The sequence below is a fragment of the Lepus europaeus genome, chromosome 7 (assembly GCF_033115175.1).
Source record: "Lepus europaeus isolate LE1 chromosome 7, mLepTim1.pri, whole genome shotgun sequence".
Taxonomy (NCBI): Eukaryota; Metazoa; Chordata; class Mammalia; order Lagomorpha; family Leporidae; genus Lepus; species Lepus europaeus.
Window position 1 is genome coordinate 58,622,740 of NC_084833.1, and position 72,089 is coordinate 58,694,828.

At 38.7% G+C, this 72,089-nt stretch overlaps 4 protein-coding genes and 1 pseudogene across 4 annotated transcripts; 4 read left to right on the forward strand and 1 right to left on the reverse strand.

Annotated features, from left to right (window-relative positions):
- The first annotated feature begins 25,900 nt into the window (after positions 1–25,900).
- Positions 25,901–26,824, forward strand: LOC133764468 (olfactory receptor 2D3-like). Its single transcript, XM_062198147.1, has one exon. The coding sequence runs from the start codon at positions 25,901–25,903 to the stop codon at positions 26,822–26,824; it is 924 nt and encodes a 307-aa protein (XP_062054131.1).
- A 3,394-nt stretch (positions 26,825–30,218) lies between these two features.
- LOC133763773 (small ribosomal subunit protein RACK1-like) lies at positions 30,219–35,733 on the forward strand (annotated as a pseudogene).
- Positions 35,734–36,665: 932 nt separating this feature from the next.
- Positions 36,666–39,477, reverse strand: LOC133764469 (olfactory receptor 2AG1-like). The gene is given in 2 exon segments (XM_062198148.1): positions 36,666–38,224; positions 39,411–39,477. A coding segment is annotated over 1 exon segment (951 nt). The 5' UTR covers positions 38,203–38,224; positions 39,411–39,477; the 3' UTR covers positions 36,666–37,251.
- A 9,719-nt stretch (positions 39,478–49,196) lies between these two features.
- Positions 49,197–50,147, forward strand: LOC133763774 (olfactory receptor 2AG2-like). Its single transcript, XM_062197520.1, has one exon. It carries the CDS (start codon positions 49,197–49,199, stop codon positions 50,145–50,147), a length of 951 nt encoding a protein of 316 aa, XP_062053504.1.
- Positions 50,148–63,658: 13,511 nt separating this feature from the next.
- Positions 63,659–64,609, forward strand: LOC133763776 (olfactory receptor 2AG2-like). Its single transcript, XM_062197521.1, has one exon. It carries the CDS (start codon positions 63,659–63,661, stop codon positions 64,607–64,609), a length of 951 nt encoding a protein of 316 aa, XP_062053505.1.
- The last annotated feature ends 7,480 nt before the right edge of the window (positions 64,610–72,089 follow it).

The window sequence follows — 72,089 nt, forward strand, 5'->3', positions numbered from 1 at the left end:
TTCAGATTAAAGTTCAAAATGTCCTGCAAATGTTTACTAAGAGATCAATGTTTTAAGCTTATTGTTTTAACACTGGGGGCTAAATTCTAGTTTTATGTAAGTGTACCTTTGACGTTAATGCTCAATTTTAAGGCAGACATAAGTCCCTTCTAACCTCAACCAGCCTGATCACAAAAGACTCATCTTCCACAAACCTCCTACAACCTTTTTATATTCCTTTGGATATTAGTCATATACTTTTCCTCTTTCCAGTCATTTTACTTTAGAAAAAAATACTTGTTTCTTTCTTAACCAAATCTTACCTATTTTATCCCATAATTTCACTAACAAAATGTGTCTTAATTTCTCATATATGGAGTAGTTCTCCTTTCCACCTTTCTATTTTTTATAGCTTTTTATTTTAAAGATTTATTTATTTATTTGAAAGTCAGAGTGACACAGAGAGAGGAGAGGCAGAGAGAGATAGAGAGAGAGAGAGAGAGAGAGAGAAAGAGAGAGAGAGAGAGGGGTCCCATATGCTGGTTCACTCCCCAATTGGCTGCTGGAGCTGTGCCGATTCGAAACCAAGAGCCAGGAGCTTCCTCCAGGTCTCCCACATGGGTGTAGGGGCCCAAGGGCCTGGGCCATCTTCTACTAATTTCCCAGTATGGGAGACTACTACTTTCTCCTGCATGGGAGAGCAGGAGGAAGCACTGGCTCCTGGCTTCAGATCGGCGCTCGCGCTGGCCGTAGTAGCCATTTGGGGAGTGAACCAACAGAAGGAAGACTTTTCTGTCTCTCTCTCTCTCACTGTCTAACTCCACTTGTCAAAAAAACAAAAACAAAAAAACAGAATTCAAGAAATTAAGAGTAATGAAATTCTTATTTAGAAATATTTATCTCTCTTATACTTACTCCACTTATAAGTATAATCAGAATACTTAAAGAGACTGAGAGTAGACGTGGTTATTATTTTGTTATTTTCTTGTCAAAGAAAACTCTAAAAGTTAAGTTGTTATGCTTCTTTCATAGGAATCAATGAACACTGTGTTATGTCTTCATCCCCACATAATTTGTTCCAAGGCCAAATTTTACTTTTATGATTTTAAATATCTAACAAAGGTAACTATGACCTTTTCTATACAGAAAATTCAGGCACAAACATATGCTAAAAACTCTAAAGAAATATTACCCTTCTTTTTCTTTTAATACATCCAAAGCTGTTTATTTATCAAAGATTCATTTAAATCTTGTGACCCAAAATGCTTTTGGATTATTTCAGTTCCTGACTCATTATTCTAGGTTTTTTAAATTTTCTCTGTATTGATTCACTTTGATATAATAGCATACAAGCTCGCACATACGGAGTTTTCTCCCATTTTCCTTTCTTTCATTAAACATGTCTAGCTGGAAAGTAGTGACATAACCTAGAGATCCATTAAGTGGTTTCTCCTTATCCAATCCCAAGGAGTATTGTGTCAAACTATTACCACAAAACATCATATTTTTATTCCTAAGGATTCATAATGAAATTTTTCCAAAGTTGCCATATATACTCTAGGGAGTTTCAACAGCAAATCTCTGATTATTCATTGTTATTTACTGCTAGACCTGTCAACAAAGAGCCAACTTAAACAAGTTTGTCAAGTTAACAAATTTCTCAAGGCATTGATAGTTATTGTTCTGAAAGGGAAAGTACTTTTTAAATCCAATGTGCCTTCATTGCTGAACCAAATTAATGCAAAAGATAATACCTCATTATCATCTTGCACAGAATTGTTATCAAAGACCAACGATGATTCCAAATATCAAGCCGAATTTGAGCCAATTTCTTCCACCCAGAAAATACCTTAGGCCAATTACATCTGATCCATAGTCATCACTAGGGAATTGTCCCCAAAACTAGTAAGAGAAGCTGTAATACAACTCCAAATGTTTACTGTTGGCCAGGGGCTGGACAAAATGTCCATACTGGATGAAGTCCCTTTGTAGTTGCTAACTTGTTGTAGAATTCCCAAACCACTCGAGTCCACTTGCCTGATGCACAGTAAGCCAATCACTGACAGGGATGGTGGGAGAAATTAGGAGTTTATTTTGCAGTGCATAGAGCAAAGAGTTGGGTAGCTATCATTCAACTTCTGGACCGCCTAAGGGATTAAGTGCAGTGATTCTTACTAATGAAAGTTAAGAGTTGAGCGAAGTGTGATCAGCTAATGTTCAGGTCTCTGGCTGGTTCAGAATGCTCTTGGTTTTTCTTTGATTGGTCAGGGGACCAGCATGTTCTTTTGTGATGGAAAAGTGGGATCCAGTCTGTCTGAGGTCTATAGGTAAATTTGGTATTACTTTGTTTGGTCAGGAGCTGGAGTTCCTTTGACGCTCTCAGAACAGTGTCTAGCATTAGTTGATAATTAAATTGTGAATTTTTGTGATTTGGGGGTCTGCAAGACTTCTCTGACCCTTGTGCCACCCCTTAAATTTCCTGAGTCAATCTTTAGCAGGTAGCTTACTTTTAATCATCAAAGTGAAGACAGGGAAACTGTCTTCTCCTGAGGGAGAGTGATTGGGGTCTGATAAATTCTACTCAAAGGTTTTAGGAGTAGGAACTCAGTTTCACTTCCGTGTCTCCTACTACTTAATGCCCAAAGATAGAAATAAGTTGCTCTTAGAGTATTTCCTTTTAAAAGCCTTCCATTGTCACCAACAGAAACCAGACACCTTATGAATATTATACCCTTTGGGGCCGGTACTCTGTCGGAGCAGGCAAAGCTCCTGCCTGCAGTGCCTGCATCCCATATGGGCACCCGTTCAAGCCCCAGCTGCTCCACTTCCAATCCAGCTGTGGCCTGGGAAGGCAGTAGAAGATAGCCCAAGTCCTTGGGCCCCTGCACCCACGTGGGAGACCCGGAAGAAGCTCCTGGCTCCTGGGTTCAGATGGGCGCAGCTCCTACGGCCAATTGGGGAGTGAACCAGAGGATGGAAGACCTCTCTCTCTCTCTCTCTCTCTCTCTCTCTCTGCCTCTCCTTCTCTCTCAGTGTAACCCTGATTTTCAAATAAATAAATCTTTTAAAAAAGTTAAAAATTTGAAAAAATAAATATTATATCCCTATATTATTTTAGGTCCATTGCCATTAAATACCATGACAATTTGCATTTCAAAATAGTTAAAAGTGTGTCTTTAGTAATTATGATAAAACTGTGTGGCAGGGTTTTTCACTCTTCCACTCCATACATTTTTGTCCTGAATTCCCTAGAAAGCAGACTGATCCACTCCTGGCTGTTGCAGCCATTTGATGAATGAACCAGCTCTCTTTCTCTCTCTGTGTGCTTCTGTCCCTCTCTGTCTCTGTAACTCTGCCTTTCGAATAAATAAATAAATTTTCTTGAAAAAAAAGTCAAAAAAGTTTTAACAAATAAATTATAGTAGTAAGTCCTTAAATATGAATAATTATTTTAATTATAAATGTGTTAAATTATTTAATCAAGAGACATAGATTGGGTGAATGATTAACAAACACACAAGACACTTGTTTTCTTCTATAGGTTTGAGAAGCTTTCTGCTAAAAGCTCTTTGAATAAAATTTCTACCTTTTTGGCATTCCCAAGTCCCTCTTAAACCCCATTATCCCAAATTATTGCTCTCCAATTGTTGCCCTATAGTTTCAATAAGCTTTTTTCAACTTCTTCTCTCCACTGTACATTTTCTTTTCTTTTCTTTCTTTTTTTTTTTTTTTTTTTTGACAGGCAGAGTGGACAATGAGAGAGAGAGACAGAGAGAAAGGTCTTCTTTTTTCCATTGGTTCACCCCGCAATGGCCGCTGTGGCCAGCACACTGTGGCCGGTGCACCACACTGATCTGAAGCCAGGAGCCAGGTGCTTCCCCTGGTCTCCCATGCAGGTGCAGGGCCCAAGGACATGGGCCATCCTCCACTGCCTTCCCGGGCCACAGCAGAGAGCTGGACTGGAAGAGGAACAACTGGGACTAGAACCAGGTGTGCCGATGCTGCAGGCGGAGGATTAGCCTATTGAGCTGCGGCACCGGCCTCCACTGTGTATTTTCAAATAGTCTGTCTGCAAGCTAATTTTGTCTTTATTCTGTTTAAAATATTGAATTTTATGCCTCTACTATATTTTTAATTTAATTTTAATTGTTTCAGCCCCAAATATCTTTTTAAATATTTTGTTTACTTTAATAGCCAAGTTATTTTTCTCTGATACAGTATTGAATTATTTCTTTGTGTTTTCTTGCCATTTGTTGACTTTCCTTAAAGAAGATATTTTAAATGAGTTGTCATAGAGTTCATACATACTGGATGCTATATAGTTTGCTTCTGGTGCCTTATTTTCTATTAGGTTAAGTCATTATTCCTTGAATGCTGTTAATGTTTGTTGGTGAACTCTGTTGTCTGTGCTTTGATGGTTTAGGTATTTATTCCAGTCTTTAAAAAATCTGGCTTTGTGTCTGTCCTTTTAGAACTTCTAATCAGGCTGCTTATTTTCTCTTAGTCTCTGGTCATTTCTACTATCTGAGAATTAAATGGTCCCTATATCTACACTGGTCACTGTTTTATCAGTAGAGGTTGCTACCGCACAGATTTTTCCCAAATCCACAGTTGTGTTTAGGGTGATCAGTGTCTGAAAAGGGTGCTCTGTCATTTCAAACCTCAGTGTTGGGCCAGGGTGGGCCCACAATATGATTCTCCTTGTCCTGTGCTTCAACATGGAGGGACCAGCACCAGGATCTCATGCAATGACTTGGCAAATACGTATTTCACCCCCCGAGATATGCATTAACTCTCTCAACCTGGGTTTGGAGGGTAGATGAGCTGGGCAGGTCCATGGCCACAAATGTTTCAACATTTGATTGTACGCAGAGCCCACAGACTACTGAGATCTTCACAGCACAAGGACTAGACTAATGTTCACATTGTTATAGCCTGCCTGTTCCTGCAATGTACTCATATCCCAAGATTGATGCAGCCAGCCACAGGTGATACAGGCTAGAATACAAGTCCATCTAATTGGTCAAGGTCTCCACTTGCCACCAGGTTCTGCTCAGAGGCTAAACACTCAGATGCTGACTTAGAAGCAGGAGCTGTTAAGACCTGCTTTGTATTGGGTTTCACTGGCTCAGCACTGAGTTGAATGAAAAGACCTGCATTTACTTCCTTGTCCTATCCTCCAACAGATGGAGTCTTTCTCTACACTGAGCTGCCTACCGTTAGTGGAAGGGTGATGGAAGTAATCCTTTGTCTAACAAGCCTGATAATAAACTGGGCTGCACCCGAGTTTCACAGTTTCAGACACTTACAGTCTCAGAGATGCTCCTCAAGCCTGTAGTATAGCTGGTGATGATGCAGACAGAAACGTGAGTCCATTCCTCTGGGGCACAGGACTCTCCCTGGCTATAGGAAAGATCCAGAGGCTATGTCTGTGAGCACTGGCCTAAGCTAGGGGCTGCTAGGTTCTGCCTGATGTTGAGTTCACCACAGTAGCCCTGGTATCAGATTCCAAGGCAACGTCTTGTTTTTAAGCCCCTTTCCTTTTGCCCTAGCAGATAGTTATACTTCTCATTGTGCTTCTCAAGTATAGAGAAGGGGTAGTAGTCCCATGGCTGACAAGCTGATGTGGATCATAGGTATAGTCTATGGGCATTGGCCAAGGGACAAAAGCTATGAGCTCCTCTTGGTACAGGGCTCACCATGGAAGGCCTATTTGTCAGTTCCACATTTAGTACCTGGATTTCATTACCTTTCTTTCCCATAAGCAGGAGGCATATATCTCCATGTTACATTGCTTGGAGTTGAGACAGAGGTGACGCAGGCAACTCTTCCTTTCCCGTCTTGTTCAGTGTGCTTTTCTTATGATTATGTTAAAACAAGATGTTGTATTCTCATATCTTGTTTCCTTAGCTCTAGCAAAAGTGATTCTGTTCAAATTCTATGGAAATATGATTATAGGGGGGTCTTACTCCATAACCATTTTGCTCTAAATCTAAACAAAAAGATCTTGCAATCTTGAGCAAATATTGGCTCAGTGAAGAAATTAAATTATTATAACATATCTGGGAAGAAATTAAAATGTAGAATTCTAAAATCTACGGGGTGCAGCAAAAGAAATGTTAAGAGAGAAGTTTACAGAAATAAATGCCTACAAAAGATAAAAGACAACTCTTTTAAAGTTTCAAAAATACGGGAGAGGGAAGAGCAACTTCCAGGTTCATTTTATGAGACCAGCACTACTCTGATCTCAAAGTCAAGAAATGACTACCAAAACAAAAACAAAATGAAAACAAAACAAAACAAAACAAAACTACAGGCCAGCACCTCTGGTGAGCAAAACAAAAAAATCCTCAGGAAAATAATATCAAATGAAATTCAACAGTTATTAAACATAATGAGAAACTATGTTAACTCTGAGATTTAAAGATAAATTAGTATATATAAATCAACTAATGTGATACACCACATTAGTATAATAAAGAATAAAACCACAAGATCATTTCAATGGATGAGTAAATGCATTTCCTGATATTTTGAAATATATTTTGAAGCAAAAGTGTGTGCTGCCTCAACTGTTTTTTTTTTTTCTTTCTTTCTCAAAATAACTTTGGCTAGTCTGAGTATTTTTGGTCCTGTAGGACTTTTAGAATATTTTTTCAATTTCTGTAAAGAAATGCCATGGTATTTTGATGGGGATAACATTGAATCTCTAAATCACTTTGTGTGATATGAACACGTGAACACTTTAACAATATTAAGTCTTAGAATTTGTGAACATGAGGCATCTCTATTTGTCTCTTTCATTGATTTTACTAGTGCTTTATAGTTTTCAACCTACAGATCTTTATCTCAAAAACATTTTGGTTAACTTTATCTCTAAACACTTTGCTATTTTGGTGTTATTTTAAATAGGATTATTTACTTAATTTCAGTTTTAGATATTTTGTTGTTTGAGTATAGAAACATACCTATTTTCTGTATGTTAATTTTGTATCTCGTAACATTTTTGAATTTGTTGTCTATTTTTTGTTGTGGAGGCTAGAATTTTCCACATATAAATTATTTCTACTTCAAACAAAAACTATTTTAATTTTGTCATGATATTGATGTCTTTTAGCTATTTTTCTTGCCTAATTGCTCTGTCTAGGATTTCCAGGACTATTTTGAATAGAAGTGGCAAGAGTGGGCCTTCTCGTCTTACTCCTGATCTTAATAGTAGAGGTGTTTTGCTTTTCCCCATTGCGTATGATGATAATATTTAGATCTGATAGTGATGTGAGATCACGGAACAAACCACCAACCCAAAATTGGAAAAATAGAACAGAAAAAGAGAATCAATTTATCAGAATAGCAATCCACAATCAGAAATATCTATGAAAACCAGTGTCGAAGTAATATAATTTGAATTACAATTTGATCAGTTAATATTCTAGAAAGATCCAGTTTAAGGTCACCTCATATTTTTGTGTTTTGACTTCCATGAGCCCTACATATCTACACAGTAAACACCGGAAAAAAATCCATCAAGCTTCTGGTAAGGAGAGAGCAAAATTAGTCACTTTGAAATATACCAAAGTTCTCTGTTATCAATTATAGAATAGTTGAAAGCAGAGTCTTACTTTTTGGTGTGGTGTTAGTATATAACTAGCCTGGGGCAAAGTAAATATTCAACTCCAGTCATCTCTAACCTTCTACATCCAACTCCTGCTTATTCCATACATGTTGTCCCACCTGCACATGGGGAAAAAAGAGTGGGAAATATTTGTCAAGTTTATGGTATAGAGGCATAGTGATATTTAAGTGCTAAGATATAATCATGGAAATAGAAAATTCCTCCTCTCTGCCAAAAATCTTACCATTGTTAAAGGCCTGTTCACAGCAGTAGCAATTACCCGGTACCTCATGTTCAATTATTAAGAAAATATCATAGGGACTAGCGTGGTGTAGCAGATAAAGTCACTGCCTGCAATGCTGGCATCCCATATGGGCTCTGGTTCGAGTCCCAGTTGCTTCACTTCCAACCCAGCTCTCTGTTATGGTCTAAGTCCTTGGGTCCCTGCACTCACATGGGAGTCTTGAAGAAGCTCCTGGTTCCTGGCTTCGGATCAGTGCAGCTCCAGTCGTTGCAGCCATCTGAAGAGTAAACCAGTGGATAGAAGACCTCTCTCTCTCTCTCTCTCTCTCTCTCTCTCTCCTCTCTCCCTCTCTGCCTTTGCCTCTCTGTAATTTTGCCTTTCAAATAAATAAATAAATCTTAAAAAAATATTTTAATGAATAGCAAGAAGCTCAATTTGGAACACAATTTGAAGAAACATAACAAGTATCAGACACAAACTGGGAAGGAATTTGGAATCATTAGATTGTGAATTTTTAAACAACTTTGATAAAGATGCTAAAGAATGTAATGGATAAAGGAGACATCAATCAAAATCAGATGTGTAATGTAATGACAACATAAGAAAAATCCAAAGAGAAATGCCAGAGGAAAAAAAAACACCATAATAAAAGTGAAGAATAGTGTTGCTAGGACTTCTTAATACAGTGGAGACTGATGAAGAAAGAATATCTGGGCTTGAGTTTTTATCAGTGGAAACTTTGAAAATTGGAATTCAAAGAGAACAAAGAGTTCAAACACAGAATAGAATATTGCGAGATCACTATAAAAGGTGTAACATGCACTTTTGAGCATTCCAGACAGAGAAAAGAGAAAGTAACAGAAGAATACGAAGCAAGAGTGACTGAGAATCCCCCTAAATTAATGGAAACTCAGAGAATACTAAATAGGATGGATGCCAAAAAATTACACTAGACACATCAGTTTCAAATGACAGAAAATCAGGATAAAGAAAAAATCCTGAAAGAAGCCAGAGGTGGTAAGGTGTGGTGGGGCGTGGGTAAGTGAGAGGGAGAATGCCTTATCTGCAGAGGAACAAAGATAAGAATTACAGATGACTTCTCAGAAACCATGCAAGCAAGAAGATAGTGAAGTAAAATATTTAGAGTGTTGAAATTTTAAAAATCACCAAGCTAGAATTCTGTACCCTATGAATCTTTCATTAAAAAATGAAAAAGAAATATAAGCCTTCTCATACAAACAAAAATAAATGTTAAAAGTTGTATAGAGATCGCTGACTTTGATCTTATTCCGATAGGGTCATAGTCAAAGTGGAAGTTCTCTCCTCCCTTCAGAGAAAGGTACCTCCTTCTATGATGGCCCCGTTCTTTCCACTGGGATCTCACTCACAGAGATCTTTCATTTAGGTCTTCTTCTTTTTTTTCTTTTCCATGGTGTTTTCGCTTTCCATGCCTACAATACTCTCACAGGCTCTTCAGCCAGATCCGAATGCCTTAAGGGCTGATTCTGAGGCCAGAGTGTTGTTTAGGACATCTGCCATTCTATGAGTCTGCTGTGTATCCTGCTTCCCATGTTGGATCCTTCTCTCCCTTTTTGATTCTATCAGTTAGTATTAGCAGACACTTGTCTTGTTTGTGTGATCCGTTTGAACTCTAAAGGCTTCCATAGCCCTGGCAACTCATGACTAGAGCCTAGGGAGATTACTGACGCCATGAACAGGAGTGTCAAATTGTTAAGTCAGCAACAGGAGTCACTGTGTACTTATATCCCATGTGGGATCTGTCCTTAATGTGTTGTCTAATGTGCAGTGATGCTATAACTAGTACTGAAACAGTATTTTTACACTTTGTGTTTCTGTGTGGGTACAAACTGATGAGATCTTTACTAATTATATACTGAATCGATCTTCTGTGTATAAAGAGAATTGGAAATGAAAAAAAAACCTGGTGTTAAATTGGAAATGGCATAGAAAATTAATTAATTTTTTAAAAAGATATCATGTAGAATCTCTGTCTTTAATGTGCTGTACACTGTTATTTAGTGCTATGACTAGTACTCCAACAGTATTTTTTTCACTTTGTGTTGCTATATGGGGGCAAACTGTTGAAATCTTTGCCTAATATATACTAAACTGATCTTCTGTATATAAAGAGAATTGAAAATGAATCTTGAAGTGAATGGAAGGGGAGAGGAAGCGGGAAAGGGGAGGGTTGCGGGTGGGAGGGAAGTTATGGGAGGGGGGAAGCCATTGTAACCCATAAGCTGTACTTTGGAAATTTATATTCATTAAATAAAAGTTTAATAAATGAAAAAAAAAGTTGTATAGAGAGATGGAAAAATCCATTTGTGATATAAATCAGTCTCTTAAGAATTTTAGCAAATCAAATCTAAAAATACATCACAAAGAGTAATATAACACAACATTGTCTAGTACATTAATCTTCTAAAGAAGAAAAATATGTAATATTTTCATTGGTAGAGAAAAGACATTTGACATTCTACCCTGTAAGAAGTGTTAGTTCTCTCAAGAGAAGGAAAATGATATAGATCAGCACGTCAGATCTATAAAGAAAGGGAATTCATTGCAGACAAAATAAATGAAGGTAGCATGAAAATATATATTTTTCTTATCCTTTTAAGAAAGTGTTTTATCTATTTTTATTTATCCAAAAGAGAGATAGAAAGAAAGACCTTCCATATGCTGGTTCATTCCACAAATGCCCACAACAACCAGGTGTAGGCCAGGCTGCAGCAAGGAACACAAAATCTGTCTGGGTCTCCTATACGTCTGGCAGGGATTAAAATACGTGAACCATCATCAGTTACATCCCAAAATGCAGTAGCAGAAAGCTGGATTTGCCGTGGAGGAGCCAGGACTCAAACCAGCACTCCTATATGGGATGCAGGCCTCCCTAATGGCAGCTTAACCTGCTGCACTATAATACTCATCCCAATTTTTCTTATTCTTAATTGATATCATAAGACACACCACTGTTTCACTCAATTCTGTATTCTTACATGTTATGTGTGTGTGTATGCTTATATGTAAGCGGAATGAATAACAACAATAAAACAGGGACATGAGGGATGAATTAGGATGATTTTGTTATTATAAGGTATAATAACTTGTAAAATAAACTACTCATGAAGGAGTTTTGAGTTATTTGAAAATAGAAATGGATTAGGTTTAAGTGTATATCTCAAACACTAAGGCAACCACTAAAAATATTATCCAAAAATGAAGCAAAACCTGATATGCTAAGAAAGAAAAAAAAGTAAAATCCTATAAAAAGGTATAAAAAGAATGGAAATAAAAAACATGAACAAATATGAGCAAAATACATAAAAACAATAATAACTATGATACTTATTCATATAACTGAATCAAGACTCTCTGGATGTCAATGGTATATCATGGTAGATCAAAAATATTACTCAATTAAATTTTACCTATAGAACATTCATGAAATAGTCAAGTATACATTCTTTACAAGCACCAATATAACATTCATCAGTATAGGTCATATCCTAGGTCATACAGCAGATCTCAACACATAAAAAAAATTGAAGTTATACAGAGAATATTAGCTGGCCATAATGGGAGTAAACAAATAATAATAATAATAACAGAAAGAAATCAGAAATATACCTAGCCAGTTAGAAATTAAACAACACACTTTAAAGTCATCCATAATTCATATAGGATAGCTCAGAGTAAATAAAAAAAAATACACGTAGGAGAATAAGAATGAAAATAGAACATACCAGGATTTATGGGATACAGGTAACAACAATCCTGGGAAGGAAATTTGTGGCACTAAATACATCTATAAGAAAAAATAATTTATATTAAGTAAATATGCTACTTTCATACCTCAAAGAAACTAGAAAAAAAAGTCTAGAAAAATAAAGCTAAGTCAATTACATGGAAGAAAACTATGAATATAAGAGCAGAAAACAATAACATGGAAAATAAAACAAGAAAAATAAATAAACAAGATTAAAATTTTATTTGGAAAAACATATTGTTGATAAACTTTTAACAACGTTGACAGAGAAAAAAAAGACTTAAGTCACTGTTATTAAAATGATGTAGGACATCATAATAGATCCTGTAGCATTATAAAAGAAAAAAATTTACTATCACAAATTCAACAACTTGAAAGAAATGGATCAATTGTTCAAAAATCACAAACTATCAATATTTTAAAATGATGTAGTAGAAAATTTGAATACTACTATAACCATTAAATAACTGAATTTATTATATATATATATATAAATAACAAGTCTCCAAGACCAGATAGTTTCACTGGGTAATTTTACCAAACATTCAAAGAAAAATAAACAGCAATTTTACACATTGCTCTTCAGAAAATAGAAGATTAGGGAACATCTCTGCTCTCATTTCATGAGGCTGATATGAGAGTACATCAAGAATTTTATAGAAAATGGAATAAAAAGTATAAGTTTGTTTTGGCGCAAATTTATTAAAATTCATGAATTTTTTCACCACACATTTTCTGTGTGTGGTGAAAAAATTCTACACATTAAATTTATTCTGCACCAAAAGCTTTCAATTAAGCTTTTAATTCCATTTGTCCGCGAACTTATTGAAGTACCTTTGCAATAGCTTGAAAACAAAACCAGGTAAAGAAATATGTAAAGATTTTAAGCAATATAATTTCCATTAAATCTATGTTTACTAGCTCTAATTTTGGTGTATGTTCTTATCATACCCTCCTGCTTTTGTGATAGTAATAATAATTACTATTATCAGATTTATAATCTTTATGAAATTTCTTGTTTAATACCATTTTTTTATTAGGTTAAACTACAAAAAATACACAAAAAAGTCTTCTCTGAGATCCACTCTCATATGTTTATCTAAAAAACACCTGAAATGTTTCTCTATGCTCCAAACATTTGTATATTGGCAAGTTCTTTAGAAACCTTTATCTTTCCATCAGTGGTGTCAGTTGGTGAATTTCTCCACTATCTCTATAGGCTCTAGGCAGAAGTGACTTCACTTCATTTTCATATTTTATGTCATATTTTGTTGTTCTTATTTCTTTGGAATATAGTACAACCATTTTTCAGTGTCAGCACTTAGCATATCAGATAAAGTTAGAATATTTTTGTTCCCAAAAGGCTATAAAAACAGTCCGTGTTCCAGTCTTCATAGGAAATTTGGAGAGCTACTCAAAATTGGAATCTGGGCAAGAAATCTGAAATAGTTTCCTACATATAGAAAATTCCAGGACTTACTCTTTGGTGAGTAACCTACTAATTCTTGTATTATAATCTTCTGTGTCTACAATCTTCTTTTGCCTATAAAACATATTCACTGTAGATACCTTATAAAAGAAAGGTCGTGCAGTCTTTATTTCTCTATCATTTGCTTATTTCACTTAACATACTATCCACATTGCCACACCAGACAGTGTTTCTTTCTTTTTAAGGCTGAATAACATTCCAGTTTGTATATACACATTTTTCTTTATTCATTCATCCACTGATGAGCATTTACATTGTATCTACAGCATGACTATAGAGAATGATTCCACTCAAATGTAGAATCTAAAATGGTCAAACTCTTATAAGCAGAGAATAAATTGGTGTTCGCTGAGGAGAGAGGGAAATAGGGAAGTGCTGTTTAATCATGAAAAATGAGTAAGTTCTAGAGATCTGTACATTGTTGGGAATATAATTTTTTGAAGATTCTATTTATATTTGAGAGGTAGAGTTATAGAGAGAGACAGAGAGAAAAGTCTTCCATCCACTGGTTCACTCTCCAAATGGCTGCAACAGCTGGAGCTGGGCCAATCTGAAACCAGGAGCCAGAAGCTTCTTGTAGATCTCCCACGTGGGTGCAAGGGCCCAAGCACTTGGGCCATCTTTCACACAGCTTTCTCAGGCTATTAGCAGAGAGCTGGATCAGAAGAGGGGCAGTGACGCTGGCAAGGCAGGCAGAGGCTCAGCCTACTACACCACAACACTGGCACCATGGAATATAATTACACTTAAAAGTTTATCATTAAAGTAGGTTTCATGTTAAGTGTTACGATAATAAAACACACAGACAAAAACACACACCATAGAATAAATGACTTCTTAAAGATTTTCCACTGGACATTGAATCCATTCATGGAATATAGATTGACTTTTCCCTTAGACCATGGCTCTTCTTAACATTCATCTGTTAGTTATCTGGCTGCCTCTTCTTACCTGATGATTATAAGCATGAAGCAGTAATTAGGAATGAAATTTTGACCTTTCAGCAATAAGTCATTGCTATCCTAATTGGCTTTTAATTCATTAATAGGTACTGAAAAATGGCTGCAAAGTATAAAATGGCACGTGAGCAACTGGCAAATTCTCTTCAAGAACTTGTAGATGAAGAATTGAAGAAATTTAAAAGTAAACTCACCTATGTCAAACTCAAAAAAAGGATTAATAATATTCCCAAGGGGAAAATTATAGATGCTGATAGTGAAGATCTTGCTGAAATCCTGGTCCAACACTATGGGTCAGATTATGCAGTGAAGATTGTCTTGAGAGTCCTGAAGAAAATTGATAAGAGAAGCTTGGCTGAGATACTCCATCACGAAATCAAGGGTGAGTCAATGCCCCAGACTTTCAGATGCTCTTGCTACTGTCCCATCATATGGCCCCAAAACTCAATGATAATTTAATTTACTCACCAAGGTACTGTAGCTATTTTTAATATCCCATCAAAGAGTCTTGATTAAATGCTTATGCTAACTTTTTCTGACATTATCATGCATTTTAGATCATGATAAGTCATCCCCAGGGCTATGTCTCTTTTTGATAATAATTTGATTATTTCTAGTTAATTATATTGTTTAATATGCTGTTAAAACTAATCAATAATCGAAAATTAAGGAGCATTTTCATTAGATCATATAGCATTTTCACAGAGATTTGTATACATAAAAGTGGCATAGAACATAAAATCTGGCCGGTGCCGTGGCTTAACAGGCTAATCCTCCGCCTTGTGGCGCCGGCACACTGGGTTCTAATCCCTGTTGGGGCGCCGGATTCTATCCCGGTTGCCCCTCTTCCAGGCCAGCTCTCTGCTATGGCCCGGGAAGGCAGTGGAGGATGGCCCAAGTCCTTGGGCCCTGCACCCACATGGGAGACTGGGAGAAGCGCCTGGCTCCTGGCTTCAGATCAACACGATGTGCCGGCTGCAGCAGCCATTGGAGGGTGAACCAACGGCAAAAAAGGAAGACCTTTCTCTCTGTCTCTCTCTCACTATCCACTCTGCCTGTCAAAAAAAAAAAAAAAAAAAAAAAACATAAAATCTGTGTGTGGCTTATTTGACCTCTACTATGCCAACAGAAATGGAAAATGTTCAAACCTCAAATTTGAATACCTGAAAACGTCCAAACACTAGATAAATAAGCCAAAGGGCCATGGACAGTTAAGGATAGTAGGAGGTAGAGTAACAAGCTAAGGCCATATTGGTTTTATTCTAACAAAATGAGGGGTAAACTATTTTAGTTCCTAATTAGAGTAGTATTATTTAACAGGGACTGTAAAATAATATTTTTTATAAATCTGAATTTTTAGAAAGAAGAAAATATAGCAAACAAGAAGATGATGAAACAGATGAAGATGATGAGGAGGATGAAACTGATGAAGAATCAACTGATGATGATGATGGCGAGGACAACGACAATGATGATGATGATGATGGAAGATCTCTTTCTCTCTGCCTCTCCTGCTCTCTCTATGTACCTCTGACTTTCAAATAAATAAATAAATCTTTTTAAAAAAGGTATTAGTGTAAAGTTTTAGAAAGTTTTAACTAATAGAGGTCTAGCAGCCTCTAACATTTCATATCTCACATTTCTATTTAAGTTACAAAAAGTAAAGACACAAATCAGTTAGAGTGTGACTGTGGGGCTGGCATCTTTCAATGAACCACTTTGTAGTTGTCTGTGACCAGAAGTTTTTAGAAATTTCTGTAGCAATTTGATAGTCATTATGTTTAATCTAAGAATTTTGAAAATGGGGTTTTACCTTGTATTTTTTTGTTTTCATTTTCAATTCATTTTTAGGAGCTCAACTGTATATTTTATAAAGGCATTAGGCTAAAATATTTGGGGATTATGTTAAAAGAATTAAAAATAGCTCTTTACTACAAATTTTTTGAGAAGAGGTATCATGATGTGTTACAAATCCCAGTGGCTTCTCTTAGACATATTGCTGGCATATGATCCTTTAAAGCATACATTTTGTTGCTTATACATGATGGCTATATCCAATTAATAATTCCCAAGACTAAATCACAGGCAATAAAAATAATAATAGGGGTGAATGTTTTGGTACAGTGGAGAAAGCCAGTGTTTGGACAGTTGCATCCAATAATGGAGTGTCAGTTGGAGTCCTGGCAATCCGATCCAGCTTCCTACTAATGTGCCAGGGAGGCGGCAGATGATGGCCCATGTGCTTGGGTTCCTGCCATCTGCACTGAAGACTTGGGTGGAATTCCTGGTCCCTGATTTCTGTCTGGCCTCGCCCTGTCCCTTGTGGACATTTGAGAGTTAGCCAGTGGATGGAAGATCTCTCCCTCTGTTCTGGTGCTCTGCTTTTTAGTTAAACAAATCTTTAAAACTGTAATAGATAAGTGAGTTATATCAAATGGAAAAAAATTTACACAACAAAGAACAGAGTGAAGAGACAACCCACAGATTGAGAGGAAATATTTGCAAATCATAATCTAATAAGGAGCAAATATCCAAAATACATAATGAAATGAAACAACCAAATACAATTTTTTTCCTAAAACACTTATTTTATTGAAAATAAAATACAGAAACACCAAATTCTCAAAGGACCTTAAAGACATTTCTCAAAAGAAGAATGAGAAACAGATATATGAAAAAGTCAGAAAATTACTAATTATGAGAGAAATTCAAGCCCAAAACCACAGTGATATATCATTTTACATCCATTGGAATGGCTGTTACATATATATATGTATATATATATATACATATATATATATATACAGATAAAAATAACAATTCTTTGCAAAGATGTGGAAAAATTAAGAACCCCAGCATACTATCAGCAGCAAATAGAACCATCATATGATCTAACAATACCATTTCTGGACATATATCCAAAGGATATGAAATTAGTGCTGTAAAAAGATATCAAAATTCCCATATTCATTGCAGCATTAGTCACAGTAACCAAGACATGAAGTGAACCTGTTTCCAAAACTCAAATGAATACTATTCAGCCTTCAGAAAAAAAGAAAATCCTGTTATTTGCAACAAAATGAATGAAATGAGAGAATCTTATGCTAAGTGAAATAAAACAGCAAGACAAAGAAAATATAGCACAATGATATCACTTATATGTGTATCTAACATAATATATCTCATAGAAGCAGGCAATAGAGTGATGATTATCAGATGCTAGTGGCTGGGGGAGTGGGGAAATGTTCGTGAAGGGATACAGAGCTGCAATTAGGCGGAGGAATGAGTGACACCTGTTTAAAGTTATGGATTGTTAATTAGCTTGATTCAGTCTTACCACATTGTATACATATATCATAATATCACTTTGCATCCCATCATTATATAAAAATAACCTTGAATAAACTTTGCATTAGTTTCCTACGGCTACAACAGAAAATCACTACAGAGGCCAGCGCTGTGGTGTAGAAGGTTAAGCTGCTGCCTGAGTGCCGGCAATCCATGTGGGCACTGGTTCGAGTCCTGGCTGTTCCACTTCTCTATCCATCTCCCTGCTAGTGTGCCTGGGAAAGCAGCAGAAGATGGCCCAAATACTCGGACACTTGTACCCACAGAGGAGACCTGGAAGAAGATGTGGCTCCTGCCTTCAGCCTGGCCCAGCCCTGGCTGTTGCAGACACTGAACCAGCAGATGAAGATTCTCTCTCTCTCTCTCTCTCTGTCTCTTTCTATCCTCCATCTCTCTCTCCCCTTTCTCTTCATCTCTGTCTTTCAAATAAATAAATAAATAAAGAGGAAAATCACTGCAAACTTGGCGTTTTAAAATAATAAACATTTACTCTCTCATAATTTCAGAGACCCAAAGTCCAAATCAGGCTGTCAGCAGGCCAAGTCCTCTCCAGAGCTCCTAGCGAATGAGCCTTCTCTCCTGAAACATGGTGCGAGTGGGCCCGGCCTTTTTCCCTTTGCTCTTCTTTATCCTCCCTGCCTTTCATCCCCGTGCTAGGTGCCCTTCAATTTAACCCAAAGCTTATTGTGGGTTGCAGCTTGTTGCCATGCCGTGCTAAGCAGGGTCAAGCTTGCCCTAAAACAAAGGGAGGAGATGTGGGCGATCCTAGCAGTTAGCTTGAGCTCAGGCAAATTTCTTTGCACACTCGCCTTCTGCCAATCATATAAACTGCCCCTGGGTGTGGCCCAGGGCCCCCTGGAGAGCTGATTGAAGAGGCATGTTGGCACCAGTATCAGTTCCATCCTTTAGTTAGTGTTCCCCTCAGTTAGTTACACACCTCTCCCTGCCCTTTAAAAGCGTATGTGGCTGTGAATAAAGTCAGAGAGAGAGAGAGAATGAGCCTTCTCTGAGTCTTCCAGCTTCAGTGGCTACAGGTTTATCTTTGCTTTGGAGACATCACCCCAGCCTCTGCCTCTGCCTTACGTGTCTTCCCTCTGTCTCTGTGTCCTTCTCTCATGAAAAGGACACTTGTCATTGGATTTAGAGCCCAGGCTAACCCAAAATGGTCTCATCTCAGTATTTTCCTTAATTATATTTGCAAAAACATTTACTTCTAAATTGTACACATTCAGACCTTCAAAGAGGACATCTTTTTAGTATTAACAACTCAACCCATTAACAGCTTTGTAAGCCATGAGTGATAGATTTTTAAAATATATATATATGTATATATATGTATATTAAATAGCAATCTATCCTATATTGTACTCACAAAGGCCCCATTTAGTATTGTATGGAGAATGGATTGTAAGTGGACAAACATGGAAGTGAGAAAGTCAGTAAGATTTAGACTGATTACAGTGACTCAGAATGAATCAATAAAGGTTGTGGCAATGGAGAGGCAGAAGAGATGATGAGACAATTGGGCATGCAATGTGACAAAGCCAGGTAGGAAGAAATATCCTTGCTAAACCTTTGGCCTGAGCCATGCTACAGACAATAGGGAAGACTCAAAGGGGAAAAGTAGGTGGGGAAATCAAGAATTCTCTTTTAGACTTATTTACATGGCCTGTATTATGTGCTGATTCAGTTATTACCCCACCCTCGATAAAACCCTCATTTAACAGTTGTGACATCCTGGACTACACCAGGCACCTCTAGTGTTTTGTTTTTTTTTTTTCTTGGCAGAAGACAGTTGTTTTTGTCTTGATTGTTCACAGATATACACAATGGTCTGGAAACCCCCTGGAGATTCTTGATTGGGAGGCATCGTCCAGAAGATCTGCATACACTGATGTCACCAGCCTTTTACATTGTCATTACTGAAAATTCTACTCTAAAATTTCTGAACAAGTAATTGGAGAATCCAGGGTGGTTTGAGAAAGATCAGTGTAGTAGCTGACCTCACAGGAGATTCAGATATTTCAGATTGGGATTTTCATAAAAAATGCCCTAGGGATCTCTACTTGTAGAAAGGTTAGAAAACTTGACAGCACGGATTGCTCCTGGGAACACCCTGTTTACAATAGCTTTTAGAACCTTAGAATCCTCCAGGCTGGTTCCTTAGTGAATTTGAGCTGGATCTTTTCATAAACTGGTGCTTCTTGGGATGGGATAGAATAAAGCTCATAGTCAGATCATCTCCCAATCTCAGCATATTTGACAAACGACAGTGGAGGTTCCTAGTCAAATAAACAGGCTGCAGAGAGCACAAAGCACAGCTTTCTTCACCTGTAACTTCTCTCTTGCGTTTCAGCGCTCACTGTCCAGTACTTGTCTCATGCCAGCCCCCCAGGTGAGAGTGGGTACGATGCTGAACGGAAGGCATCCAGTTTTAAGGATTCTGTAAGCTTGATTCTGTTCATGAAGAAGGAGGGCTTTCCCTTTCTCTCTCCTATGCCTCTCTCTTAACCAGGTGGCTTTTAGAATGGATGCTCCTTATGAATCCCGTTCTGCATCTCCCCGAGAGAGGGTTGAGTCTTTGTCAAGGATGCCAGGACATCAGTAAGTGCTGTGAGCTCACACGGCCTCTCCTTAGGCACTGGAGGCCAAGGTAGGAGATTCTGCTCTGCCCTTGCTGTCTCAGGGCTCCCCCTTCAAGGCTTCCTTCTTTGTATTGAGCCACTTCACTTTGGGCACTGGGAGCAGGCAGGAGCAGGACAGAACTTGAGCCTCCAATCTGGGGAACACAGACAGGACCTTCTGTGCCAGGATGCTGATCTGCATGCACAGGCCTTCAGCTTTCCTGTCCTTAGTCCCTTGTCACCCTGAACTCATTCTACTTCATTGAGACAAGGTTGACAGTGAGATTTTAAATTCTTTTTAACTTGATGATCCATCCTGGGAGTTCTAAGTCAATATTTTCCCATTCTAAGGCCAGTGATGTAGGTCTCAGCAATAAACATAGCCCTACCTTCTCACTCACACTTCTTTGAGGAAGTATATGTGGTGGTGTGGGAGTGTCAGCACGAATCCATTTATTCACTCCTTTAACCAACTTTTATTCAGCTTCTACCACGTGTCAAAGGATACTGAAATACAGAGAGATAAGTGATATATGTTACCACACACTGAAGCAGCAACACAGTCCAAGAAGACCAACAGGTGAAGAGCTAACTAAAGGACAGTGTAACACCTGTATTCAAGGCAGTATATGACAATATTTCTGTGGACATTGTGAAGATTAAGTCAATTTTGGATTATATAGTAAGTAAAAAACTTTACACAGAAGTTAAATTAAAGTTGACTCTCAGTGATTATTAGTTGGTTAAACTTGAAGAGTCAGAATGTTCCTGTGAACATCTATGATGTTTAGAGAGAATGGCAGTGTTTTTGGCAGGGAAGAAGTGAAAGCTTGTGCTGTCTTCTTTTGTCTGTGGTCTCACTCTCCAGTTTCAGTCATCTGTGATCAAGGACGACGAGGGATGAGTACAGTTCAATAAGATTTAGAGAGAGAGAGAGAATATATACCTAATTTTATAAATATTCTGTTATTAGTAATTTTGTTAATCTCTTACTGTGCCTAATTTATAAGTTAAGTATTAGCATATATATACATATATATGAGTATATATATATACATATATATATATATAATAACAGAGTATATATAGGGTTTGGAGTGATCCACAGTTTCAGGCATCCACTTTGGGTCTTGGATTGTGTCCCCTGTGGAAGAGAGGAGATTATATAAAGGAATACTATTCAACCTTAAATAAATAAGGAGGAGATCCTTTCATTTGCAAAACCATGTATGAAATGAGATTATTGCATTAACTGAAATAAACCAGGCATAGAAAGGCAGATACTGAATGAGCTCAATTATATGTGGAATCTAAAAATATTTGCAGATACTTTCTATATATAGATACATATATAATTTGTTCATAATAGAATTCAATACACAGAAATGTGAGATTTTTCATTTTTAAGGTCACTGCTATTTTCTTTTTCTTTCTCTCTAATTTTTGGTAAGTGCTTAGAAAACTTTTACCACTTGAAGACTGCATGGATATATAGCTACATAGATGATTCAAAGTAGATAGATGACAGATAAAAGACTGTAATTTCATAGAAAGATAATTTTAAAAATTAAGCCATTAGTGATTTGTGGATTAATTACTGCATACATATATGTTGTTGTATGTATAATTGTACACATATATGAACACACACATAGGTACACAATTTTATAACATGAATAAGTATGTTTTGTTAAGTAATATTTTTAACCCAGAAATCTTTTATTTAAGGGATACAAGCTTCACGATTTTCATAAGTACAAATTTAGGAAATAGTGATTCTTCCCACCCTACCCTCCCTGCCACCACTCCCGTCCTTCTTTGTCATCCTCTACTATTCCCACTCTTATTTTTCACTAAGATCTATTTTCAATTAACTTTATTTTTTAAAAGATTTATTGATTTATTTGGTAGTCAGAGTTACACAGAGAAAGGCAGAGAGAGAGAGAGGTCTTCCATCTGATGATTCACTCCCCAATTCACTCCTGGCTTTGGATCAGAGCCAGGAGCCAGGAGCTTCAAGTCCTTAGCTGAAAGCTGGATCAGAAGTGAAGCATCCAGGTCTCTAACCGATGTCCACGTGGGACGCTGGGGCTTCAGGCCAGGTAGTTACCCTGCTGTGCCACAGTGCTGGCCCCATATTTTCAATTAACTTTACACACATAAGATTAACCCTCTACTAGGTAAAGAGTTCAACGAATAGTATGAGAAAAAAAAAATCTGTTCCTTAACATTTGAGATAAGGGCTGTTCACTGTTCAAAATCATCGCAAGATGATACCTTCATCATATATTAAAGTTTCATTCATACTAGGGTCAATTTCCTTTCTAATATATATATATACTATATTAATAATATATATTAATAATATATACTATATTAATAAGAATAAATTATAATACATATTATATGTTATAGGATATATTTCCTCTCAGTTTCCTTTTTAACTACATTTCTAAAATGTTTAATGTATTTGTCATAATTATATATGCTCATATGATGTGATGTCACATTTGATACATGTATACCTGTGTATTGATCAAATCTGAGTAAATAGCATCTTTTACTTCAAATACTTACAATTCCTTGTAGAGTGAAGATTCAAAGTTCTCTGTTCTCACTATTTAAAAATACACAATAAACTATTGTTAGCTATAGTCACTCCACTGTGCTATAGAAATTAGAACTCTATTTTCCAATCTAATTTTATTTTTTGTACCAGTTAACCCTTCCCCCACATTCCATAGCTTCTAGTAAGCACTATTCTTTTTTTTTTATGTTTCTTTTTTTTTCTTTTCGTTTTTTCTTTTTAACTTTTATTTAATGAATATAAATTTCCAGTGTACAGCTTATGGATTACAATGGCTTTCCCCTCCCATAACTTCCCTCCCACCCGCAACCCTCCCCTCTCCCACTCCCTCTCCCCTTCCATTCGCATCAAGATTCATTTTCAATTCTCTTTATATACAGAAGATCAATTTAGTATAAAGATTTCAACAGTTTGCACCCACATAGAAACACAAAGTGAGACATACTGTTTGAGTACTAGTTATAGCATTAAATCAAAATGTACAGCACATTAAGGACAGAGATCCCACATGAGGAGCAAGTGCACAGTGGCTCCTGTTGTTGACCCAACAAATTGACACTCTAGTTTATGGTGCCAGTAACCACCCTAGGCTGTCGTCATGAGTTGCCAAGGCTATGGAAGCCTTCCAAGTTCGCCGACTCTGATCATATTTAGACAAGGTCATAAAACACAGGGTGAGGATAGTAACCAATGATCCTAAGAGTGGCATTTACCAGGTTTGAACAATTATACAGCATTAAGTGGGGAAGAGGACCATCAGTACACACAGGTTGGGAGTAGAGCCATTGGTGGTAGAGTAGAGGTTATGATAGTAAGCACTATTCTATTCTCAACTTTTTTGAGATCAACTTTGTAAACTTCTACAGATGTGTAAAAACATGTGGTATTTCTCTGCATTCATAGATTATCTCACTTAATATGATGTCCAACAGTTCCATTCACATTGCCACCAATGACAGTAGTTCATGCCTTTTATGCCTGAACAATATTTCTTGTGTGTGTGTATGTACACACTAAATTTTCTTTATTCATTTATCTATTGATGGACACCTGGTTTGATTGCATATTGTAGCCATTGTGAATAGTGCTATAATAAACATGGTCATTTTTCTTTTTATACCTCATTTTTACTATAAAATTATTTACATAGAAAAATTTAGAATAATCTTGCTAAATCCCTTTACCCAAAACCCCATGAACTTGGTTGAGATTTCACTGAATTTATACATTAATTTAGGAAAATTAGTATCTGTAACACTGCAGATATTACATTTCAGTTTTCTTCAAATACATTGTGAATTCTGCTTAAGTACATACCTTGTTTAGTAATTGTCCCTCTTGTGAAGAAAATTTTCTGAAATATTTATTTGTTTATTTTGACATATAACACAGGAATATTCAATTATTCATCTTAAATCAAACTACATTTCTGCAGTACCACATTACTTGCAGGGCTTGAATTGGCTCTTATTCCTAGTTTTTACATGTAGTCAAATTATCACCAAATAATGTCAGTTTTCTCATCATTTATTCCTGGAATTCTTTCTTTTATCATTTGGACAGGACATGTACAGTATTGAAAATAACTTTTTAAAGATGCCTGTTGTTGCATCTACTGATACTGCTGCCATTGATTTAGGATGATTAGCTCTAATCATTGCCATTATATGCAAGAAGTGGATGTGAGGACTTGTGTAAGTGTCTCTATAGTCAGCATGTGAAAATGAAACAGTGGTTCTAGGGGTGATGAATTTCCTGGGTTCTTGCTTGTATAGACAAGATTTTATTTTTTTGTTTGTTCTGAAGAATATCTTTGCTGGATATAATGTTCTTGGCTAGTAGTACTTCTTTTTTTAGCATTCTGAATATACTGCCCCATTCTCTGTTGGCCTGCAATGTTAGAGAAGTCTATTATCTAATGGAGATTCCATTATATATGACTTGATGTGCTCCTCTTGCTACTTTTAGGATTCTCTTCATCTTTCAGTTTTGACAGATCAATTACAATGTGTCTTGGAGAGAATTGCTTTGATTTGAGAGTAATTGGGAATCCCTCAGCTTATTGGAGCTGGATGTCCATTTGTCCCCCAAGACTAAAGCGATTTTGAGCCATGTTTTATTAAATATATTCTCTGCATGCCTCTCTCTCTCTCTCTCTCTACCTCTCTCTACCTCTCTCCCTCTCCCTCTCCTCCCCTCCCTCCCTCCCTCTTCTCCAATACAGCAAAATTTTATGTATTTAATGGTGTCCATAGGTCTTGCAGGCTTTCTTCACTTTCTTCCTTTTTTCCCCCTCTGGCTGGGTTCATTTGAAAGGCCTGTCCTCAGGTTCAGAAATTCTTTCTTCTACTTGATACAGTCTATTGTGATGACTCTCAATTATATTTTTTTTATTTCATTCAGAGTTACAGAATACAAGATACTGAGAGTTAAGAGGCTTAAAAGAACTATTTGGGAATAATTTTGACTTTTTAAAATTAGCTATTTACTAGGGAAATAGTATTAAAGAAGATTGAACTAAAAATGCAAATAAAAAGAAATGATTAATAGTATTGGCTGGCATCAGAAAAGCACCCAATATATGAAATGAATATTACTATTGCCAGCAGACTCAGTACAACGAGAAATACAAGAGTGTAGAGCATAGATTGGGGGTTATTTAAAGGATGTTACTGATACAATCAAAGCTGTTAAGCCATTTTTGTCTATGCTTCGCTGCACCTCGACATCTTAAACATGAATGACAGAAGAATATGGGCAACAGTCTGGATCACAGCCATTTTCTTTTCCTCAATTTTCCACACCTTGCCCAGAGTGTACCTGCAGGATAACATATAACTGCAATGAAAAAATCTGTCATAAATGTTTTCAAATTGCTGTGGCATAAAAATATAACTGATTTAAAGCAAGATGATTTTTTTGCTCCCAAACCCACATAAAGGAAGAGTGCAGTGTAAGCAGCATGACATATTCCAAGGACTGCAAGTCATGAAGTGGTTTGTCCTAAGCTTAGTCATGTGGCATAAAGATGGTGATTTCACCCACCAGTGGTTTTAAAAAGAGAAACAAAATCAGAAAAGTTTTTGATTGTCAGAAGAACCAAGCACAAAAGAAAACAGTTTGCTGACTTGTGGCAGCTAGTAAAACGCAGAAATCAATAGCCCACTTTAGATACTGATTAGGAAAATTTCTAAGTCATTCATAATTTTCTAAGTAACTGATTCATGTGTTTATTTTCTCATTGCCTACGCATAAAAAGGAATAAACATCCATGGGAGAGGAAAACCAGTCCTCCGTGACCGAATTTGTCCTCCTGGGCCTTTCCCAGGATCCAGAGACACAAGTGCTGCTCTTCTTCCTCTTTCTGAGCATCTACCTGCTGACCGTGCTGGGAAACCTGCTGATCTTCACGCTCCTTCACATCGACTCCAGACTCCACACACCTATGTACTTTTTCCTGAGAAACCTGTCCTTTGCTGATCTCTGCTTTTCGACTACCACAGTGCCCCAGGTGCTAGTCCACCTCCTGGTAAAGAGGAAAACCATTTCCTTTGCTGGGTGCTCCACACAGATACTTGTTTTGCTTCTGGCTGGGTGCACAGAGTGTGCACTGCTGGCAGTGATGTCCTATGACAGGTACGTAGCTATCTGCAAGCCCCTGCACTACTCCAGCATCATGACACATTTGGTGTGTGTCCAGCTGGCTGTAGGGTCCTGGGTCAGTGGGGCCTTTGTGTCCCTGGTGGACACCACATTCACAATGTGTCTGCCCTACAGAGGAAGGAATATTGTTAACCATTTTTTCTGTGAACTTCCTGCTGTGCTGAAGCTGGCTTCAGCAGACACCTACAGCACAGAAATGATCATCTTTGCAATGGGTGTGGTGATGCTCCTGGCTCCTGTCTCCCTCATCCTCATCTCTTACTGGAATATCATCTCCACTGTGATCCGGATACAGTCTGGGGAGGGAAGGCTTAAGGTTTTCTCTACCTCTGGGTCCCATCTCATTGTTGTTGGTCTCTTCTATGGCTCAGGAATATTTGCCTACATGAGGCCAAACTCCAAGGTAATGAATGAAAGGGATAAAATGATCTCCGTCTTCTACTCAGCGGTGACACCCATGCTGAACCCCATCATTTACAGCTTTAGGAACAAAGATGTAAAAGAGGCTTTTAAGAAATTAATTGCAAAATAGCATTTTTGTATGTAGTGATCTGTGTTATAACCAGTTAAAGATGTAAAGAGAAGCGATTTTCTTATAGGCTAGTTTCATTTATATCCCATTTCTTCTTTTTTTCTTCATTCTATTTTCCTGTTTCTTATATTTCATATACTCCTAGATCATTTGACAAATTTTCCATTCAACATATATATTATCATATCTCAAGTAAAATGAGTTCTAAAAAAACAAAGTAAGATTATTGAATAAAATAATGAAAAGGAACATGGAAAATGAGACGAAAGAAAGAAGGGAGGAACCAAGAAAGAAGGAATGGAGGGATGGAGGAAGGTGAAGAACCAGTTGCTACCCTAATTTCCAACAAAGTAATAAAATTTAAAAAACAAGGTATATAATTATGAGGATACATCAAATACTTTGTAGAAAATGGAGCTTAAAAATAAGTTTGTTTAGGTGAATGAAAGTATGAAATTCATTTGTAGTTTTTTCAGATCACATTTTCTGTAAAGTTTTTGAAATGCTTTCATGTATGTCAGAAGCAAACCAAGAACCATCTAAACAAAATTAGCACATATGTGAATACATATGTTTTCACAAATAGATTGATTTCCTTTACCTGTGAGCGCACACTTTGTGTATCTCAAGTGTGTTTCTAGGAGCTTGGGACGTATATATATAAAAAAATAAAGCTGTTGTACAGATATTTCTAACAATTTTTGAAATTGAGAAGTTGCTTCTATAGAATAATAAATGGTAGAATTCTTCTAAGAATATGTGAGTAGTTAGGAGAATCATGAGATGCAAACATGCAAAGTAATAAAAGGGGTCTAGTTTGAAAAGTGCCCAAATTCAACACTAAATAATTTGTCAAGCATATAATTCTGGAAAGACTAATGATGTGAATTTTTGGAACAATGATGAAAAGCAGGATAAGAGTAAGAAAAAGATGTCAGGGAGGCCAGTGCTGTGGCATAGTGGGCTAAGCCTCCACCTGCAGCGCCAAAAGCCCACATGGGCTTTAGTTCATGTCTCAGCTGCTCCTTTTCCTATTCAGCTCTCTGCTAGACCCTAGGAAAGCAGTAGAAGATTGCCCAAGTGGTTGGGCCCCAGAACTCCGGTAGGAGACCCAGAAGAAGCTCCCGGCTCCTGGCTCCAGATTGGACTGTTGTGAACCAGCAGACAGAAGACCTTTCTCTCTGTCTCTCCCTCTCTCTGTCTGTAACTCTATCACTAAAATAAATAATAAATAAAATATTTATTTAAAAAGAAAAGGATGTCAGGGACATTGTTTTATGCCTTGAGGAGGTATTTGAACTTTGTAAAATAAATCATAGTTTTGCATTATATGATCAGCAATGGTTCATGGTTGCTTAAAAATCATATTCCTCGTCCTCCCTTTATTCTTCCCAGGGTGGAGTGAGGCAGGTGAACTCAGTAATGTTAATTTATAATAAGTGCCTGGTGATTCTTAACAAATTAAAGACTGTAGGCTACTTTTTAAGCAATAGGATAACTTTGAACACAAAAAGTTGATAGTTATTTGCTGAATCCCCGAGTCCTCTATTAGATTGTAAATTCCATGGCAGTAAACAATGTGATTGTTTTGTCCTTCTGTTTACCATTGTAGTAAAGTGTGCCACCAGTGTTGCTGTAAAAATAACCTCTTGAGGAAATGCATAAAGCTAGAGATAAGAAAATAGACATGGTCTAGAAAAAATTCAAATGTTAAATAGATGTAAATGGAGTTTGATGCACAAGAATGTGTGTGAAAAGTTTTAACCAGAAAACTAGATGGTTTTTATTAAAATGCATGTGTGTGAGCCTGAACTAGACCAGATGAGTGACAAAGATTGAGGATATATTATACACTGCATATTGTAAAAAGATTCCAGGACAAGTATACAGTGCAATCCTAGATTAGACTTGATGTTGCAGAAAGATAGCAAAGATATTCCAAAACTCCATAGTTACCAACCTTTCAAGGTAGATGAAGAATGACCAATCAAGCCCAGAGCATCAGGAATCAAAGACTCAGAAGGAGAACCCAAATGAGGAGGGTTAGTGAAGATTTCTCAAATGCCTCATATATTTTGTGTATTATTGCAGTCTATTAAATTTGTCAAATAGGTCATTACAGAACTAGGTGAAAACTATTGCAACAGAGTATGGAACCCCATAGTTATAGATTTTTAGAAGTGATATAGAATGCATTCTGGAGAATGTATTTTTAGGCTAAGAACTAAACGATGAGGCAGATAATAAACGCAGAGGCAGGTAATAAAGGTAATAAAGGCAGGGAGGAATGCAGAGATTGCTTTCCTCACCCCTAATGTAATAAAAATCTTCTCTGGTGTTATTCTTTCAATTAAGGTAACGTTAGTTGCTCTAACATAGGGGTCAGTGTAGTTTTTCTGCAGAGACAGCTAATGAGTACTTTGGCTTTGTGGGCAGTACTTTCCCCATCACAGTTAATTCAGCTCTGCTATTGGATAAGAATAGTATAGACAATAAAAACAAATGTGTTCCAACAAACCTTTATTAAAACAGGCAGGTTTGATAACCCCCAGAGGCACAGTTTGTTGATTTCTGCCCACAAATGGGTAAATTCTTAATCTCAGTGGCTTAGCAGGCAGAAGATTATTTTTATTGTTTTTTTTTTTTAAAAAAAGATTATAAAAGGAAGAGAGAAGGGGAGAGACAGGGAAACAGATCTTCCATCCACTGGTTCACTCCCCGAACAGCCACAATTGCCAAGTCTGGGACAGACTAAAGCCAGAAGATAGGAATTTAACCCTGTCCTCCCACATGGGTGGAAGGGGTACAGGTATTTGGACCATCGTCCACTGCCTTCCCAGGAACACAATCAGGGAACTGGATAGAAAGTGGAGTAGCTGGAACTCAAACCAGCACTCCCATAAGGGACACAGCTATCTCCACGTGGAGGCTTAAGCCCCAGAAGTATATTTCTCATTATAATAATCCTAGGTAAGGGATGGAATGGCAAAAATGTGAACAAGGGGCCGGCACTGTGACTTAACAGGTAAAGCCACACTTGCAGTGCTGGCATCCCATATGGGCACTGGTTTGAGACCCAGCTGCTCCACTTTCTATCCAGCTCTCTGCTGTGGCCTAGGAAGGCAGTGAGAAGATGGTCCAAGTGCTTGGGCCTCTGCACTCTTTCATGCTCTGTGTAACTGTGACTTTCAAGTAAAACAAATAATCTTTTTTAAAAAATGTGAACAAACACTGGCAGAATTTCTGCTCTGGGGGTTTTAAGGGTGTCCTGCTTTTGGCTCCAGAAAGGAAAAGTGAACATGGAGTTCATTGGTAGGTTTTGTGGCTTTAAGGAGCACCAATAACATACACTCATGTTTCATTTACTGAAACTCATTCATGCAGCCCCACGCAAATGCCGGATAAGGTGGGGAAACAAGGAGAACAAGAATATGGGGACAATTGTTGTGGTATAGTAGGTAAAGCCACCACCTGCAATGCCAGCATCCCATATGAGTGCTGATTCATGACCTGGCTGTTCCACTTCCAATCCAGCTCCCAGCTAATGGCCTGAGAAAGGCAGCAGAAGATGGCCCAAGTGCTTGGGTCCCTGCTACCTATATGGGAGATCTGAAAGAAGCTCCTGGCTTCTGGCTTTGGCTTGGCCCAGCCGGCCATTGTGGCCATCTGGGGAGTGAAACAAAGGAAGGAATACCTCTCTGTCTCTCCCTCTTTTTCTGTGACCCTGATTTTCAAATAAATAAATACATCTTAAAAAAAAAAAAGAACAAGTAATGAGAATGGAAAACCTAGAGCAGAACTTTGGATTTTAATTATTTGATCTTTAAAATATCTGAAATTTATTTAGGAAGAATTTATATTTCTGAGTTAGTATGGACAATTTGTCTTAATATCATAGCTAATCATTCCTTCTCCAGTAACTGTAAATGCTACAATATTGTATGCTAAGTTTTATCATATGCGTCAGCCTAACTTGTCAATTACTACGCTTGTTTCATTATGTTTTTTTTAAGCTTTTATTTAATGAATATAAATTTCCAAAGTACAGCTTATGGATTACAATGGCTTCCCCCCCCATAACTTCCCTCCCACCCACAACCCTCCCCTTTCCCACTCTCTCCCCTTCCATTCACATCAACATTCATTTTCAATTCTCTTTATATACAAAAGATCAGTTTAGTATATATAAAGTAAAGATTTCAACAGTTTGCACCCACATAGCAACACAAAGTGAAAAATACTGTTGGAATACTAGTTATAGCATTAAATCACAATGTACAGCACATTAATGACAGAGGTCCTACATGATTTTTTTTTAAAAATTGATTAATTTTCTATGTAATTTCCAATTTAACACAAAGGTTTTCTTTTTCATTTTCAATTATCTTTATATACAGAAGATCGATTCAGTATATACTAAGTAAAGATTTCATCAGTTTGCACCCACACAGAAACACAAAGTGTAAAAATACTGTTTCAGTACTAGTTATAGCATTACTTCACATTGGACAACACATTAAGGACAGATCACACATGAGACGTAAGTAAACAGTGACTCCTGTTGCTGACTTAACAATTTAACACTCTTGTTTATGGCGTCACTAATCTCCCTGGGCTCTAGTCATGAGTTGCCAGGGCTATGGAAGCCTTTAGGGTTCGCTGACTTTGATCTTATTCCGACAGGGTCATAGTCAAAGTGGAAGTTCTCTCCTCCCTTCAGAGAAAGGTACCTCCTTCTTTGATGGCCCGGTTCTTTCCACTGGGATCTCACTTGCAGAGATCTTTCATTTAGGTCTTCTTTTTTTTTTTTTTTTTGCCAGAGTGTCTTGGCTTTCCATGCTACAATACTCTCATGGGCTCTTCAGCCACATCCGAATGCCTTAAGGGCTGATTCTGAGGCCAGAGTGCTGTTTAGGACATCTGCCATTCTATGAGTCTGCTGTGTCTCCCACTTCCCACGTTGGATCATTCTCTCTTTTTGATTTTATCAGTTAGTATTAGCAGACACTAGTCTTGTTTGTGTGATCCCTTTGACTCTTAGACCTATCAGTGTGATCAATTGTGAACTGAAGTTGATCACTTGGACTAGTGAGATGGCATTGGTAGATGCCACCTTGATGGGATTGTATTGGAATCCCCTGGCACGTTTCTAACTTCATCATTTGGGGCAAGTCCGATTGAGCATGTCCCCAATTGTACATCTCCTCCCTCTCTTTTTCTCATTCTTATATTTAACCGAGATCACTTTTCAGTTAAAATTTAAACACCTAAGAATAATTGTGTGTTAATTACAGATTTCAACCATTAGTACTAGAACAAAAAAATACTAAAATGGATAAAGTATTGCATTGTACATCAACAGTCAGCACAAGAGCTGATCAAGTTACTGTTTCTCATAGTGTCCATTTCACTTCCACAGGTTTCCCCTTTGGTGCTAGGTTAGTTGTCACCGATCAGGGAGAACATATGATATTTGTCCCTTTGGGACTGGCTTAATTCACTCAGCGTGATGTTTTCCAGATTCCTCCATCTTGTTGCAAAAGTTTGGATTTCACTGTTTTTGACTGCTGTATAGTGTTCTATAGAGTACATATGCCATAATTTCTTTATCCAGTCTACTGGTGATGGGCATTTGGGTTGGTTCCAGGTCTTAGCTATTGTGAATTGAGCTGCAATAAACATTAATGTGCAGATGGCTTTTTTGTTTGCCAAATTAATTTCCTTTGGGTAAATTCCAAGGAGTGGGATGGCTGGGTTGAATGGTAGGGTTATATTCAGGTTTCTGAGGAATCTCCAGACAGACTTCCATAGTGGCTTAACCAGTTTGCATTCCCACCAACAGTGGGTTAGTGTCCCTTTTCCCCCACATCCTCTCCAGCATCTATTGTTGGTATATTTCGGAATGTGAGCCATTCTAACTGGGGTGAGGTGAAACCTCATTGTGGTTTTGATTTGCATTTCTCTGATTGCTAGTGATCTTGAACATTTTTTCATATGTCTGTTGGCCATTTGGATTTCCTCTTTGGAAAGATGTGAGTTTCTTGATCTCTTTGTAGACTCTGGTTATCAACCCTTTGTGTGTTGCATAGTTTGAAAATATTTTTTTCCCATTCTGTTGGTTGCCTCTTCACTTTCCTGGCTGTTTCTTTTGAAGTACAGAAACTTCTAATCTGATGCAATCCCAAATGTTAATTTTGGCTTTGACTGCCTGTGCTTCTGGGGTATTTTCCAAGAAATCTGTGCCAGTACTTATATCTTGCAGGGTTTCTCCAATGCTCTCTAATAATTTGATGGTGTTGGGTCGTAGATTTAAGTCTTTAATCCATGTTGAGTGATTTTTTGTGTAAGGTGAAAGGTAGGGGTCTTGTTTCATGATTCTGCATGTGGAAATCCAGTTTTCCCAGCACCATTTATTGAATAGACTGTCCTTACTCCAGGGATTGGTTTTGGATCCTTGATCAAATATGAGTTGGCTGTAGATGTTCGGATTGATTTCTGGTGTTTCTATTCTGTTCCATTGGTCTATCATTGGTCTATCCATCTGTTTCTGTATCAGTACCATGTTGCTCAGCCCAGCGGTGGGTGACTTTGCTCTCCCAGTAGGTCTTCTGTGTCACATCCACTAGATCCGGAAGAGTTTCCTCTGCAGTTTTTTTTTTCTGAGTCTCTTCCTGAGGCTCAAGTCACTCCACTTTTGTTAAACTATCTTTTTCTAGACTGTTGGTGCACGCCCTCACTCTTCCGCCATCTTGGCTCCGCCTTCTCATTATGTTTTAATCACTGCAGTTTGAACTACTAGAACACAGCCCTTTAATTTTTTCTTTTTAATAAGATTCTCAATAATTTAATAATTCATATTCTTTCTGCTTTTCAGTTTGTAAAACTACACTTTTGAAAATGGCATGAGAATTTTGATGGTTATCACATTGACTTTATAGTTTATATTTATGGTTTATTTAGCAAAAAATAACATCTTAAAATATTAAATCTTTTTCACTAGGAACATAGCATATTTATTCCTTTAGCAAAGACATAAATAGGTGCATGTATTTTTTTGTTTGAATATGTGTGTGTATAGAAACACCTAATTTTCACATTGTCTTTTTATTTAAAAGATTATTTATTTGAAAGTCAGAGTTACACAGGGAGACAAGGAGAGGCTGAAAGAGGGAGAGAGGTCTTCTATCCAGTGGTTCACTCCCCAATTGGTCACAATAGCCGAGCATGTGCTGATCTGAAGCCAGGAGCCAGGAGCTTCTTCTGGGTCTCCCACGTGTGTGTAGGGGCCCAAGGACTCAGACCACCTTCCACTGCTTTCCCAGGCCATACCATAGAGCTGGGTCAGAAGTGGAACAGCCAGGACTCAAACTGGCACCCATATGGGATTCTGGCACTGCAGCAAGTGGCTTTTTCCCGCTACACCACAACACCAGCCCCTCACATTGTTCTTGAAGAGGTTCTATTAGAGGTCTTCTTAGATTTTATGGAGAAGAAACTGTGACACACGTGTGGCATAGTCTATAGTTTTAAAATCCTACTAGTAATGAAAATAAGCAATTAGATATATGAACCAGTGGTTTATACAAGTGACCAGGTCTTTGGGCATCAAGCATGTGGATGGTATTTAAACAAACGAAACTACGTGAAATTCAGACATTCTTCCTGAAAATACTCAGGAAGAAATATTTAAATTAGAATAAAGCAAAGTCCATATGCTACCTCAGGGAACCTCCAAAATCAGAAAGAGAAGGGGATCCATCAAGGTGAAGGAAGTTAATAGAGAATAGAGGAAAATTGGGAGCGCATGGGATCTTGAAACCAAAGAAAGGAAAGTTTTCACAGGGAAGTGAGTGGTCAGCTGTTCAGTACTGCTGAAGGTTTGAATGAGGAAGATGGAGAATTAGCCATGCCATTCAGCACACCAACAGTAACTTTAACAAAGAGCAGATCTATGGAAAGAGACCATAGCTTGATGGTGTGTGGGTTCAAATGTCAATAGTGGATAAGCAGAGGAGACTGCCAGTGTAGACCTTTATTCTCTGAAGAAAAGCTGAAAAAAAAATGACAGTAACTTACAGGGTCTGTAATCATAAAAAAAAAATTTTTTTCCCAGAAACCTTTTATTTAAGGAGTAAAACTTCAAGCATTTCATAAAAACAATTTTAGAAACATGCTGATGCAGTCCACAGGGATGGAAAAATGCAAAAAAAAATGTTGCTAACATTGTCTAAAGAGTGACAAAGCTGTCTTTCTCAGGGGTACCACCATGAGAAAATTTGTAGGCCATACCAAGGATGTACTGAATATGGCCTCCTTCTCTGATAACCACCAGACTGTCTCTGGATCCCGAGATAAAACCATCAAATTACAGAATATTCTGGGTATAGGCAAATACAATGTTCAGGATAAGAGCCAGAGTGGGTGTCTAGTGTCTGCTTCTCACCCAACAGCAGCAATCCTATCATTGTCTCCTGTGGCTGGGACAAGCTAGTCAAGGTATGGCAAGCTGAAGACTAACCCTGTTGGCCACACCGGCTATCTGAACACTGTGACTGTGTCTCCAGATGGATCCCTGTGTGCTTCTGGAGGTAAGGTTGGGCAGCCATGCTATGGGGTCTCAATGAAGGCAAACACCTTTATACCTTATGGAGGAGACATCATCAATGCTCTGTGCTTTAGTCCCAACCGCTACTGGCTGTGCACTGCTGCAGGCCCTAGCATCAAGATCTGAAACTTAGAGGGCAATGTCACCGTAGATGAACTGAAGCAAGAAGTTATTAGCACCAGCAGCAAGGCAGAGCCCCCACAGTGTACCTCTTTGGGCTCGTCTGCTGATGGACAGACTCTTGTTTGCTGGCTACACAGACAACTGGGTGCAAGTGTGGCAGGGAACAATCAGCAGCCGCTGAAACGTGTCTGGCATGACTTTAAAAATAAACTGGCTTTCTGAAGAGAAAGGAAGGAAGGAAGGGAGGAAGGGAGGGAGGGAGGGAGGGAGGGAGGGAGGGAGGCAGGGAGGTCAGGGAGGGAGGAGGGGAGAGAAAGAAAGAGAGAGAAAGGAAGGAAGGAAGGGAGGGAGGGAGGGAGGGAGGGAGGAAGGAAGGAAGGAAGGAAGGGAGGAAAAGAGATTCTGAGGAGCAAAATATTTGGGAGGTCAATGAATCTAGGACCCACAGAGCTGGTGGAGGTTGGCGTTTGAGACAGTTGTAATGCGGGAGACAACTAATGAACAGATGCAGGGGAGTGGGATATTTTAAAAAGGGAAGATGAAAAGATTATGGTTGAATGTTCTGTTCTAATGACTGTGGGACAGCTGAGACTGAAAATGTGAAATAGCTTCTTTAAAATGAGATTAGATTTGGAAAATATAATAACATATCATCTTCAGTAGGTAAGGCTGACTATTGGAACCAAATTGCAATTAATCTGTAAATTGAACATGCTACAGTGAAATTACCAGTGGACTTTTAAGATGTGGATGAAATAATTACATGTTTTTAGGGAAAAAAAGAGGAGAAAGAAGCTAGGACTGAAGAGATAGGAAAATGTAGCTTAATAGAACATAATGGGTCATGCAGAGTATACAGCAAATTAAAGGAACATGAAAAAGTTATTTTAAAATATTGCTGTGTGAAAAAAATGTAATACCTAACCATTTTTCAAATTTCAAAATAAATTAGTTCAGTGTAAAGCAAAAATGAATAAGAAAAAATTATAAAATATATAAATCATAATCAAAAGGGAGAATGGAAAATTTACAGACATCTTCAATTTCTCTTTTATTCATTTATTTAATATTTGGATTTTAGGCACTATAAGACATCCCTATGCCAAGCACAAGTCGAAATATGTCAAAACACCTGTTGAAATATCCAAAATGGCCAGAAAGTGGAAAAAGCGTGAATGTGAATGTGATGCCAATACATGCAAACTACAATAAGCTGGGGCATGTGTCAAGACAGGTACAATAAATTGGGGCATGTATCTGTTGGTCTAAAATTTGTGCACAACTCAATGACCCCTACCCCACGGGAATATGCTTAGACCATCAACTTCAAACTTTATTTTCCCCCGTTCAAAATTTTATTTGGTTTCATTGGTTCACTGTAGACTCCTTAGATTTACTTTGGAGTCAAGTCTCAAATTGGTGATACTCTCTAGACACATTTAACTAAATTCTACATTGGAAAATAGACGATAATTTCAAAAGAAAATGACAAGTAAGTTTAAATAGTGTGAATTACACCCTATAAAATACTTCATGGAGAAAGATTTAAAAGGTATTTGAAAGCATAGTTACATTCCTACAATATTCTATTAAAAGATATACTTTTTACTATATGGTTTTACTGTAAAAAATTAATATATAGCAGAGAGCTTCTTAGTTTGAGGAAGAATGAATTTTGGAAACATTACATGGACCTTCCCTAAAGGGTGAAGTGTGCCAGCACCAGGTGTTTTCCCAAGACCCTTCTCAAGGCCCCCATAACTTCCTTATTCCGCAGGCTGTAGATGAGGGGGTTCAGGGCTGGAGTGACAATCGTGTAGAAAACAGAGATAATGTTGTCCTGTTTGGGGCTGTGGAAGGAACTGGGCAAAACATACATGAAAGTGGCAGCTCCGTAGAACATCCCCACCACTGTCAGGTGGGAAGAGCAGGTGACAAGCGCTTTCTTCTTCCCCTCATTTGTGGGCATGTGGAGCACTGTGAACAGTATGAGAGTGTAGGAGGCAATTATGGCAGCAAGAGGGGGAATTAGAAAGGTCACACCCATCACATACACCAAGAGCTCATACCTGGAGCTATCTGCACAGACCAACTTCAGCAAGGGTGGGATCTCACAGAGAAGATGCCTGATTTTCCTGGCTTTGCAGAAGGGATAGTGCATTGTGTATATAGTATATCCTAGGGCACTGAATAAAGCCAGAATCTAGGATGTGGCCACCATGAGCCAGCAGACCCTTGGTCTCATGTACACCATGTAGTTCAGAGGATGACAAATGGCCACATACCTATCATAGGCCATGAAGGCCAGTAGGAGGTCCTCTGCACCACCCAGTGTCAGGGCCAGGAACATCTGCAGGGCACAGCCTTCAAAGGAGATGATGTATTCTCTGCGCAGAAAATCCACGAGGGCCTTGGGTGTGACAACTGATGTGAACAGGAGGTCCATGAGAGAGAGCTGCCCGAGCAGCTGGTACATGGGCACGTGGAGCCGGGTATCCATGGTGATGACCAGGAGCAGCAGGCTGTTGCTGATCAAGGCCAACATGTACAGGACTGTGATTGTGACACAGAGCAGTTCAGGAAATGCACAGTCATTCAGAATCCCCACCAAGATGAAGTCATGTCCGGCAGTGGAGTTCCATAGCTCCATTCTGCGTGGTGTCTTCAGTTTCCTAGAATGAATGGATTCTCAATGAATGTTTGCTAAGATAGACCCTGGTTTTGTGACATCAGAGTCTCTTCAGATGTTACAAACATGAATCCCACTGACAGCTGTTTTTGCTTCTAGATATCTGAATTTCTGCCTCTTATAAATGTATTTTGATGAGATGTCCATCTAAGAAAATGGATATCACAGCAATAGCTAAACACTATGAGGTCACTATCTGAAAATATAAATATTGCTCAAACATTGCTTAGTACATTTAAATTAAACATTTTATAGCTTCAGGATTACAGAATCTCTTAATATTGAGGGAATATTCTGTTACACATGCTGCTGATTATTCGTGTATCCACACAGGATAATTCTTGACTAATGACTTAAATATTCAACAAGCTCTCTGCATATGCCATTTATATAAAAAGAGAGATAATGATAATGATACATACGTGAATGGGGGATCCAAAAATATGATAAGAGATGAGGACCTTCCCAGAAAGTTTGGGGCATTACTATTTGGGAGAAATGATGTAAGGCAGTGAAAGAGCATCTATTATATTCTGTAACCAGGCCACATAATCTTGTTTTGTCTAATGCCTTTGATATGCACTGTCCTTTTTGTAGCTCTGCACTGGATAGAAGAGCCACAGGGATAAGGAGAATGAGATTTACTTTTGGAAAACTGCTGCTGGTGTGTAATGCTTAGTACCAGGGAGAAGACAATAAATGGTAGGGCCTAAGATTGACAAGAGTTAATATACTACATGATGAAATCAGACAAGTAGAGCCAACTCTGAGCATGCAGTTAATATTTGCCCCGCAAAATATTTCCCCATATCATAGCAAATATACTTTAACATTTCATTAGTTTCTACTGGCCTCTTTTGAAATCATTAGTACTTTAACAGTTAAAGGATATGAGAGCATTCAGGAAGTAAATCATCAGTTTGCATTCGTCATTTGATTGGTGCAAAATGCATTACCAGAGGTCTATATTGTCCACAGGTACTAAAATAGGAAACAAATAACCAGGCCTGGACTGTAGCACAGACACTATCAGTCCAAACTGATTCTATTGTCATGTTCAGAAAACAAATAAAAGAGGAATCAGGATGGGCTAAGCAGCCCAAAGTACTAGGGAATCTGGAAGACAGAAATGTTGAAGTTCTTGGGGTCAGTTTTGGCAAAGTCCTTACTTAAGCAACGAGAAGCCCAGCTTCCTGGCCACCCAGACTTTCCTTGAAGGTTGGGGGTATCCCAGCAGAAATGTGGATGGAGGACGTGTCTATTCAGCAGTTTTCAGATGGTTTTAAGTTTTGCTATGTTAAATATCTGAGGAGTGCAAGTGAGCTCAGCTGCCAGGGCCCTTCTATTCTTTCCAGTCATCTGAAAATCTTCTCTGGAGATGGCAGTGGATAGACATTGACAGTCAGTCCAGTCCTTGGGTAGTTTTCTGCAGAACAAGAAGATGGCTTTCCTGTTCTTGTACCTGTGAGGAATGAGGAGAAACAGCTTCCATCATGTTGGCTAGGCAAAGAGCCCCACTGCTCTCAAGCGGTTTTCAGAAAGAGCTGTTAGATCCACATGCTCAGACTTTCCCTTATTTTTGTGCATCTGGAGTGAAGATGGAAGCTGCAGGATTCTAGAGGAAGTAGATATAGGAAGAGGTGCCCAGAGGTGATGCTGCCTTGCCCCTCCTCACTGTCCCTGGAGCTAACAGTGAGGCAGGGCTTTGTCCTGAGGGAAGCTTCCCTGTTTCTAATCCCATGACCAATTCCTTCTACTCTGTTCTATTCCTATCTTCAGAAAGACTTACCCTCTCATCTGGAATGGCCTCCTCTGAAAATGCTGGTCCAGGAAACAGAATGTTAATGAACCCTCTGGGATGTGTTTCCTGGCCCTAGATCCCTATACTCTTTCTTCTCTCACTAAATGAGCTCTGGGATCCTAGGGAAGCACTGGTGGCCCATTTCTTTTTTTTTTTTTTAAAAGATTTATTTATTTATTTGAAAGTCAGAGTTTCATAGAGAGAGAAAGAGAGTCAAAGAGACAGAGAAATCTCCCATCCACTGGTTCACTCCCTAGATGGCCGCAACAGCCATTGCTGCGCCAATCCAGACAGGAGCCAGGTGCTTTCTCCAGGTCTCCCACGTGGTTGCTGGGGCCCAAGGACTTGGCCAACTTCTACTGCTTTCCCAGGCCATAGCAGAGAGCTGGATTGGAAGTGGAGCAGCCGGGACTCAAATCGGCACGGATATGGGATATGGGCACTGCAGGCACTGGCTTTACCCGCTACGCCACAGCACTGGCCCCTGGCCCATTTCTAAGTTACTAACTGAATAGACCAGCAAGCAAAGATTCCTTGTGCAGCCAGCCCTGTGCCCCAGATCATAAGTAGATCTGGCTTCTGTGGGATGCTACGTCCCTTCTTTGTGGCCTTCTTGGTCTGGACTATTTGTAGGTCCATATGACTAATCCCTGAAAGGACAGTGAATGTGAGATCTTTTCTTTAGTGGCCTGTGGCAGCTTGTCTGTGACTGTGCATGTGTGTTGGTGTTATGTTCATTGTCACCAGTGATGTTTGAAGAAAGCTCAATTTTCTAAGTATTGAGCAAGGAAATTATAAACAGATTCACACAGTACTGCAGTGGTATGTACCAGTATTCATGAAAATCATATAAATGTTCCCAGGGATAAAAGCAGATTAAAAGGATAAAAGCGGGTTGTTAGTGGCAGCAGTAGGATATGGGAAAAGCAACTTAATAAGCACTGAGGAAATATAACTTCACATCTAGAAGTATGACATAAAAACAAAACCAAAGCAACTTACCCCCAAAGGCTCCCAATAAAATGATTTCAGGGGCCAGTGCCATGGAACAGTGGGTTAATCCTCCGCCTGGAGTGCCGGCATCCCAGATGGGCCCTAGTTCTAGTCCCGGCTGCTCCTCTTCCAATCCAGCTCTTTGCTGTGGCCTGGGAAAGCAGTAGATGGCCCAAATCCTTGGGCCCCTACACCTACGCAGGAGACCTGGAAGAAACACCTGGCTCCTGGCTTCAGATCGGCGCAGCTCCGGCTGTTGCAGCCATTTGGGGAGTGAACCAGTGGAAGGAAGGCCTTTCTCTCTGTCTCTCCCTCCCACTGTCTGTAACTCTACCTCTCAAATAAATAAATAAAATATTAAAAAAAATGATTTCGTTAGAAGAAAAGTGATGCTTAGGGATAGGTACAATAACGGAGCAATAGTAAGCTCAGAAACTGATTCAAAAAGTGGAAAATTTCTTTCTATAAAATAATAAATACTTTTATATTTTTAAAAAAGAGACTAAAATATCCATAAAAATGATACTGACAGTGGAATTTTTATGCATACTTAAAAGCTATACATGGAGCTTTCACTTTTAATTAATACTAACTCTCAAGGTCAAATAGTGTGTGTTTGCCCTAGAAAATTGTCTGACCCTCCATGAGCCTATTAAATAATGTAGCAAACGGCCAGCGCCATGGCACAATAGGCTAATCCTCCACTTGCGGCGACAGCATACCGGGTTCTAGTCCCAGTTGGGGCGCCGGATTCTGTCCCGGTTGCTCCTCTTCCAATCCAGCTCTCTACTGTGCAGTGGAGGATGGACCAAGTCCTTGGGCCCTGCACCTGCATGGGAGACCAGGAGAAGCACCTGGCTCCTGGCTTCGGATCAGAGTGGTGCACCGGCCGCAGCGGCCACTGGGGAATGAACCAACGGAAAAGGAAGACCTTTCTCTCTGTCTCTCTCTCTCACTGTCCACTCTGCCTGTCCAAAAAATTAAAAACTAAAACAAAAAACCAAAAATCTCTGCTCTGGCTCTCTGACTCTACCTTTGAAATAGATGGACTATTGGAACTCATAGAAGAGTTTGGCAAAGTAGCAGGACATAAAATCAATGCACAAAAATCAACAGCCTTTGTATACACAGGCAATGCCACGGCTGAGGAAGAACTTCTAAGAGCAATCCCATTCACAAAGGCTACAAAAACAATCAAATACCTTGGAATAAACTTAACCAAAGACGTTAAAGATCTCTACGATGAAAACTACAAAACCTTAAAGAAAGAAATAGAAGAGGATACCAAAAAATGGAAAAATCTTCCTTGCTCATGGATTGGAAGAATTAATATCATAAAATGTCCATTCTCCCAAAAGCAATTTATGCATTCAATGCATTACCAATCAAGGTACTGAAGACCTTCTTCTCAGATCTGGAAAAAATGATGCTGAAATTCATATGAAGACACAAAAGACCTCAAATAGCTAAAGCAATCTTGTACAACAAAAACAAACCGGAGGCATCACAATACCAGATTTCAGGACATACTACAGGGCAGTTGTTATCAAAACAGCATGGTACTGGTACAGAAACAGATGGATAGACCAATGATAGACCAATGGAACAGAATAGAAACACCAGAAATCAATCCAAACATCTACAGCCAATTCATATTTGATCAAGGATCCAAAACCAATCCCTGAAGTAAGGACAGTCTATTCAATAAATGGTGCTGGGAAAACTGGATTTCCACGTGTAGAATCATGAAGCAAGACCCCTACCTTTCACCTTACACAAAAAATCACTCAACATGGATTAAAGAATTAAATCTACGACCTGACACCATCAAATTATGAGAGCATTGGAAAAACCCTGCAAGATATAGGTACTGGCACAGACTTCTTGGAAAATACCCCAGAGGCACAGGCAGTCAAAGCCAAAATTAACATTTGGGATTGCATCAAATTGAGAAGTTTCTGTACTTCAAAAGAAACAGTCAGGAAAGTGAATAGGCAACCGACAGAATGGGAAAAAAAATATTTTCAAACTATGCAACAGACAAAGGGTTGATAACCAGAGGCTACAAAGAGATCAAGAAACTCCACAACAACAAAACAAACAACCCACTTAAGAGATGGGCCAAGGACATCAATAGACATTTTTCAAAAGAGGAAATCCAAATGGCCAACAGACACATGAAAATATGTTCAGGATCACTAGCAATCAGGGAAATGCAAATCAAAACCACAATGAGGTTTCACCTCACCCCAGTTAGAATGGCTCACATTCCGAAATATACCAACAATAGATGCTGGAGAGGATGTGGGGGAAAAGGGACACTAACCCACTGTTGGTGGGAATGCAAACTGGTTAAGCCACTATGGAAGTCAGTCTGCAGATTCCTCAGAAACCTGAATATAACCCTACCATTCAACCCAGCCATCCCACTCCTTGGAATTTACCCAAAGGAAATTAATTTGGCAAACAAAAAAGCCATCTGCACATTAATGTTTATTGCAGCTTAATTCACAATAGCTAAGACCTGGAACCAACCCAAATGCCCATCAACAGTAGACTGGATAAAGAAATTATGGCATATGTACTCTATAGAATACTATACAGCAGTCAAAAACAGTGAAATTCAAACTTTTGCAACAAGATGGAGGAATCTGGAAAACATCATGCTGAGTGAAATAAGCCAGTCCCAAAGAGACAAATATCATATGTTCTCCCTGATCAGTGACAACTAACTGAGCACCAAAGGGGAAACCTGTTGAAGTGAATTGGACACTATGAGAAACAGTGACTTGATCAGCTCTTCTCCTGACTGTTGATGTACAATGCAATACTTTATCCATTATAGTATTTTTTTGTTCTAGTGCTATTATTTGAACTCTGCAATTAACACACAATTATTCTCAGGTGTTTAAATTTTAACTGAAAAGTGATCCCTGTTAAATATAAGAGTGGGAAAAAGAGAGGGAGGAGATGTACAATTGGGGACATGCTCAATAGGACTTGCCCCAAATGGTGGAGTTAGAAATGTGCCAGGGGATTCCAATACAATCCCATCAAGGTGGCATGTACCAATGCCACCTCACTAGTCCAAGTGATCAACTTCAGTTCACAATTGATCACACTGATAGGTCTAAGAGTCAAAGGGATCATACAAACAAGACTAGTGTCTGCTAATACTAACTGATAGAATCAAAAAGGGAGAGAAGGATCCATCATGGGAAGTGGGAGACACAGCAGACTCATAGAATGGCAGATGTCCTAAACAGCACTCTGGCCTCAGAATCAGCCCTTAAGGCATTCGGATCTGGCTGAAGAGCCCATGAGAGTATTGTAGGCATGAAAAGCTAAAACACTCTGGAAAAAAAAAAAGAAGACCTAAATGAAAGATCTCTGCAAGTGAGATCCCAGTGGAAAGAACCGGGCCATCAAAGAAGGAGGTACCTTTCTCTGAAGGGAGGAGAGAACTTCCACTTTGACTATGACCCTGTCGGAATAAGATCAAAGTCGGCAAACCCTAAAGGCTTCCATAGTCTCGGCAACTCATGACTAGATCCCAGGGAGATTACTGACGCCATAAACAAGAGTGTCAAATTGTTAAGTCAGCAACAGGAGTCACTGTTTACTTACGTCTCATGTGGGATCTGTCCTTAATGTGTTGTTCAATGTGAAGTAATGCTATAACTAGTACTGAAATAGTATTTTTACACTTTGTGTTTCTGTGTGGGTGCAAACTGATGAAATCTTTACTTAGTATATACTGAATCGATCTTCCGTATATAAAGATAATTAAAAATGAAAAAAGAAAAAACCTGGTTTTAAATTGGAAATTGCACAGAAAATTAATCAGTTTTTAAAAAATATCATGTAGGATCTCTGTCCTTAATGTGCTATACATTGTGATTTAATGCTATAACTAGTACTCCAACAGTATTTTTCACTTTGTGTTTCTATGTGGGTGCAAACTGTTGAAATCTTTACTTTATATGTACTAAACTGATCTTCTGTATATAAAGAGATTTGAAAATGAAAAAAAAAGAAATAGATGGAAATAAATAAAAAAGAAACATTAAATAATGTGGCAAACATGTACATGTGCTTCCCAGACCAACTTTTAAGGAAGGACTTTTTTGGAGTACAGTCAGCCGATAGCATTCAGCCCTTGGGGACCTGTCTCAGCTTCAGACAGTATGTCCCTGAAGCTAGACTCTTCTGGGGCAGTTAGTAACTCATGACCAAAATAGGTGTCATCATTCCAGAACTCCAAGCAACTGAGCCCACTTGCTACAAAGCATTAGATGCTAATTAAATGGCAACAAAAGAAGATCTGATATTAAAAGAAGTATTGCAAAATTCACTACCACCAAACCCTACCCCAGCTAGTACTAGCCCTAGTTAGGGGCACAAAGAGGGAGATGGGGAGTGGCAGCACTTACAGAACCCATGAGACCCACTGTACACTTTGGAAAGCTGGCTGGACAGGGGCCCCTGTGTCTTAGTGCAGTTAATGACACTGTCGATTTAGTTAGCATCAGCTTCAGCAAGAACCATGTGGAGCAGATAGAGTCCTCAGACCTCAGAGTTCAGTGAGTTAGTGAAACTTGCAGAAATGGCAGGCCAGGGCCAGGAGGCATACTCCAGGGATTCATTAAAGTCCCATTTCGTGGAACAACAGTTTCAGGGGAGGTCATGTCACCTGGGAGGATGAGACCATGAGGCCTCCCTCAGGGGCAGGAGCCTGGGCACTGGCAGGCCCATGGAGCAGCTCCTCCCATTCCTCTTTCCTCAAATGCCTCCCGTGTTCTGCTTTCACCACAGCCCCCAGCAGGAGAGGAATAAATGAAAGTCTGAGCACCTGGACTCAGGAACCCAGCCAGGCCCATCTACAGCTGTACAGACTTTCTCTAAGGAGATGAGAGACATCCGGGGAGATTTGGTTCCTGTTTCCCCAGGATCCTGTTGTATGTTCCTGCTGCCTGTCTGCATTCATCTCCATCTCCAGTGAGGACTTTCAATGCCAATGATCAGAGGTGGCTTGGAGCCCTGAACCCAGTCACAGAAATGCACATCTACATCTGACCCTGCCAGGAGAACCGCCTCCTCTTTCTTTCCCTTTACAAACTCTTCATCCCTTAAAGGAATCCCATGGCAAATGTGCCCATCCCAGCTGAGGTAAGGCTCTGTCTCTGTTTCAAGACAACATATATATTTGAGAAGTCTTGAGCAAAAGTATCAAGACTTCACACTATTATGCTTCTCAGATATCTAGTTTCTTCTCCTTTATAGCTTTTTCACTCCAAGTTATACTCTAAGTTCTCTATATGTGTATCCATGTTGATGGTTGGGGTCACCTGCAATCATTCTGTACTACTGGCCAGAGCCTAGTTACTAGAATTCCTGATGCTGACCTCCTAGTAAAAGTCTCAGTACTTGGTTTTGCTATACCTGGATTTTTTTGGCCTCCAATACTACAATGTGGGTCCTCAAATCATTAATACTCAAAAGATAACTATATAATGTCAATTAAAGTTTCTTTTTCCTAAATGCTGGCTAGACACTAAGTCTAAAGCCACAGAAAAATCTAATTTAAAGTCCATAATGTTTTTAAATATTGAATTATGATGAGGAGAAAAAATTATATTCTTTATAATTTTTGTTGCATCTTAATTGATTGCAACCATTTCTGATGAAGTACAATAATGCTACACTATTAATCTCAGCTGCTTCAGTTTTCCAGCAAGTTGCTCTTCATCTGAAGGTCCAGTGTGTTCTCTGACATGTCTCTTAAGATGGCCTTAGCATGAAGGAACCAATGAATGAAAAGGAGAGAAAACAAGTCTTGATCAGTGGTGGCCAGTAGATAACATCTTAAGTGCTGGTTGCATCACTTAACCCAAGTTTTGCTTTTTTTCCTTTTTGAAAGCCAGTTCAGGCCGGCACTGCAGCTCAATAGGCTAATCCTCCACCTGCAGTGCTGGCACCCCAGGTTCTAGTCCCGGTTGGGGCACTGGATTCTGTCCTGGTTGCTCCTCTTCCAATCCAGCTCTCTGCTGCGGCCTGGGAGTGCAGTAGAGGATGGCCCAAGTGCTTGGGCCCTGCACCTGCATGAGAGACCAGGAGAAGCACCTGGCTCCTGGCTTCAGATCAGTGCGGTGCACCGGCTGCAGTACACTGGCTGCAGTACGCTGGCTGCAACAGCCACTGGGGCGTGAACCAACTGAAAAGGAAGACCTTTCTCTGTCTCTCTCTCTCTCTCACTGCACACTCTTCCTGTCAAAAAAAAAAAAAAGCCAGTTCAAATTCATTCCTCTAGAGATCTAGAAGAATGCATCCAGTTAGTTGTCTTCCTTCATTAATTTCTCTGTCCATTAAACTTTTTATTTGTCAAAAATAAAAACATTCCAAGTCTAATATTTATTAGGAAAAGTACTAGGAATTGTCTTTGAACTCATCTTTTTGTTGTCAATAGGCAAAACCATCTTTTGTGAGGCAAAGGAAAGATTCCAGGTCCCAAAGGATGATGAGAAACGTTTAAGGAGATTTTTTTGTCCAGATTTCATTGTTGCAGATGTAAAGGGAAAATGTTCTTGTACTCTATGCCAGTCTCCTGACTTTCACAAAGTCATGTTTTCTCTCTTTATTATATAACATTGCCCTTTGTTGCACAGCCAGCTTCTATTCACCCTCTGTTCATAGCTTATGTACCACCGTGCAATCCTTTCTTGAAACTTACATGGACTCACATTTCTTTCTGGTATCAGTCATCACCATCAAATGGATGTAGGTATCTTGTGATGGATTTTTTACCTGGATACAATTATCTTAGTATCAAGTGTAGCACTTGATACATTGTAGGATCTTTAGTCAATCTAAAATCATTCACTATAGAATGACTTTAGTTATTTAGTCATTCAGTATAAAATGAATGGATGAATGGATGGAGATTTATCATATACAACTTTTAATATCCTACTTTTCTAATCCTACCACTTAAAGGTCCAAATTCCCAGTTGACTAAGGCGAAATCATAAATAGAATATAGGAGGAATAAGGGAGGTTGATACCAGGGAAAGGTGAAGAGTTTGGGCATAAATTCCCCTCTTCTATTCCGAGGTATCTCCTAAGTTTTCCATCCAGTTTTGAAGGAGCCGTTCATAAAGAGCAGGTTAATACAGGGCTGCCCAAAAGCTCATCACTGTCTTCTCTCCTCACCTCCTTCACCAGCACTATCACATGAGTTCAGGGTTTAGCTGGACCAGCATTCTTCCTTCTGTTACTAAGAGTTGTGGGATCAGAGAATCTCATTTTCATGCTCAAAACATTCCTATGAATCCCAGGTAGTGATGGGGTATTGGACCATTCCTATATACAATGCTTCCTCTTCCATAGCTTATTATTTTATCATATACCATGAAGACTAAACACATGCAGTACCTCTATAATCTAACGTCTTTTTTATCTCTCCCTCCAGAGTAAATATCTTACCATTACATGAAAATAAGCATACATCTTTTGTAAAGTTACTCCAGATCTATCTTCAGATCTATCTTCAAAATCTATAACACAACAACCTTTCAATTCATCCCAGAATTCTATTTTCCTCTAGCTGAATAGCATTCATAAAGACTGTGAGGTTAGTCGAAGATTACAAGAGATCAAATGGTCTAAGAGTCCAGAAATTCCAACAAGAGTGGGAAGTAAAGGGAAATACCAGAGAGCAAAAGTCTTATAAACAACATTTCAAAAACTGAAGTGCAATTCCAGGTTGATTTTAAACAAAACACAGAAGCTTGATTTTAGCCCGCTACCCAGTGTATTTGTTAATTATGAAGAATGAGAAAATTTGACCTATCTACAAAGATCTTTCCCTGTGCTCATTGTCCTGAATACTTATTTGAAGATATTTAAAAATGAATAACTTTTAACAATGTTCCCAAAATGCCTGTTCCTCATTTAGCTGATTATTTGTTATAATTCAATAAAACCATTTAGAACTTCAGAAATTAGGGGTGAAACTAGCTAAAGAAGAAAAATATATCATCTCATGGAATTCCTATAGAACACCTCACAGTGATGTTGGACAATCCAAAGCTATGATAAACACCTTTTGGAAGGATTTCACAGGGAATCCATTCATTCTAGGAAACTGAAGACACCACGCAGAATGGAGCTATGGAACTCCACTGCCGGACGTGACTTCATCTTGGTGGGGATTCTGAATGACTGTGCATTTCCTGAACTGCTCTGTGTCACAATCACAGTCCTGTACATGTTGGCCTTGATCAGCAACAGCCTGCTGCTCCTGGTCATCACCATGGATACCCGGCTCCACGTGCCCATGTACCAGCTGCTCGGGCAGCTCTCTCTCATGGACCTCCTGTTCACATCAGTTGTCACACCCAAAGCCCTCGTGGATTTTCTGCGCAGAGAATACATCATCTCCTTTGAAGGCTGTGCCCTGCAGATGTTCCTGGCCCTAACACTGGGTAGTGCAGAGGACCTCCTACTGGCCTTCATGGCCTATGACAGGTATGTGGCCATTTGTCATCCTCTGAACTACATGGTGTACATGAGACCAAGGGTCTGCTGGCTCATGGTAGCTACATCCTGGATCCTGGCATCCCTGAGTGCTCTAGGTCACACTGTCTACACCATGCACTTCCCTTTCTGCATGTCTTTGGAGATCAGGCATCTTCTCTGTGAGATCCCACCCTTGCTGAAGTTGGTCTGTGCAGATAGCTCCAGGTATGAGCTCTTGGTGTATGTGACAGGTGTGACCTTCCTCTTGCTTCCCCTTACGGCCATAGTTGCCTCCTACACTCTCATACTGTTCACAGTGCTCCACATGCCCACAAATGAGGGGAAGAAGAAAGTGCTTGTCACCTGCTCTTCCCACTTGACTGTGGTGGGGATGTTCTACGGAGCTGCCACTTTCATGTATGTTTTGCCCAGTTCTTTTCACAGCCCCAAACAGGACAACATCATCTCTGTTTTCTACACGATTGTCACTCCAGCTCTGAACCCCCTCATCTACAGCCTGCGGAATAAAGAAGTCACAGGGGCCTTGAGAAGGGTCCTGGGAAGATATGTGTTGCTGGCACACTCAGCTCCGTAGAGTGTGTTTATGGCTTGCCTCTCACTATGGGTTCTTCCTCCAAAGAAAATTGTTACATATCCATTTTTTAAATGTTAACCTATATCAGTGAGGATATGAACACTTTTAAATTCTCTATATATCTGCTGTGTACAACAATGTTAAGCTGAACACACTTGGCACATATCATGCTGAACTTGGAATATTGAAGACCATGTTCTAAAAGAGACTAAAAGAACCACGATGTGTATCATTGATGCATTCTGTGGTAGAGCATCCTCCTGATGCACTACTTAGTAGACTTGGTAGAAAATTAATGTTACAGGACAACATCATGTAGCAGTGAGAAGCAGAGTTTTGACTCAGTCAACTACAAAATCCTGTTAACATTATAGGAGGTCTGTTTTCTTTGTACTGACTCAATCTGCTAATAGTGAAAATGATACTGAGATGTTATATTGAACTTATTGAGTAGATAACAGTTTGAGTGATTAGTGGGGCGGAATGATAGATGTGTACTGCATTTGTATTACAGATCTGAGAAGGGGTTCACAATGATTACAGACACTATGTTGAGATGGTGAAACAGACCAGAGAAAGGAAGCCTGATATTTCTACTTGCAAATATTCAAAAATATGTGACTATTTTCCAATGTCTAAAAATAAAATTAAAGAAATAAATAAATTAAAATTATAAGCATCAAGCTTAACATAGTAAATAGAGATACAATAACTGGGAAATAAATCCATTATGTGTGTTATGTATGTGTATGTGTACAAATATACAGATGTGTTCAGATATATGAAATAATTGCAAGAGGTTCATGTTTTTGAGATGACTGTAAGTGTGAGTCTATGTCCACAGCCAAGGAAGTATAAGTATTTTACTTTCTAGCTAAACTGTGTATGTTTTATTGTTAGTTGGTGTTGGGAGATTTATGGCAAAAATTAAGAACTTAAATTCATGCAGTAGAAGAACTCCAAAATATTTTGTCTTATGTAGCTATTATTATTATTGAAATTAGTGTTTTTTTAAAAAGTCAGAAACTCTTTTTTTTTCAACATAGAAATCATCTTACATTGGTTAATGTCTATATAAAGTTAAGCCATAAAATAAAATCTAAACATAATCAATAAAATTAAGGTAAGTTCTTTAAAAAAAAAAAACAAACTAAAACTGTGGAAATTTGAAAAAGCAAAAATCACCTATACAGTTTCCTTGCCTTTGTTTTACATATACACATTTTATTGAATCTATATGTACATGAAAATGGTTTTCATTATTTAAAATTAAGCAAATTGTGAGTCTGGCTTATGTAGAAGGTTAAGGCACTGATTAAGATGCATGCATTCCATGTAAAAGTGCTGATTCATGTCACAGTTACTTAAGTTCTGACCTAGATCTCTGCTAATATACCTAGGAAAGCAAAGAAGGGTGGCCAAAATGCTCAGGTTCCTACCACTTGTATAGGAGACCCCAGTGGAGTTCCTGGCTTCACCCTGGCCCAGGCCTAGCTGTTGCAACCATTTTGGCAACAAACCAGCAGATGAAAGATTCTCTCTCTGTCGCTTTCTCTCTCCCTTTGATGCTTTGCCCTTAAAATAAATGAATAAATAAATAGACAAATAAATAAGTAAAACTTATAAAAGAGTTAGTGATTCTTTTTTTTCCTTTTTACCAAGGGATATATTAAAGTAGTGATGTAGAGGAGTGGGCCAGTGCACCTGACCCAGCCATTCCACTCCTGAGAATTTGCCCAAAAGGAAGTTAAATCAGAATATAAAAGAGTAGTCTGTAATCCCATGTTTATTACAGTTCTATTTATAATAGTATAGATATGGAATCAACCTAGATGTACATCAGTTGATGACTAGATAACAAAATTTTGTATATTTACATGTTAGAATGAACTTCTAAAAATTTTTTAATATTTATAAGCATATTTGTATACCTTTTTGATTACATATAAAAATAACTGTGTATTACAGTAAAATGTATGATGGCTAAGATATGTATATCAACTATGACTGGATAAAGAAATTTGGGAATACTACAAAGCCATGAAAAATGAAATCCTATTTTTCAGAAAAAAATGGATGCAATTGAAGACCATCAGATTTAGTGAAATAATTCAGTCTGAAGAGATAAATATCATGTTTTCACTGATTTATGGTAACTCACATACATGGTAAAAAAAATGTAATGTAAATGAGAGAAATTGACATTTTGAGATTTGATTATTGTTTGTAGCTCTTGTCTATACTCTTGAGGAGCAGTTTTTTACTACTTGATGAGTTCCTTATTTAGTGGATGGTTAAGTTTGTGATTGTAAAATAAATTGAAAGTTTGTTGTTCTAAAAATTAAAAGAGAAATAAGAAAGGAGAGAGGAGAAAGGGTAGGAAAGAGGGAGTGTAGTGTGCGGAGTTTCATTACACTCAAAATTGCATATACAAAATACATGAAATGTTTCCCCTTATATAAATAAAACTGTTTTATAAAATAAGTTAAACCACACATGCACACACACACATACACACACACAAAGATACAGACTGGCTGAATGGATTTTTAAAAAGAGCCTACAAGGAATATGCTGCATACAAGAAATATACTTCACCACAAACACACATACAGAGTGAGAGAATGGAAAAAGATATTCCATGCAAATGAAAATCCAAAGAGAGCAAGAATAGCTATACTCAGCAAACAAAATGGACTTTAAGACAAAAATTGTTGAAAGGCAAAGAAGGTTACTATATAATGATTAAGGGGTCAATTCAACAAAAAGATGTGACTATAGAAAATATATGTGCATCCAATGATACGGGACCATGGTTTTCTTTTTCTAAGTTTTTTTTTAATTTCTTTTTATTTAACTTTTAGTCAATAAATTCAATTTCCAAAGTACAACATTTGAATTATAGTGGCTTTTTCCACACATAACCTCCTACCCACCCACAACCATCCCATCTCCCACTCCCTCTCCCATTCCATTCACATCAAGATTCATTTTCAATTATCTTTATACACAGAAGATCAATTTAGTATATACTAAGTAAAGATTTCAACAGTTTGCACCCACACAGAAACACAAAGTATAAAGTACTGTTTGAGTACTAGTTATACCGCTAATTCACATAGTACAACACATTAAGGACAGAGATCCTATATGGGGAGTAAGTGCACAGTGACTCCCGTTGTTGATTTAACAATTGACACTATTATTTATGAAGTCAGTAATAACCCGAGGCTCTTGCCATGTGCTGCCAAGGCTATGGAACCCTCTTGAGTTCGTCAACTCCAATTTTATTTAGACAAGACCATTGTCAAAGTGGAAGTTCTCTCCTCCCTTTGGAGATAGGTACCTCCTTCTTTGATGGCCCATTCTTTCCACTGGGATCTCACTCACAGGAATCTTTCATTTAGGTTTTGTTTTTTTGGTGGTGGTTTTTTTTTTTTTTTTTTTTTTTTCCACATTGTCTTGGCTTTCCATGCCTGAAATACTCTCATGGGCTTTTTAGCCAGATCCAAATTCCTCAAGGGCTGATTCTGAGGCCAGAGTGCTGTTTAGGACATCTGCCATTCTGTGAGTCTGCTGTGTATCCCAATTCTCATGTTGGATCATTCTCTCCTTTTTAATTCTATCAGTTAGTATTAGCAGACACTAGTCTTGCTTATGTGATCCCTTTGACTCTTAATCCTATCATTATAATCAATTATGAACTGAAACTGATCACTTTGACTAGTGAGATGGCATTGGTACATGCCACCTTGATGGGATTGAATTGGAATCCCCTGGCATGTTTCTAACTCTACCATTAGTGGTAAGTCCAATTGAGCATGTGCCGAACTGTACATCTCCTCTCTGTATTATTCCCACTCTTATATTTAACAGGGATCAGTTTTCAGTTAAATTTAAACACCTGAGAATAATTGTGTGTTAATTGCAGAGTTCAACCAATAGTATTCAGTAGAACAAAAAAATACTAAAAGGAATAAAGTAGTAAGTTGTCCCTCGACAGTCAGGACAAGGGCTGATCAAGTCATTGTTTCTCATAGTGTCCATGTCACTTCTACAGGTTTCCTTTTAGGTTCTCAGATGTCACCGATCAGGGAGAACATATTATATTTGTCCCTTTGGAACTGGCTTATTTCACTCAGCATGATGTTTTCCAGATTCCTCCATTTTGTTGCAAATGACCGGATTTCATTGTTTTTGACTGCTGTAAGGTATTCTATAGAGTACATGTCCCATAGTTTCTTTATCCAGTCTACTGTTGATGGGCATTTGGGTTGGTTCCAGGTCTTAGCTATTGCGAATTGAGCTGCAATAAACATTGAGGTGCAGAAGTTCTTTTGTCAATTTAATTTCCTTTGGGTAAATTCTAAGGAGTGGGATGGCTGAGCTGTATGGTAGGGTTATATTCAGGTTTCTGAGGAATCTCCAGACTGACTTCCATAGTGGCTTAACCAGTTTGCATTCCCACCAACAGTGGGTTAGTGTTCCTTTTTCCCCACATCCTCTCCAGCATCTATTGTTGGTAGATTTCTGAATGTGAGCCATTCTAACTGGGGTGAGGTGAAACCTCATTGTGGTTTTGATTTGCATTTCCCGGATTGCTAGTGATCCTGAACATATTTTCATGTGTCTGTTGGCCATTTGGATTTCCTCTTTTGAAAAATGTCGATTGAGGTCCTTGGCCCATCTCTTAAGTGGGCTGTTTGTTTTGATGTTGTGGAGTTTCTTGATCTCTTTGTAGATTCTGGTTATTAACCCTTTATCTGTTGCATAGTTTGCAAATATTTTTTCCCATTTTGTTGGTTGTCTCTTGACTTTCCTGACTGTTTCTTTTGAAGTACAGAAACTTCTCAATTTGATGCAATCCCAATAGTTAATTTGGCTTTGACTGCCTGTGCCTCTGGGGTCTTTTCCAAGAAGTCTTTGCCTGTGCCTATATATTATAGGGTTTTTCCGATGTTCTCTAATAATTTGATGGTGTCGGGTCATAGATTTAGATTTGATCCATGTTGAGTGGATTTTTGTGTAAGGTGTAAGGTCTTGCTTCATGCTTCTGCAAGTGGAAATCCAGTTTCCCCAGCACCATTTGTTGAATGGGCACCCAGTTTTTTGTTAATGAATCTGAAAGAAGATGTAAACTCCAATATAATTTTAATGGTAGATATTTGCTCACCACTTTCAATACTGAGCAGAATAACCAGGCCAAAAAATTCAGAAAAGAAATAACAGAGCTAATCACTAATATATTGTAGACCAAATGGACCTCATAGGTATCTATAGAACATTCCATACAACAGCTGCAGAATACATAGTATTTCATAAGTGAGTGAAAAAATTTTCTAAGATATACCATATACTAGGCCATAAGTAGTCTCAACAAATTCCAAAAAAAAATTTCACCATATATCTTTTCTGACCACTATGGTTTAAAGATGGAAATTAACAGCAAAAGAAACTCTATAAAATGTGGAAACATATGGAATTGGAATACCATGCTCCTGAATGAACAGTGTGTTATAGGAGAAATCAAATAGAACAGCAAAAACTTCCTTGGGATGAATAAAAATGATAACACAACATATTAAAAATAATGAGATACAGCAAAAGCAGTGTTAAGAGGAAAGTTGATAGCAGTAAGTACATACATCAAAAAATTTGAAAAGTATCATATAATAATCTAACAATGGATCCCAAGGACAAAAGGAAACATGAAAAACCAAGCCCCCAATAAGTAGAAGAAACAAACAATAAAGATTCAAGAAGAATTTTTAATTGAAATAAACTATAGAAAAGATCAGTAAAATGAAGAGCTGTTTAAAAAAAAATTGATAAACCACTGGCCAAGCTAACCAAAAAAAAAGGGAGAAGACTTAAATTAATAAAGTCAGAGATGAAAAATGAGATGTTGCAACTGATACTTCAGAAATACAAAGAATATTGGGAATCATTGCAAACAACTATAAACCTATAAATTGGAAAATGTAGAATAAATGGATAGATTTATGTACACATATAATTCACCAAAATGGAGGCATGAAGACAGTGAAAATATGAATAAACCAGTAACCAAGGCTGCCTGAATCAATAATAAAGAGCCTCTCATCTAATAAAAGAAAGGCACAGATGCTGGCACTGTGCAAAGTAGATAAAACTGCCACCTGCAGTGCAGGCATCCCATATGGGCGACAGTTAGTTCAAGTCCCAACTGCTCTACCCCAATCCAGCTCTATGTTATGGCCTGGGAAAGCCGTAGAGGATGGCCCAAGTTCTTGAGCCCCTGCCCCCATGTGGGAGACCCAGAAGGGGCTCCTGGCTCCTGGCTTTGGATCAGCCCAGATCCAGTCAATGTGGCCATTTGGGGAGTGAACCACTGGGTGGAAGACTTTCTCTCTCTTACTCTGACTGTAACTCTGCCTTTCAAATAAGTAAAATGAATCTTTTCACTGCTGAATTCAACTAAACTTTCAAGAAAGTAGTAATAATACCAGTTCTTCTTAAACTATTAAAAATAACTGAGAGGGAACCCTTCCAAACTCATTCTATGAGGCCAGGATTACCTTAGTTCCAAAACCAGAGAAAGATACAATAACAACAAAAGAGAACAATAGAGCAATATCCATAATGAACATAGATGCAAAAAATGCTCAACAAAATACTGGTAAATCAAATCCAACAACCCATCAAAAAGAACATCCAACATGAGCAAGTGGGATTTATCCCAGGTATGCAGGAATGGTTCAGCACATGCAAATCAATAAACATCATATCAACAAAATGGAGGATAAAACAATATGATTATTTTTATACATGCAAAGAAAGAATTTGATAAACTATAACATCCTTTCTGCATTAAAAATATTAAAAATTGGTTACATATGAACGTACCGCAACACAATAAAGGCAATATATGAGAAACCCACAACTAGCATAATTTTGGATGGAGAACATTTGGAAGCATATCCACAAAGATCTGGAACCAGACAAGGATGTACATTCTCACCACTATTATTCAATATAATTCTAGGAGATTTAGCCAGAACAATCATACAAGAAAAAAAAAAATGGATACGAGTTGGAAAGAAAGAAGTCAAATTATGCTTGTCTGTAGATGATATGATACTTATATAGGGGGGAACCAAACTAGTCCATTTAAGAAAGTTATAACTCAGGAGAATTCAGCAAAGTTGCAAGCTATAAAATCAACACACAATAATCAATAGCATTCTTATACACAAACAACATTCTGGCTAAGAAAGAACTTGTAAGATCAGACCCATTCACAATACCTACAAAAAAATTAAATACCTTGAGACAAATTTAACCCAAGATGTGAAAGATCCCTACAATGAAATTTATATAACATTAATGAAAGAAATAGAGAAATATAACAAAAATGGAAAAAATTTCCATGTTCATGAAAAATTAATACCATCAAAATAACTATGTTACTCAAAACAATTTAAGGATTCAAGGCAACCCCAATTTAATTGCAAGGAAATTCTGCACAGAACTGGAAAAATCAATTCTAAAATCGATATGCAAACACAAAAGACCCCTAATCCCAAATAGCTGAAATAATCTTAAATAATAAAAAACAAAGCCAGAGATACCACAATAACAGATTTCAAGACATATTACAGGTCTATTAAAATCAAAACAACTTGGTACTAGTATAAAATAAATATGTATACCAATGAAACAGAATAAAAATCCTCAGAAAATAGCGCACACATATACAAACAATTAAGCTTTAGCAAATGAGCTAAAATAATTCCCTGAAGAAAGGACAATCTTTAACAAATGGAACTGGAGTATTTGGATTTCCATGTGCATAAGTTTGAAACAATACCATTACCTTATGCCCTATACAAAAACCACTCACAATGAATTAAGAATCTAAATTTGAGATCTGAAACCATCGGATTACTAGAAGAAAACAGGGGGAAACCTGGAAGACATTGGTCTAGGCAAATACTTCTTGGATGAGATCCCAAAAGTACAGGCAATAAAAGCAAAAGTGAACAAATGGGATTGCATTAAGCTAAGAATATTCTGAACAACATAGAAAACAATTAACAAAGTGAAGGGACAACTGAAAAAAAATGGGAGAAAATATTTGCAAACTGCACTCTGGTAAAAGATTAATACTCAGAATATATAAGGAGCTCAAGAAAATCAACAAGGAAACAAACAGTTCAGTGAAGAAATGGGCAAAGGATATGAACAGGTATTTTTCAAAGAATGAAATATAAATGGTCAACAGACACACGAGTAAATACTCAGGATCAGTAGCCACCAGTAAATGTATGTAAAAAATCCCCAATAAGGCATCACCTCACTCTAGGTAGAATAGTTAATACCCAAAAATCAAAAGATAAACAAATCTGGCGAAGTTGTGGATGAAAAATGCCCTAGTACATTGTTGGTGTGTACCCAAACTGTACAACTGTTGTGGAAAACACTCTGCAGATTCCTCAGAAAACTAAAAATCATCTACCATATGACCCAGCTATCTCAATCCTGGGAATATTCCAAAAGAAGTTGAAATCAGCTTATTAAAGAGATACCACCACTCTCCTGTTTAGCAGCTTATTTCATGATACAAAAAAAAAATATGAAATCAACCTAGATGTCTATCAAATGATAACTAGATCAACAGCTTGTGATTTGTATATATAATAGGATATTACTCAGCAATAAAAATGAAATCCTGACAGTAGCAACAAAATGAATGTGACTGGTGATCCAATATCACGTCTTATCTTATTTGAAAAAATTAATATAGTGAGAGAGTATAAACATTGTGTGGATGTCATACCATTGGTATTATTTATAAACTGAGTATCATGAATTATAAATATTGCTTCACTTACGCTTATCATGTAAATAGCAATGTCCTCTCTTTCTCCATGTTGAAAATCCAACAAAACAGAAGAAGAAAGAAAAGCCTATGTTTATCACTTATGCTGCAAATTAGTACTTGCCAATCTTTGTTTTAAATCTTTGTAAGAGTGTTAAGAATTACATACTACTCTGGGGCCGGTGCCGTGGCTCACTTGGTTAATCCTCCACCTGGGGCGTTGGCATCCCATATGAGCACTGGGTTCTAGTCCCAGCTGCTCCTCTTCCAGTCCAGCTCTCTACTGTTGCCAGGGAAGGCAATGGAGGATGGCCCAAGTGCTTGGTCCCCTGCACCCGCATGGGAGATCAGGAGGAAGCACCTGGTTCCTGGCTTCGGATCAGCACAGCACCAGCCGTGGCAGCCATTTGGGGGGTTACCAATGGAAGGAAGACTTTTCTCTCTGTCTCTCTCTCTCTCACTAACTCTGTCAAATAAATTTAAAAAAAATAATTACATACTACTCTAGTTTTAATAATCTGTGGCTAATTTAAAATTTACTATATATGATATATGAACATCTTTTCATTTGATTCCAGTTTATAGCTCTTGCCAATATTCCTGCTGAAGTATGTCCTTTTTGGTATTTTTTTGTTGTTGAATTTTTTATGTAGTGATGCATCACACCTTTCACTATAATATAAGCTAAAATGTATCACAAAAATAATAAATAAATATTAAGTTGAAAAAATAAAAGGACATCTTACACATTTCTTTTTTAAAAGTTTGACTTAGGTTAAACATGTTTCATGTATTTAATATATACAGATTTAGGAACATAGTTATTCTGTTATACTTGTGTACTTGGTATTTTCTGTTCATAATCAGAAAAGGAAAACATTATAAATTTTCTTTAAGTTGAAAAGAAAAAGCAATTCTAGCATCAGTTTTCAGCATTTGCTGGTGAAATCACTGATTAAAGAGCATGCAAAATGAGGAGAGTAAGGCAAAGAATTGTGAGAGAGATGAAGAATGCCTGAATGAACGCAGTGATGGATAGAGGCAGGAGCTGTGTCATCATTCCAGAACTCCAAGCAGCTGAGCCCACTTGTTAGAAAGAACCTCAGAACAAGCATATGTACACACATGAATGAGGGAGAAAAAAAGGAGAAAGAGCTGAAAAACCATAGAAAGATGCATCAAATAGCATTAGACGCTTATTAAATGGCAACAAAAGAAGATCTGATATTAAAAGAAGTATTGCATAATTCACTACCACCAAACCCTACCCCAGCTAGTACTAGCCCTAGTTAGGGGCACAAAGAGGGAGATGGGGAGTGACAGCACTTACAGAACCCATGAGACCCACTGTACACTTTGGAGAGCTGGCTGGACAGGGGCCCCTGTGTCTTAGTGCAGTTAATGACACTGTCGATTTAGTTAGCATCAGCTTCAGCAAGAACCATGTGGAGCAGATAGAGTCCTCAGACCTCAGAGTTCAGTGAGTTAGTGAAACTTGCAGAAATGGCAGGCCAGGGCCAGGAGGCATACTCCAGGGATTCATTAAAGTCCCATTTCGTGGAACAACAGTTTCAGGGGAGGTCATGTCACCTGGGAGGATGAGACCATGAGGCCTCCCTCAGGGGCAGGAGCCTGGGCACTGGCAGGCTCATGGAGCAGCTCCTCCCATTCCTCTTTCCTCAAATGCCTCCCGTGTTCTGCTTTCACCACAGCCCCCAGCAGGAGAGGAATAAATGAAAGTCTGAGCACCTGGACTCAGGAACCCAGCCAGGCCCATCTACAGCTGTACAGACTTTCTCTAAGGAGATGAGAGACATCCGGGAGATTTGGTTCCTGTTTCCCCAGGATCCTGTTCTATGTTCCTGCTGCCTGTCTGCATTCATTTCTATGACTTTCAAGGCCAGGGACCTAAGGTGGTTTTGACTCCTCAACTGAGTCACAGCCATGCACACACCTGTATCTGACGGTGCAAGAAGAACCAGCCACTCTTCTTTCATCTTTACAAACTCTTTATCCCTCAAAGGAATCCCAGGGCAGCTATGCCCAATACCAGCTGAGGTAAGGACTCTGTTTTGAGGGAACCAGAAGTTGTATGATCAAGATCTCACATTATTATGCCTCTCAGATATCTATTTATTTGGGCCTTATACCTTATTCACTCCAAGCTGTACTCTGAGGCCTTGTATATATACCCACCTTGGACAGGTGGGGTCATCTGCAGTGATTCTGCGTTCCTGGTCAGAGCTGAGTTACTAGAACTCCTGATACTGGCCTCCTGGTAAAAGTCTCAGTACTTACATTTTGGTACACCTAGACTTTCCCAGCCTCCAATAGTCTGATGTGTGTCCCCAAATATAAAATCAGTTCAAGTGTCTCTCCTATTTACCTGCTGGACACTAAGTCCAAATCCACAGGAAAAACCAATTTGAAGCCCATAGATTTTTTTTTCTTTAAATACTGAACATTGACAAGAAGAACAAATACCTTATATGCTTCCAAAATTTTAGTTTAATCTTTTTGGCTTTTCCCATTTCCCATGAAGTACAACAATGCTCCTTTATTAATCCCAGCCTCTTCAGTATTCCAGCAAGCTACTTTTCCTCCGTAGGCCCAGTGTGTATTCTCTGAACTTTCCCTTAAGATACTCCTAGCATCGAGGAACCAGTGAATAGAAAAAAGGGGAAGCAAGAAGCTTGAATCAGAGGGAGATAGACAGTATCTAGATAAGATCCTGAGTACTGATTACATCACTTAACCCAAGCTCTGTTTTTCCTGTTCTTTGAAATCCTGTTCAAACTCATAGTGTAGACATCTGGAGGAATGCATCCAGCTAATTATTTTCCTCACTTGATTTTGCAATTCATCCACCTGTTTATTCAACAAAAACAAAAGTTTTCCAAGTCTAGAAACAGTGCAAAGAATTGCCTTTGAACTAGTATTTTTGTTGTTATTGATAAAAACTGTCTTCCAGTCAGTATTTTGCCTTACAAAAATAAAACTGTAGGTTGTAAGATTAAACCTACAGTTTTATTTTTGTAAGGCAAAAGAAAGATTTCAGGCCCCAAAAGATCATACAAAATCATTTTAAATAAAGCATTTTCTATATGACTTTTTTCCAGATTTCATTGCAACAAAGCTTCAGGGAGAACATTCTTGTACTCTGTGTCAGTCTCCTGACATTCACAATGCCATGTTCTCTCTCCGACTGGGACCAGTGTTGTGGCATAACAGGTAAAGCTGCCACTTGCAATGCCATATGGTTACCAATTCATGTCCTGGCTGCTCCACTTTCTATCCAGCTCCCTGCTAATGTGCATGGGAAAGCTGTGAAAGATAGCCCAGATACTTGGGACCCTGCTACCCAAAAGGGAGACCTGGAAGAAGCTCCTGGCTCCTGGATTCAGCCTGACTAGACCTTAGCCATTGCAGCCATCCAGGGAGTGAGCCAGCAGTTAGATTTCTCTCTCTCAAACTCTCTCTCAAACTCTCCCTCTCTCTCTGAAACTCTGCCTTCAAAATAAATGGGTTAATCTTTTTTAAAAAATGAATTTGCACCTAAATTCTCCTCTTTTCTTACAGAGTACCTTCTAACTCTTCCACCCAGTTGTGAAAGACCACTTCAAAAAGAGCAACTTAAGTGACTGCTGCTCCACAAACCCTACCCTATCTCTACTCCTCAGTCTCTTCCTCCCTTACTATCCTATGACTTCAGGGTGTAAGCAAGACCATCATCTTTCCTCGTGTTACTAAGATTTGTGCGGTAGATAAATCTGCTTTTCACACTTGAAGTATTGCTGTGACTCTCAAGTAATGCTGAGTTATTGGACTTTTCCTATATCCAATATGTCCTCTTTTGTAGCTCATTTTAAACCATATCATAAAAACAAAACATCTGCAGTACCTCTATAAATTAGATCTATTTTCTTTTTTTCCTGCCCCCCACCTTAATCATTACCTGAAATAAGCAAAATCCTTTGCTACTGTTTCTACAGATTTATCTTCGAAATCTATACCACATCAACATTTCAGTTCATCCCAGAATCCTTGTTTTCTCTAGCAGGGTAGCACGGTACTCATTAAGAATGTCGGGATGGTAGAAGAGCACAAGAGATCATGTGGTCTAAGAGCCCAGAGATTCCTCTGTGAAGGAAGCTGTCAACAATAAAGTGGGAAGTAAAGGTAGACACCACATCTAGTGGAGAAGATAGCAAAAAGGTTTCTATAACTAAAACTTCAAATAGTGAACTGGAATCCCAAGTTGATTTTGCATAAAACAGAGAAACTAGATTCTAAAGCAATGCCAAGAGTATTTTCTATTAAGAAGAGAGAGATAATTAAACCTACATACAAAGATCTTTTTCTGGGATTTTTTTCCTGTATGATTAATTGAAAGACTTTCAAAATGTTTAATTATTAAAAACATGCTAAAATACGTGGTCCTCATTGAGCTATTTGTTATAATTCAATAAAATCATTTAGAACTTCAGAAATTAGAGGTGAAACTAGCTAAAGAAGAAAAATATATCATCTCACGGAATTCCTATAGAACACCTCATAGTGATGTTGGACAATCCAAAGCTATGATAAACACTTTTTGGAAGGATTTCACAGGGAATCCATCCATCCTAGGAAACTGAAGACACCATGCAGAATGGAGCTATGGAACTCCACTGCCGGACATGACTTCATCTTGGTGGGGATTCTGAATGACTGTGCATTTCCTGAACTGCTCTGTGTCACAATCACAGTCCTGTACATGTTGGCCTTGATCAGCAACAGCCTGCTGCTCCTGGTCATCACCATGGATACCCGGCTCCACGTGCCCATGTACCACCTGCTCGGGCAGCTCTCTCTCATGGACCTCCTGTTCACATCAGTTGTCACACCCAAGGCCCTCGTGGATTTTCTGCGCAGAGAATACATCATCTCCTTTGAAGGCTGTGCCCTGCAGATGTTCCTGGCCCTGACAATGGGTGGTGCAGAGGACCTCCTACTGGCCTTCATGGCCTATGATAGGTATGTGGCCATTTGTCATCCTCTGAACTACATGGTGTACATGAGACCAAGGGTCTGCTGGCTCATGGTAGCTACATCCTGGATCCTGGCATCCCTGAGTGCTCTAGGTCACACTGTCTACACCATGCACTTCCCTTTCTGCATGTCTTTGGAAATCAGGCATCTTCTCTGTGAGATCCCACCCTTGCTGAAGTTGGTCTGTGCAGATAGCTCCAGGTATGAGCTCTTGGTGTATGTGACAGGTGTGACCTTCCTCTTGCTTCCCCTTACGGCCATAGTTGCCTCCTACACCCTCATACTGTTCACAGTGCTCCACATGCCCACAAATGAAAGGAGGAAGAAAGCGCTTGTCACCTGCTCTTCCCACCTGACAGTGGTGGGGATGTTCTATGGAGCTGCCACTTTCATGTATGTTTTGCCCAGTTCTTTTCACAGCCCCAAACAGGACAACATTATCTCTGTTTTCTACACGATTGTCACTCCAGCCCTGAATCCCCTCATCTACAGCCTGCGGAACAAAGAAGTCACAGGGGCCTTGAAGCAGGTTCTGGAAAGATATGTGTTGCTGGCATACTCAACCCCCTAGGGTGTGTTTATGGCTTGCCTCTCACTATGGGTTCTTCCTCCAAAGAAAATTGTTACATATCCATTTTTTAAATGTTAACCTATATCTGTGAGGATATGAAGACTTTTAAAATTCTCTATTATCTGCTATGTACAATGATTTTAAGCTGAACATATTTGGCATGTATCACCCTGAACTTGGAAGACTGTATTATAAAAGGGACTAAAAAAAAGAATCACAATGTGTGTCATTGATGCATTCTGTGGTAGAGCATCATCCTGACACATTACTACGTAGACATGATGGAAGATTGACTTCTCAGGCCAACATAATATAGCAGTGAGAAACAGAGTTTTTTTTTTACTCAACTACACAATCCTGTTAACATTATAGGAGGTCTATTCTCTTTGAATTGACTCAATCTGCTAATAGAGAAAACGATACAGAAACATAATATTGAATTTATTGAGTAGATAACAGCTTGAGCAGTTAGTGGGGAAGAATGACAGATGTGTGACTGCATGTGTACTACATATCTGAGAAGTTCACATTAATTACTTAAATAGAGATAAATACCCTATGTTGAGATAGTGAACGAGGGTAGAGAAAAGGAGCCTTTCATTTCAACTTGGAAACTTTCACAGAGATTGATAATTTTACCATGACTAAAATTAGAATTAAATAAATGAATCAAATAAAACGCTAAGTACCAAGATTAAAGTGATAAGTACATATTCAACAGCTGTGACTTAAGCCTGTAATATATGTTGTTTGAATTTTCTTTATAGAAGTGACCTTACAGATATACTGATATATTTTGAAATATCAGAAAAATCACAACTAGTTCATAACTTTTTGATAAAATCCTTTGTACATTTGAGTCCATAGGCAAGGAAGTATAAAACATAAACTTCACTTTCTAGTCAGCCTACATTTTTTATAACATTATTTTCCAGTAATATGTGTGAAGAATTATAACAACATCTGGAGACTTACATTCATTGAGTAGAGAAACTCTTAAATACCTTGTCTTATGTAGCTATTATTATTGTTGAGATTAACACTTTGTGGAAAATCATAAATAATTTCTTGACTACAGAAATAATCTTGCATTAATTAATGCATAATGTTAAATCATAAAGAAAATCTAAAAAATTAAGCCAAGTTCATTAGAAAAACTGAGAAAACAGATTTACAAATAAGCTAAAATCACCTGTATATTTTCCTTTTTTAAATTATACAAACATGCAAACATTTAATTGAGTTTATATGTAGATGATAATAATTAAAGTCCTGGTTTTTATATTTAAATTTAAATGAATCTTGGTGCAGTCCTGTTTAGTGCTGCAGAAGGTTAAGGAACTGCTTGTGATGCTGGTATTCCATTCATTGTTCTGCTTTGAGCCCTGGCTGCTCAACTTCCAATCCAGTTCCTTGGTAACTTGCCTTGGAAAGCAGCAGAGGATGGCCCAAGTGCTTGGGTGCCTGCAACCCATACAGGAGACCTAGAGGGAGTCTCAGATTCCTGGTTTCAGCTTATCCCAGTCAGGAACTTGCTGTTACAGCATTTGGGGAGTAAAACAACTCTCTCTGTCTTTCCCTCTGCCTCTCCTTTTCTCTCTGATGGTTTTTCATCAAATAAGTAAATAATAATTTTAAAAAAAAATTTATGAATCCTTTCCCATTCACCAAAGGAAATTTTCAAACTGTGATGGAGAGGGAGGGGGCTAGAACACATGAGTATGAATCAACCCCACCTTTTATCATCTGTCCATATTTTTACATTAAGTTGAGCTCTCTGTATGCCAATTTGCCTAACTCAAAAGTGGTAATAGCTAAAGACTTGATCTCATGATATTTTTGCACAGATTGGATAAAATAATAAATGTCAAAGTGTTATTTGCCTTGTATATTGAAATAGCTAGTCTAGTCATTCCTGTTTTGATTCCTATCAAGATACTCCTAGAGATTATCAAGGGATTGAGTCTGAAATCCTTCTTGACACAGTAGGTTATAGGAATAGAAAATAAAGATTGATCTTGGGTAGAGGACAAAGGAATAAACAGGAAGGCAAGTGTACAAGTCCCTGTCCAGTTGGTGGGGAGGCAGATATATGCCACAAAGAAAGAATGCCCCTGTTTCTGGTCCTATACATGCAAGCATATGGTAAGAGATAACCTTTATGCTTTCATGTTGCAGGGGAGTAAATGCCATTGCAACCACTTTCATTGGGTGTGAAGAGTAGTGGTGGTAGTAGGGGTGGGCCTGGGAGAGTGACAACTAAGTTCACAGGTGTCATGGGGTAATGAACCCACATTATGGGAAGAAGAAAAGAAAGCATGCATGATACATAAAGGGGCTTGACCAATTAACAAGGTCAGAGCAAAAATGTCTTGGACAGATATAACAGATGGAACCTCCAGTGTTATTTCCCTATACAATACTGGTGTTTCTTCCTCTAGCCATGCTGGCATTTCTTTCTGGGAATTCCAGAAGAGATATATGTCCTGGGGGTTCTGCCAGGGAATTTCTAGTCCTTGTAATATAAACAAGTCCATGGTCCTTCTCCCAGAGCTTGGTGAGGGTGGGGAGGTCTTGACAGCACTCAGGGGAGGAGTGTGTGCAGATCCAACATGAAGAGATTTTGGGATTATCTTCAAAAAACAGGATAGAGGAAATGTTAATGAGAGGTATGTAAGAATTTTGGGAGGAAATGTGGGGGATTGGAATCATGATAGGGGACCAGGTTAGAAAGGAAATAGCAGAACTTGGATGTGAGATGGTAATATAGATTGAAAATACCAGTGGCTGAGGAGGTCTTGTAACCCACAAGAGGACCAGATTTGAAAGGGCTGATGAAGGGTAGCTTTTGGGCCTCAGTTATGATAAGGACTGTCATGGCCAGGACCCTTAGGCATTGAGGCCAGCCTTGATAAATCCCATTTAATTGTTTGAGAAATAGGCTACAGATGTAATAGAGTTTATAGCCTTTTGGTCCAGGAGACTGAGTGCTTGCCCCTTAGAACTATGAAATGCTTTAAGTGAGTTAGGAAGTCTCAGGGCAGGTGCTTGTAGAAGAGCTTTCTTTGTGGTTTGGAATGGCATCTTTGGAAGCAAGTGCCTTGCAAGGGCTCATCTGGATCACCATTGGAGGCTTCACAGAGAGATTTAGCAATAACAGAAAAGTTGGAAATCCAGATGCAAAAATATCCCACGAGTCTCAAGAAAGAGAGGAGGTCACACTCAGTATGTGGGAAAGGAAGCGAGTGTATTGCCTGTTTTGGGGCTGGAGGAATTGTACAAGTGTCCTACAACACAAAAAATCCCAAGAAAGTCACAGAAGTGGAAATTAGCTGAGCCTTATTTTGAGATACCCTATAACCTTTTTCAGCTAGAAAGTTCAAAAGACTAGTGGTATGCTGAAGACAGGTCTCTCAAGAGGTGCTACATTGTAGATCATCAACATATTGAAGAAGGGTGCTGGGTAAAGGCTAGATCTGCCTGGAGAGCTTGTTCAGAAAAGTGTTCACTGTTTCAGAAACCTTAGGGTAACACTGTCCAAGTGAGCTGTTGAGTAAGGTGAGTTTCAGGGTCGGGCCAGGTAAAGTTAAGAGTGGCTGGGAAGATGTGTCAGAAGAAATTGTGAAGAAGGCATCCTTTAGGTCCAGGCCAGAAAAGAAAGAAGTTGTAGGGTGTATGTGGTAAAGGAGAATGTAATGGTTGGGCACAACTGGGTAAGTGGAATGGATAGTAGTATGAATATGTTGGAAGTCCTGTACTAAGAAATAAGAGCCATCCAGTTTTTCTGACCAGAAGTATAGGTGTATTATGGGAGGAGTGAGTGGGAATGAGTATGTTATCTCAGAGAAGGCCATCTATAATGGGTTTTAGACCCCTATGGCCTCCTGGACTTAAAGACTATTGGAGAACAGTGATAGTTTTTGTAGGATCTTTTAGAAGATGTGAACAGGGTTATAGTGAGTGGTAATTACTGGGTGGGATATATCCCACACTACAGGATTAACCAAGAGAAGGGAGTGAGTATGGGGTGTAGAGGTGGGGAGAGGAAATGTCATGATATGAAGTATAAACGTTTGTATTTTATCCCTGGTGGAAGTGGAGATAGATGCTGCCAGGTGGTGGAGAAGGTCTCTGCCTAGAAGAAGGGTGGGGCAGTTAGGAAGGATGAGAAAGGAATGCAAAAGAGTAATATCTCCAAAGGAGCAATATTTCTATTAGACATTTCATGCCAATAACAGAGACTGAGGAAGGAAGGAGTGGACTGCAATATTGATTTAAAACAGATAAACTAGCCCCAGTGTCTACCAAGAAAGAAACTCACTTGCCAGACATTGTCCCTAATATCCTTGGTTCTCTGGACTCATTTGTGATGGGGGTTGTGGAACCCAGACCTCTTCATTCTGTTAAGTTTAACAGAGATGAGATGTCCTGTGCCGGAGGGGCTTGGGCAGAGGGCTATTCCAGAAAGAAGGGTTTCCCAAGCTGGGGCAGTCCATCTTCCAGTGAAACTCATTGTCCACTCTTGGGACATGAGGTAGAGAGAAACCTAGGGTTAGGGCAGGTCCTAGCCCATTGTCCAGTAATGCCACACTTAATACAGGCTCCAGGAGGCCTAGAACCTTGAGCTGAGGTGGACTTTGAGTTGGAGCAGCTCTTGGCCAAGGGCCCAGCAATGCCACATTGATAACAGGGCCCTAAGGGGTGACATTTGGCTTGTGATTGGGGCCTTGGTGGATTACAGAGACAAGCATCTGAAACTTTAGTCTTCTATATATTTCCTCATCTCTATTGTTAAAAACACAAAAAGCTGCATCTATGAGGTCCCTCTCGGGGTATTGTGGACCATTTCGTAATTTTTGGAGTTTGCGAGACATATCTGGAGCTGACTGGAGCATAAAGTGAGAATTTAAGAACAGATGTCCCTCTGCGAAATTGGGGCCATTGTTAGTATACTGTGACGGGGGTGGGGTGAGGGGTCGTCTTCGGGATCAGGGTCACAGAAAGGATGAAATGAGGGAGGGAATGGTGGGGTGGAAAGCTTACAATGAGCTTGTTCTTCATTGGGGAGAACTGGGTAAAGAGACTTGTGGCAAGAAGAGGGTGAAGGGGTAGCAACTGCCCGTGCTATTGCCGGTGAGGTGGAAGAGACGGAGGGGCTAGAGAGAGAGGGATGGAAGAGAAGGAGGGGCTAGAGAGAGAGGGATGGAGTGAGCAAAAAGCAGTGTTCCTGAGACACTGGCTTCTCAGGTGGAGGGAGAGAAGCGAGGGGTGGGGAGGTAAAAAAATTTAGGGGAAGGCTCCAGGCTTTCCTTCTCCATGAGAACTTGGAGTGAGGAAAATTGGCCCTGAAGGAAGAAAAAAGCCTGGGCATAAGAGACCTCTGAACATTTGCCATTTTTCTGTGTAAAACTATTATGGTCGCAGAGAATTTGGAGATCAAATGTGCCAAATACTGGCCATTTTGAGCCATTGTCTAATTCATATTGAGGCCAAATCTTAGTACATAGGTTAATTAATTTCTCTATTTTTCCCTTTAGGCCCATCTTGCGCCAGCTTTTTAAGAGGCAGGCCAAAGGGGAATCAGGTAAAATGCGAGAAATTTTGGAACCCATGCCTTAAATATAGCCTCAGGGAAGGGGTCTTTAACAGGGTGTTCCCCAGGAAAGAATTACCCCAACCTGGAACCTAAGTTCTGAGTCCTCTAATAGGAGAGGACGAGAATCCCCACACAGACCAGCATCCCAGTTCTAATACGTGGCAGATGAGCTTTTCCCTAAGCAAGGGGGACTGACTGAACACCGCAGGCCCTGTGAGGGGAGATGAACTGGCCTGACTGAACACAAAGGCCCTAAAAGGTGGGATGAACCAGTCATGAGTGTCACACTAGCGTGCTTGAGGCAACAGAGTCTCTCTTACCAACCTGATGGGTCGAGAATCAGATCCAGTGTTGGATGCAACGATGAGATCTGGCAAAGCACTCTGGCTATATATTTATTTGAGAAAATGAGAAAGTTCAAGTGGGAGTGAGAAAAATGACTAAGGCTGTTTTCAACTCGCATGGAGGTTTTTGGAGGAGTGTCTCCCGGGCCTGTCCGGGCCACTCCAAGGAAGACAGCCAAGGGAATCCTGGAAGTTGCACTTTCCTCCCCCATCAAAGAGAAGCCAGGCCAGACATTTAAGTAGAAAGGGAGGTACTCTAGGATACTCTGTCATGCTGTTGGAGTCCAGTTTTCACCTGGGTAAGTTCGAGCCTCACCAGAAAGTTTGGGGCTCTCAGTCATCCACCAGGTTATTGCCATTTCCATGCATACACAGTCTCTCTCTTGAAAGGAAAAAGAAGACAGCATGGCACAGAGAGAAGGAGAGAGTTTGGAAAGTGAGAGTTCAGAAGAAGGAGAAAGGGAACCACAGCTTTTACCCAAAAGCCAGATCCTTTGCTCCCCTAAACCCACTATATCCCATTATTCCTCCTTCTTTAGGCATGAAAAAGATCAAGGCTTGGGTTGATATAATTTTTTTCTTCTGATCATTTATTTTCTTCTGACCTTCTGCTTAATCTAGTCTCATATTATATTAACATATAAACTCCAGGAGGGCAGGAACTAGGTCTGTTTAGTTCTGAATTAATGACTCTAATTCTTGCTTGGGAACTGGTATATGGTTGGTACTTCAGAAGTATTTTCTGAACCAATTAAAAGTGTCTACCAAAGCAACTCTCAAGTTCCATCTAAATATCCATGAAGATACATTTTAAAGCCTGGGAGCAGGTGTTTGGTGGAGCAATTAAACCAATGCTTGAGACATTTGCATCCCCTACCGGAGTACCTGGGTTCCAGGGCCAACTCTGCTTTGCTTTCCAGCTTCCTGCTAATGCAACCCCTGGAAGGCAACAGGTTATGGCTCAAGTAGTTCCTGATACCCATGTGGGAGACCTGGATTAAGTTCCCAGTCCTGGCTTTCTCCAAATGCCCCTAGGCCATTGTAGGCATTGGGAGAGTGAAGTTTGACAAAACACTGTCGATGCCTCAAAACTGATATACATAGGCTTTCTTCCTTTTCTGTCTGATTTTTTTTTAATTTTTTGCTCCCACATATAAAGGAGAATATGCAGTATTTGTCTTTCTCGGTCTGGCTCACTTCACCCCCCATAATATCTTCCAGTTCCAATCATTTTGCAGCAAATGTTATATTTTTATTCCTTTTATAGCTGAAAATATTAATATATTAATATGCATATATATATCACATTTTCTGTATCCATTCACTATGGTTGTTTTGATATTGTGACTAATATGAACAATTCTGCTATATGCAAGGTAGTATAAATATATTTTTTAACCACACATTCATGTCTTTTGGGTATATAGCTGATAGTGAGGTTGTTGGATCATATGTCAATAATATTCACTCTGTTTCTGTACTTGTCTGATTGGTAGCAAACTGTTCTAATATGCACATCAGACTTCACACTACACATTGA

What these genes read in the sequence shown, in the direction of transcription:
- LOC133764468 (XM_062198147.1), top strand. Translation starts at nt 25,901, where the DNA reads ATGGGAGAGGAAAACCAGTCCTCCGTGACCGAATTTGTCCTCCTGGGC.
- LOC133763774 (XM_062197520.1), top strand. Translation starts at nt 49,197, where the DNA reads ATGGAGCTATGGAACTCCACTGCCGGACGTGACTTCATCTTGGTGGGG.
- LOC133763776 (XM_062197521.1), top strand. Translation starts at nt 63,659, where the DNA reads ATGGAGCTATGGAACTCCACTGCCGGACATGACTTCATCTTGGTGGGG.